Source organism: Centruroides sculpturatus, unplaced genomic scaffold (assembly GCF_000671375.1).
Source record: "Centruroides sculpturatus isolate CEXI.00-Female unplaced genomic scaffold, Cexi_2.0 scaffold821, whole genome shotgun sequence".
Lineage (NCBI taxonomy): Eukaryota > Metazoa > Arthropoda > Arachnida > Scorpiones > Buthidae > Centruroides > Centruroides sculpturatus.
Window position 1 is genome coordinate 271,097 of NW_019384950.1, and position 55,373 is coordinate 326,469.

Genomic DNA, 55,373 nt, shown 5'->3' on the forward strand with positions numbered 1-55,373 from the left:
TTCATTTAATACCTTACATCTGCTGCTATGGTACATTCTACTCGTTGGATTTGGAAACGTAAGGTTCAGGTAATAATTACAATCTTTTCTGTTATTAGATATTTAGAAATCTTTAAGATTAATTTATGACTTTAGTAAGTCTTTGATGGAAACTAATTATGCTTGTGGCATTCTTATGGGAGTGATTTGGGTGTTGATCCCTCGAGGTTTCTAGAATTTAAACTAAAAAAATTTGCTTTAAACAATATATAAAATTTTCCTTAAACAATATCTAAAATATGTCTCAAATAACATTTAAAATATGCGTCAAACAACATCTAAAACATGTCTCAAACGACATCTAAAGCATGCCTCAAACAACATTTAGAGTATATCTCAAACAACATCTGAAATATGCCTCAAATAACATCTAGATTATGCCTCAAATAACATCTAAAACATGTCTGAAACAACATCTGAAATACGCCTCAAACAACATCTAAAATATGTCTCAAACAATATCGAAAATTTGTCTTAAACATCTAAAATACGCCTGAAACAACATCTAAAATTACATTTTATTAGTGATTAATTGAATATTAATCCATTATTTCATTTTTATTATTCAGTTATGTGGATTAAGGGATGCTGTAATTCTTTCTTTGTTATGTAACCTTACAGGTTTAAGAATTTCAATACTCTGTACTTTTTAGATCATCTTTTGGGAACATCTCTCAAGAGTAAAATCTTAGTCAATGGCAGATTACCCAATAAGCGCGCGTGTAGTGCGAAGGGCCTCAAAAGTTACGTAGCAAAAGGTAATAAATAGACCACTGAAAGTTTAGTGAACGTTTATAAAGTATACATTATAAAGAAAAAAACTTATTATTTAAGGATTTTATTGTCTTTTTAATATAAAAAACACTTTTAAGTTAAGGGCCTTATAACGAAATTGCGCCAAGACCTCGAAGGAACATAATTCGCTATGGATCTTAGTTACACCACCGGTTTATACAGTAATGTAATCAAATTTTATCGCATTGCTAACAATACAGATTAATATAAAGAATTGTTATAAGTATGTTAAATATACTTAAATGATTGCGTAACTTAGCGGTGCGCAAACTAAGGCCCGCGAACATACAGTCGCCCCCTATAACACTGTTGATTATTCCGTTTTATATGAATTCCATGTTGTACGAGTCACTTAGATTTTACAAATAAGTGAGCCGGGCACAGAACGGCACACGTATTTGTAAAATCTAAGTGACTCGTACAACATGGAATTCATATAAAACGGAATAATCAACAGTGATATAGGGGAGTCGACTGTATTTGACACGCTATTTATAATCATAGAAAGAGGCCTACTTTTTATATATATGAAATATAGAAAATATTTGTGGACGCCTACTTATGACTTACGCACAGTTTGGTACTCCAAACTGTGCATAAGTTGGAGTTGACAGGTTAAAAATCATCAAGGAAATGTTAGCGATTACTTAAATATTAATACTGAGTAATTACTGTATTTGTAAATAAAACATGCCAATAATAATTAAATAAATATTTCTACAGACTATTTTAAGTACACTTTGTAAATTCCTCATACTAATCAGGTGTGTAATATTATTTGTAATAAGGTTTATTTAGATATAAATTTCGTATTAGAATTAGTACTTGGATGTTGAATTAGAGAATATCAACATTATACCAACGAGTCATTGCTGCATCAAAGATACTTTTATGTATAAAGAAAGTTATTTGCATTTTTTTTTAATATAAAAGAGAAATAAATAGCATCTTTGGCTCTTTCCTCTCTGTGAGCACTAAGAGGGCCTTTTTCCTACCCACAATGGGTATGGAAAAAGGCCCAACAACGGGAGATGGCAAGCTACTGGTTCGATATATCCACGATGAAATCTACAAAAAAAATCCTGGGGTTCGATCCTGGTGACCTGGTCTTACCAGATGGCAGGAAGACGCTTTATCCGCCCGGTCATCCGGCAAGTAAATAATTTTTTTTTTAAATACAGCTTATGGATCTTTTAAATTGAGTATATTTTCCCTGAAAATCAAATTGTCTTATTAAAACAATTCTTATTGACTTGCGTTAAGATCGAAATAATCATGACGTCAGATTCACAGGCCTATTCAGTGGCGAATGTATAAAACCAATTAATCCGTAAAAAGTGGTTATTTGCATGAATATTTTCCACATTTCTTCTTACGTTATCTAAAAAAATAAAATATAACTAGGAGTTGTTGATGACTCGTGCCTCACCAACGGGCTGGCACGTTTTTCCGGGGTTTCTTTACGTTTGTAACACCTAAATAGGGGCCAGTTTCCTATAGAAAGTTCTTCCGGGAGGCATCCCCCTTGGGCAGTCGCCTTGTTATGTACAAACAACAACAAAAAACTACTATTACAATGTTACTATTGAGAATTTTGAATATATAATTAATAATTTGATCATTTTTAGGAAAAGTCATAAATGTTTTGTTTTTTAATGATAGGTACAGTTGTTGTTCTCCTCTATGTATATTGAAAATATTTTTATTTCAGTTAATTATTTAATAACTTTACAATATATCTTTACAATTACGATTTAATAAGAGTAATATATTTTATTTTTTGCAATTATTTATTTCTCTTTTTATTTTACATGAGAATTTATGTAATATGTTTTTAGATATTGTTATGATATTTTAAATAAATACAGTAAAACCTATGTAAACATGAATAGCACGATACCGAGTTATTTTTTCCGTTTTTGAACACGTTTTAATATTTTTTTTTCTTCTTATTTTGAATCTTTACATTATACCAGATAAATGCCACACAGTTACGTTCATTTTATAGTAAAATTATTTTAACATGTATAAAAAATTTATTATCTGGTTAAAAATTTAAAGTAATTTCAATGAAAGATGGTAGTATTCGAATGAAAAAGTTCTCGTTGTTTCCAAGAATTTATGCTGGAGTACTACTTATGGATGAGATCCTTGTGGACCGATTACAAAAGCAAAGTCTAAACCTAACCTATAGTTTAGACCTGCCTCTATCCATATTTAAGCTATGGCTTTTGACGAGAACAATACTCGACAATGGATAATTAATTGCTAAAAGGCTAGGCTGTCTAAGCTTAATTTAAACTACACTTGGTTTCTGTAATCGGTCGTACGAGCTGACATGACACCGAGCAAGCCAATTCGAATACAAAGAATTAGTGTCTCGTTCAGCCGTCGAAAATTCAAATCACTCTTTTGTAATAGTAGTTCTGTAATCTGACTTATCAAGGAATTTTAATACTCTAACTAATCGTTAATTTCAATCTCCTTATTTACGAATTTGTTCTTGAATATTAGTTGTTAGTTACTAACTATCCGTACAAGACAAATTGACGGAAATACGTTACATTATTCTCACTGTTTTCAACGAATTACATTCGTTGCTTGTTCTCGAAACTTATTGAAATCTTGAAAGTTCTTTATTCTTTAAAACATTCGATTCTGCCCCTGGTTAATTCCAATATATTTTAATATTATATTAAACAAAGACCCTGTGTCTTTTGTCACGCGACTTACGTTTCTGTGAAGTTTCAGAATCGTTCTCGGAATAGTTTAGTCTACCAATGCTCTGCGATGGCCGTTATACCTAGAGGCGATTTTACTTAATTGCTACAAGTGGATCTTAATTTTTCGCTTTATTCCGGTTAAGTTACCTTTTTCGTACCCCCAAAATCTCTTCTTATACTAAAATTTAACACAGAAAATCGCTCCGTTCTGACGAATTTTTCTGTTTAGGCAGGTTTCCGTTATAGACAGGTTTTACTCCAGTTAAATCACACAGAATCGTCCTTCCCAAATCTGATGTTATTTTCATTTTTTTAAATTTCTCTTAATTATTTTCTCAATCCCATAACTTATTCATCTCATACTAATGATTAAATTAATAATAATAAATACGAACAAACAAGTTTTGAATTGTATTTATAATACAATTAAAATAAATTCTATTACAAATGTAATTAAATAACCGTAATTTATATTAAAATTAAATCGTAATCGATTATAAATAACGGTTATTATTTTATGGTATATTTTTAAATTCGAACATTTCACAATGTTGTTTGAATTAACAGTTAATTAGCATGAATAATTATACCCTAGACTCTTACTAAACCGGCCATGTCAGATTAGCGAGAGTGCCGGATTTGTAATAAGTGTATAGGCTTAAAGCCTGCCTAAAGGCAATGAATAAAGTGGCCTGTCGCCCTTCGATACTGATTTTTGGGGGGCAGGCAGACAGATAATAAGGCCCACTAGCATGAAATACTGTACACAGAAACGAAACTCGAGTAAACAGGAAAACAGGATGTGGCATGACTAACATTTTCATGGAAACAAAAACAGATGGACAATCATACCGGGAGGGGGTATGCCGGATAATTGACAGGCCAGATTAGCAAGAGTGAGCTTTTTTCATAAAAGTTTTTTGAAATATAACCTGATAAAAGCTATGGCTGACCAAAGACATTCTCAGATATTTTAAAATATCGTTTGACTTTATATTATAATAAATATTTTTACTCAAATTTATAACCTCAGCTATAATTATTAATTTACATTGTATAGACCTGTATCATATTTAAACACCTGAAGAAATTCTGGGTTTTTTTATTTGCGTGTTGCATTCTCCAATTACCATATCAATATAGGTTTATATTTTACAAGTTATCTCTAATTTAAAATTTAAATTTTATAAAAACTGAGATAGAATAAATTTATCTATTATAAAAATATAAATAGTCCCATTATTTTTGTGTTTATAATAATATTTCTCTTTAAAACAATTTATTGACGTAATGGAATTAGATATTATCATATAAGCTGCCTGTTTTTTTATAATGTTTATCATAAAGTATAGTACCATTAGGCAAAGTAAGCACATGCTTAGGGCATCAAGAAAGGGGGTACCACAGAAATTTTTCATTGTAATTTCATTAAATTTCATGGACATATGGTAAATGAAATTAAATTTAATTTACCATGGACATATGGTACAAAACTGCAAATGGTGGTGATGAATCAGAGTCCACAAAAGGAGGCCCCACAATAAATGAAAAAAATTAAAGTACAGTGGAATCCGGCTATTATAATCGTGGATAATGTTATCGATCGGCTATTGTTATAATAGTCAGTCGGTCCCAAAACAGTCTATATAAAATTAATCCATCTGTTATAATCAAACTTCGGCTATTATTATCAGTTGTGTTAATTACACATGGAGACAAAAGATAAGAATTCTTTAAAAAATCTCTACTAAATCGACCTTTCTTCGAAACTTACTGTTAAACAAAGCATGCCTTTTATCTTTTACATACTAATCTATAGACATGGCAAGAATTCTTAGAAAATACATCTTGAAGCGTACATTCCTGTTGCGATTTCTCTAGTTTAATTTTGTAATTTGTTGCGTTAACATTCCAATATATTTGCTTGTATCATTCATTTCGAAAAATCAAATTTTATTTCATGTTTTATTATTGTTTATATTTTGAATTACATATACAGTATACGGGACCACCAAAATCTTTTAAGCGCTTAGGACCTCTAAAAACTCAACCCAACCTTGCTTCAGAACGGTAGAGAGATTGTATGAGGTCTAAGGATAGAGCGAGCCTATTCTGCCATTTATTTTTGAACAAATTAAATAACTAGAATGTTTCTTTATTAATAACAAAGCTGTTTGAAAGATTTTATTTGTTGTTAGTAAAAATAACTTTAATTTATAGAAATAGGGATTACAAGGACCTCTAAGTTTTATCCGAATCCCCAGCTCCTCTTCCTCTGGATTGTCCTAAGTATCATACATGGTAATTCTGTATAATTTGTCATAAATTTTACTTTATTTTTAAAAAAATCTTACGCGTGTTTACCCTATTTATTTACTACAGACAGTTATTTTAAGGATTAATTGCAAAATTCTAAATATAAACTGAAATAATAATGCTAACCAACATAATATTTTTTCGAATAAACATGATATATCAATTTGAGCTAATATACTGTAATTTAGATTTCTTAATAATAAACATAAAAATAGAATTTGGGTAAACAATTTTATATGACTTTGAAATAATATAATTTATTCATTAATATTGTTTTCGTGTTAACCATAATTTAATCAAAATTTTAAAATAAATATATATATACAAGAATATTGTTTTAACGCGGAATACAAAATTAAACAGTTTAATTACATATTTAAAAAAAATATATATATATATATATATTTGAAATTTTACGTTAAAACATGTTATATGTTTACGGATTTTATCAATTTAATTGACATTAACACCGTCAGATGGAAGCACAGATACAAGGTTTATTCGATCGATAGACCCTCTTGAAATGATAGACTAAATTTTATTAAATTTTGAATACTGTTTCAAGTATAGAACATTTTAATGTGCATTGCTATAATCTTACAGTATAATATTATGTTATTTTTCTAACATATGATTAAGACGACGAAGAGAAAAATAAGATCTTGTTTACTTTCTAAAAATTCGATTTAGCAATTGAAAGAAAACAAAGTAAAGATGCAAATCATTTAGAAAGCCACAGTTTTATTTCAAAATAAAGTCTCTCTCTAAATCAGTAAACATCAATATTATTCAAAGTCAAAAGCCTGATCCAGTCAGTAAAGTATTACTGATAAATAGAATTTTAAACCGAGGAAATAAATTAATAAAATTTATGGAAATATAAAATTAATTATGAGATTTTGTAAAATTAATATTGTTTATTCATGAAATTTTTATTTTTAAGCCGAATTTGTTACTCATTTAGAACATTTTAATGCGATAAAATCCCAAAAGAATAGAAATGTACATTGGAAAGGTCACGAATTCCATCTGACCAGTGGTTATCTGATGATTCACTCGTGATTCATTGATCTGTTCTCCTATTTCGGATCTCCAATATTTAATCGTTAAGGATCATAAGCCCGGATATACAGTAAATAGTATATAATTAACAATCTGTTTATTACACGGAGCTTAGATTTTCAAGAATCAAAATTGTCCAATGATTAACAAACGTTGATTTTTTTTTTAAATATTCTAGATTAACTTCCATGTGGCATTTTAATTTTCTTCTATGAGTAGAATTGTGGGAACTCGCTTTTATGATTGATTGCGTTTTAAATCCACACGCTATATAGATCCGTAGATTATCGTGGTTGTAGTTATGCCTTGCTAGTTGCTTACCGAAATTATCGTGAAGTTTAAATACTGCTTTTCTAGATTTGTTGATAAAATATATCACTGGAAAATAGATAATTTTTGCTATAGTACAATGGGTCATCTTATCTATTATACTGCTATTCAAGAACCATTGAGTAAACCACGGGTGGCCAAATTATGGTTAATTGCTGAGTCACAGTTTCCTCAATGAAACAGAATTCCGATAAAAAGTGTGCTCGATCGATGCTTGCCCTATACTTATAAACCAGAATAAATGCTTTTCTCCGTGGCTAAACATCTTTAAATAATTAACAATATTTAATTAAAATTATGTGAAATATATTATCTTATTAACGGTTTGGTTTTTCTCTTATTCTCTGTTAAACTTAAAATATCACACTACATTAATGTCATTGTTTATCTTCAAAAACGATTTTTAGGTTTTTGTTTTATTATGCAAGCATTTTATTATATTTTAAATGTATTTACAAGCATTTGTACGAATTAAAGTATCAAATTTCTAATACTTTTAATGAACGTTGCCATATTTTAAGATATTTATATCATTTAATTTATACTTATACAAACGATTAAATGGACAAAGGTTTATCGTTAAGCATTGTAATATTTAGTGTAAGTTTATATTAAACATGATTATTATTATTTTGAATAAAAAATCTACATTTTTCTACTCAAAGAATTTGAAAAATAGTTTCTCTAGAGTATCTAGACAGACGCGAAGCATCTTTCATTCACCGAAAGGCCAAATTTTAGGAGAGAGGAACCTTATCTAGAAATCTTTTCTCGATGCTGCTTCCACTGAAAATAAATATAAACAGATCCTGTACAAATTTATGATTGAACTTCTATACATAATTATTTTCCTGCATCTTTATCTCGCGTATCTTTAAGTAATTTATATATATATATATTTTTATATTTTACTTAACCCAAATATTTATTAAACGCGGTCAAAGTATCTATTTTACGATTTAATCAATGATAAGAGTATATTTTGCCTTTATTTTAACCATTTTTAATTTTATACTTTGTTTGGTTTATTTAATTTATCAGAGGAGTTCAAAAGTAGGTATACAGTCGTGAATCTGAGATACAGATATTTGGTGCAGAGTTTATTATTATTTTGTATTCCTTATTTATAATTTACGCAAAGAATTAATGTTTTTTCTATATTAAAAACTGCACCTAAAGAACGAGACTGCTTTAATAATTAACGCATACATATTTAACTATAACAAGCTCTTATTATTTTATTATATTTAATATATGCTAATCAGTTAAAGCAGTTTTTGTGGAAATTTAAGTACGAGCTCTTTTGAAATATTTGTGTTTTCATTAAAAATATGTACCGCTTAATCATCACGTACAACATTCTATTCGCTGTTTCATCTTTTACATTGTTTACTACAAAAAATCATAAATATTAATGCTAATAAAAGTAGATTTTGAATATTTTCTCTGTTGTTTATGAAATTTATTTATATAAATAAAAAAATAAAATACCAGCGTGGAAAAGTGGATATTTTTTGTTTTTCACAGAAAAAGAAGAGAAAAACAGAATTAAATTTAAGAAAGGATAGTTTATTTTAAAAAATTATCCCTGTTTGAAAATGCAGTCATGCAGCAAATTCAAAACAACAGCAGAGTTTTCTTGTTTTGTTTTACGAAAATGAAAATATTAAAATCAGTTTTATTTATATATAAATCTCTAATCTACAAATGATCAGTTTATTTAAGTAGGAATTAAAATAATAGTTTTATAATATTAATTAACTAGCAAGTAATGCCTAACCTGTTTACCTTTCAATTAATATTTAACGTCTGGATATTGAAAATGTTAAAATGTTGATAGTTTATACAAGTATTAATTAAAATAGATTAAAAGAACATTAAAGTAAAAATCTATATTTAAAACAAATGAAAAATAATTTTTTTAATCAAATGGAGATTTATGGATATTCCAAGATGGTTATGTATCATATAATAATAAAAAATTGAATATGATGATTACGCTAATTTCAATTTTGTTATTGTAAAGAAAAATTATATTAATTTAGTAAACTTCCATAATATTTTCAATTAATAACAAAACCTGGAGTCCATTTCAAAAGTTTACTTCATCATAAAAAGTTGTGTGTATCTTCTTTCATCATCATCATTATTTTTTTAATTTGCTTCTTTAATAATATATTTCCTATCATATTTAGAGTTTTGAAAATATAAGCAACATGTAAAATATGAATTATATTTTAAAAGAAAATGTAAAAACTCTTGAAGAAAAAATAAAAATGAAAAAGTATTATTTAAATTTCCTCGTGTAAGCATTATTTTTATGTTTTGAGTTCTATTTTTTTAGACTTAATAAGCGTATAACGCGCTTAAAATAAGTATAAAAATATACGAGTTATAAAGTAGAATTGGCTTATAACTCTGATGCATATACAGTATATAATATATTAGGAATAAGTTCATGAACTCCTAGAGATAGGCCAAAAATTATTTATCTCAAACATATATAAAGATTATCACTATATAATAATTATTATTATTATAAAAATTAATCTTTAAAANAAAATATATATATTTGAAATTTTACGTTAAAACATGTTATATGTTTACGGATTTTATCAATTTAATTGACATTAACACCGTCAGATGGAAGCACAGATACAAGGTTTATTCGATCGATAGACCCTCTTGAAATGATAGACTAAATTTTATTAAATTTTGAATACTGTTTCAAGTATAGAACATTTTAATGTGCATTGCTATAATCTTACAGTATAATATTATGTTATTTTTCTAACATATGATTAAGACGACGAAGAGAAAAATAAGATCTTGTTTACTTTCTAAAAATTCGATTTAGCAATTGAAAGAAAACAAAGTAAAGATGCAAATCATTTAGAAAGCCACAGTTTTATTTCAAAATAAAGTCTCTCTCTAAATCAGTAAACATCAATATTATTCAAAGTCAAAAGCCTGATCCAGTCAGTAAAGTATTACTGATAAATAGAATTTTAAACCGAGGAAATAAATTAATAAAATTTATGGAAATATAAAATTAATTATGAGATTTTGTAAAATTAATATTGTTTATTCATGAAATTTTTATTTTTAAGCCGAATTTGTTACTCATTTAGAACATTTTAATGCGATAAAATCCCAAAAGAATAGAAATGTACATTGGAAAGGTCACGAATTCCATCTGACCAGTGGTTATCTGATGATTCACTCGTGATTCATTGATCTGTTCTCCTATTTCGGATCTCCAATATTTAATCGTTAAGGATCATAAGCCCGGATATACAGTAAATAGTATATAATTAACAATCTGTTTATTACACGGAGCTTAGATTTTCAAGAATCAAAATTGTCCAATGATTAACAAACGTTGATTTTTTTTTTAAATATTCTAGATTAACTTCCATGTGGCATTTTAATTTTCTTCTATGAGTAGAATTGTGGGAACTCGCTTTTATGATTGATTGCGTTTTAAATCCACACGCTATATAGATCCGTAGATTATCGTGGTTGTAGTTATGCCTTGCTAGTTGCTTACCGAAATTATCGTGAAGTTTAAATACTGCTTTTCTAGATTTGTTGATAAAATATATCACTGGAAAATAGCTAATTTTTGCTATAGTACAATGGGTCATCTTATCTATTATACTGCTATTCAAGAACCATTGAGTAAACCACGGGTGGCCAAATTATGGTTAATTGCTGAGTCACAGTTTCCTCAATGAAACAGAATTCCGATAAAAAGTGTGCTCGATCGATGCTTGCCCTATACTTATAAACCAGAATAAATGCTTTTCTCCGTGGCTAAACATCTTTAAATAATTAACAATATTTAATTAAAATTATGTGAAATATATTATCTTATTAACGGTTTGGTTTTTCTCTTATTCTCTGTTAAACTTAAAATATCACACTACATTAATGTCATTGTTTATCTTCAAAAACGATTTTTAGGTTTTTGTTTTATTATGCAAGCATTTTATTATATTTTAAATGTATTTACAAGCATTTGTACGAATTAAAGTATCAAATTTCTAATACTTTTAATGAACGTTGCCATATTTTAAGATATTTATATCATTTAATTTATACTTATACAAACGATTAAATGGACAAAGGTTTATCGTTAAGCATTGTAATATTTAGTGTAAGTTTATATTAAACATGATTATTATTATTTTGAATAAAAAATCTACATTTTTCTACTCAAAGAATTTGAAAAATAGTTTCTCTAGAGTATCTAGACAGACGCGAAGCATCTTTCATTCACCGAAAGGCCAAATTTTAGGAGAGAGGAACCTTATCTAGAAATCTTTTCTCGATGCTGCTTCCACTGAAAATAAATATAAACAGATCCTGTACAAATTTATGATTGAACTTCTATACATAATTATTTTCCTGCATCTTTATCTCGCGTATCTTTAAGTAATTTATATATATATATATTTTTATATTTTACTTAACCCAAATATTTATTAAACGCGGTCAAAGTATCTATTTTACGATTTAATCAATGATAAGAGTATATTTTGCCTTTATTTTAACCATTTTTAATTTTATACTTTGTTTGGTTTATTTAATTTATCAGAGGAGTTCAAAAGTAGGTATACAGTCGTGAATCTGAGATACAGATATTTGGTGCAGAGTTTATTATTATTTTGTATTCCTTATTTATAATTTACGCAAAGAATTAATGTTTTTTCTATATTAAAAACTGCACCTAAAGAACGAGACTGCTTTAATAATTAACGCATACATATTTAACTATAACAAGCTCTTATTATTTTATTATATTTAATATATGCTAATCAGTTAAAGCAGTTTTTGTGGAAATTTAAGTACGAGCTCTTTTGAAATATTTGTGTTTTCATTAAAAATATGTACCGCTTAATCATCACGTACAACATTCTATTCGCTGTTTCATCTTTTACATTGTTTACTACAAAAAATCATAAATATTAATGCTAATAAAAGTAGATTTTGAATATTTTCTCTGTTGTTTATGAAATTTATTTATATAAATAAAAAAATAAAATACCAGCGTGGAAAAGTGGATATTTTTTGTTTTTCACAGAAAAAGAAGAGAAAAACAGAATTAAATTTAAGAAAGGATAGTTTATTTTAAAAAATTATCCCTGTTTGAAAATGCAGTCATGCAGCAAATTCAAAACAACAGCAGAGTTTTCTTGTTTTGTTTTACGAAAATGAAAATATTAAAATCAGTTTTATTTATATATAAATCTCTAATCTACAAATGATCAGTTTATTTAAGTAGGAATTAAAATAATAGTTTTATAATATTAATTAACTAGCAAGTAATGCCTAACCTGTTTACCTTTCAATTAATATTTAACGTCTGGATATTGAAAATGTTAAAATGTTGATAGTTTATACAAGTATTAATTAAAATAGATTAAAAGAACATTAAAGTAAAAATCTATATTTAAAACAAATGAAAAATAATTTTTTTAATCAAATGGAGATTTATGGATATTCCAAGATGGTTATGTATCATATAATAATAAAAAATTGAATATGATGATTACGCTAATTTCAATTTTGTTATTGTAAAGAAAAATTATATTAATTTAGTAAACTTCCATAATATTTTCAATTAATAACAAAACCTGGAGTCCATTTCAAAAGTTTACTTCATCATAAAAAGTTGTGTGTATCTTCTTTCATCATCATCATTATTTTTTTAATTTGCTTCTTTAATAATATATTTCCTATCATATTTAGAGTTTTGAAAATATAAGCAACATGTAAAATATGAATTATATTTTAAAAGAAAATGTAAAAACTCTTGAAGAAAAAATAAAAATGAAAAAGTATTATTTAAATTTCCTCGTGTAAGCATTATTTTTATGTTTTGAGTTCTATTTTTTTAGACTTAATAAGCGTATAACGCGCTTAAAATAAGTATAAAAATATACGAGTTATAAAGTAGAATTGGCTTATAACTCTGATGCATATACAGTATATAATATATTAGGAATAAGTTCATGAACTCCTAGAGATAGGCCAAAAATTATTTATCTCAAACATATATAAAGATTATCACTATATAATAATTATTATTATTATAAAAATTAATCTTTAAAATCATTAAAATATATTTATACACTTTATATTTTATTTATAAACTTTTCTTCTTTATCCTAAGGAATATAGTTGATCTGTAATAATTAAATATAATATGACTTGAATTTAATAATTAAAACAATATTTATTCTTAACAAAACTAATTTTGTTAAGAAATAATGAATTTTATTTTTATAATAAACAACATAAAAAATGCCAATGTAAGCCAAAATTACTTTATTTTATTATAAAAAAGCCATATAAACATACAAGCAATTGTTTATAAAGATGATTGATTTATTATCACTTCTTTTAATCTATGTATATTATTACATAAAGTCCAGAATAATTACATAATTTTATATTAATTTTATTGTTATATTAAAGACAACTCATCTTTTACGATTTATTTTGTTACATAATAATTTTCGGTACGTCAATTTATATATATATTTTATTTCTATTTAGGAAATAGCTGCAAAATAAACAGCATGATCTTCAACTTGTATCACCGAAATATGCTGTACGTTTAATGTCTTATCGTAAGCTATTTAATCGCAAACTAGATAAATTTTATCTACGAAATCTTCAACAAAGTATCTGATAGATTTCGATACGTTGGTCTTAAATAATCCCACTCAAAGCACCCATCTACATACTTTCTGTATAACCAACTGTATTTTGCATATATTCATTACATATTTTGAATTTCCAGCTAACTCGATTAAAGTGTAAATTTCATTATTTGTACCAAATAATGGCAAATTTTTATTAAATGTATTGGCCTATTATTAAACGTTACACAATTAAAAAAATAATAAGAACGATAATAATTGGATGGGTTTGTATCCGAATTGGATTGAGAAATTGTTTACATTTTGAGGAATGTTTTGTGTAACCTCTTGTAACAACGTTGACTAAAAATATTTTCGAAATTCTTCTGGACGCGATGGAATGAGAGCCGAAGGTCAGCAACTGATAGGTGGTTCCCAAATACATCGACGATGACTCACTTTGAAGTAGGTTTATCTCGGTGAAGGATATATCTAGCAGCGTGTGCCAGGATGCCTTAAATAACTTTACGATCCTCTTTTAGTCGAATTATACGGCGTGGATTTTAAAGATTCTTTTCTGGTATCGAAGTTCCGGCTGGAGTTGGTAGATGGCGCTATGAACCAAATATCACCCCCCCATTTAAGCAACAGCTCTATTTTCGTCACAAGAAAGCCTTCTCTAATGATAATCCCCTACATTTTTTTTTCTTTTTTTTATTGCACTTTTCGCCAGAAATATAAGGTTCTATTTCTTTAAATCAGTTTTGTTTCCTCTTCGTTTTCTTTCTTGTTTTTCTTTTGGATTTCGTCCAAACGAATTCCAGCTGCATAGCGATAAAAGAATAGCACAGTGGCCAAGGTCAAGCCAAATTATAGTCTAGTTAGAGTATGGCGCCGACAGCCTGTTTTTGTGTGCAAAACATTAAGTTTTTATACGAAACAAAATGTCTATATATCCGGGACATTCGATACAACCTTTTAATTTATAACAACAACTAATAAAAACTTGTCGCATTTACTTGTAGACTATGTAACTCGTATGTTTATTATTGACATTTTTCGCCTATTCAAAACGTTACGGCGTCATTTAAAATGCATATTGATCGTTTTTGCAACTTTTTAAAATTAAAAAGTCAATAACATTTCTCTTCGGCGGTCAGGATCCAAGTTATACAGTACAATCCTCCCGAATAAGCCAAAGCTACGTTTATTTAATTAAGAACCCATGTCGGCCATGCTTCATTTGACTGCATTCTCCACTTTTGAAACTAAATCAACCAATCAGTCAGTATTTAAATATCGACGTCACAATTAAAACGAAACACTACTCATAAGGGGAGGGGCAAATGACAGTCCTTTTCAAATATTAAAGAAAAAAAGAAAATTCGGAGATGAAATTAAAATCTCTGCAATTTTTAATCATTTATAAACATTTTAAATTTATTTAAATCGTAGAACGGTATATATAAAATATTTTATTATTAAATATTGATGTTACAATAAAGCGATTTCCTCTTAATAGAGCAATTTGAACAGTTGTGTGTGGGTGTTATAAGCATATAAAATGTGTATTATAAACAAGAGAATTCTACCTACGCATAATTGAACACAAAACAAAAAATTTCCTGGTTTTCATTTAGATTAATGAAATTTCTATAATTTCAGTTAATGATTTTAAACAGAAGCTTTCGTGTTTTATATTTCTTAATTGAAATTTGTATAGATTAATATGGCGTAAGTTATGCAATACGAAGAAGTTTCGGGTTTTCTAAGCTTAAAAAGTATTCCGAATTTTCATGGCTGATCTGAAAATAAAATTGCAAATTGGTTTATTTTGAGCGTAGCCTATATATATTATAGTTAAAATTATTATGATTGTTAAGGAAAATAATAATAAATAATACTGTTATATAAGTTACTAAAAATGAAACTTTAATTTTATGGCGCCTGAAATGTCAAGGATAAAATTCTGAGAAATTTAAAATAATAAATAATTAATATATGTAAATTTTTTCCTATTCGGAATTAATTTATAGGCGATTTAATTTTAGTATTTTCTAAAATACTGTATACAATTTTTAAGGTGTTTATTACAGATAATTGGAATGTAATCTGATCACTCTGCAGAATATTCGCATCAAAATTTTCATTTGAAAGTAAATTGCAGAAATGTATTTAGTATATTATGCGAATGTTTAACTTAAAAAAAAATAATTGTAAAATAAGAATTTTAGCAATAAAAATCCGCACAGAAATCCTATTTAAAAAAGGGATGAGTAGATGGAGATAGTGCTGAAAAGTAAAAATTTTACACGAAATGGAACCAAAGTAGACAAACAGCGTTCGTATTCTATCAATTTGCCCTGCTTGGTTGCATTTAGCAGAGAAAATTCCATCTGTGGGCAAGTTTGGCTAGGTTATTGACCGTCCAGCATGTATCTATAAGTCTGTCTGCAGACAATTAACACGTAGGGAGTCGTAAACCAGTTTTTAGACATCCTTCACATACCATCCAAGGACGCTTTCTTTAAGAAATCCTATTTTGGATATTTAAAAATGAGACTATAATACCGGAAGAGGTTAAAAAAGAAATGCAACCGAATAATGCCTTCAGCGATTCTTTTTTTGAGGGGGGATCGAGTATTAGCTTGTCATATAAGGGTCTAGTGAGCTGTGATGGATGGGGTCACTCAGTGCTGATTGGTACAGGAATACACTTTCAGAAAGAAATTAATCCCATTGATGGCCACACGTCTTTAAGATCCATTCTAATTCTCTATTCTTTAAGATCCATTCTAATTCTCAAGGTCGAAAGTTGCTTCCATTTGCAGTGCTATTGTAGTTAATGACATAATTTTTGCGATGGGATGGAGTCAGGTGTGGTCTGGGCTAATTTACTGTAGAATGAGGAGAGAGGTTGCTCCAGTTACCCGCACAGGTACACGCCGTATTGCTTATGTATAACAAATACGATCTCCTGTATATAGTTCGTATTATCAATTTAGGCAGTTAAATGACATCAGCCCCGAAGGACTAGGCACGTGCTGTGACGTACCAGTAGTCACGTGGCTTGCAGAGTGAATCATCAAATGCTGGAGTCGTACTTCAACTCATCAATCGATTGGTTTTATACGACAATCCATACATCCAGACGTCATTAACTATTGCAGATTTTGATATTATTTACACGTGCCCTTCCTTTTTTTAGAGTTCATTACTCTTTACGTTAATTTCGTCTTTGTTCTCGACTTCTTTAGAATTTTATGCAATAGTTGCGTATTGAGATTCCCTGAATACATTAATCGCAGTTATAATCATTAACGTGTAGAATATATTGCACAATCGGTGGCCGGGTTCAAGGCAAATTGATTCGATTTGTTTTTACTTAAAGCAAAGATCACCAGGTGAACATCACGTGACAGAGGGGAGACTTCTATTCCAGCCAGTTGCCATGGCAACGTATAGGTCGGCTATCTAAGATTCTAGACGAGAAAAAGCAAAGTTACACAACTTACGCCAACATTTATAAGAAATATAAAGAAAAGAATAGGGGAAAAAATGTATAGGAAGGTGCAATTTTAAGACCCGATGTAAAATTATTTTAGCACGCGCGAAATGTAAGAGATACTTTTATCAAAATTACTGAATGCGAATTTTGGATTTTATCCAAATTGTAGTTTCCTTTATTCGTCTCCTACTAAATGGAGTGACGATGAGATTTCAAAAGAAAAAAAAAATTGCGTACAGTAAGTATAAACGCATTTTTCCTCCGTCCTGTTGGTTAATTGAAATGACCTTATTGGCCTAACTAGATTAACCATATGCCCAAAGTATTTTTCGGTCAAGAGAATAAAAGCATCGTTCCTTAAACTGACGATTACCAGATGGACCAGGAAGTATAAGACGAGAAACCAGGCAGAAAAATCTCATATTTTTCCCTATAGAAACGACATTGAATTATCGCATCAATATCATCAAAACGAAATTATTTCTGCGGTTAAAACTTATATCCTTCAATTAGATCCTACATTATTTGCTTAAGGGTAGATGTAAAGTAGGATATTAAGGTAAGAACAGCTGCCAGTATTACTGAACTGTATACCTGACTCCCACGCTAACATCTGTTAGCGTTTTATGAGTTTCCATTCATAGATATCACAGTTTTAATGTGCATCGAATTAAAACGTTGCTTTTTTGGCCTAGTTTCCTTCTTTTTTTTCACTCATTAGTGGAAACTCTGTTTTGATTCCGATTTAGAACAGGATAATAAAGAATATAAGCTTTACCTATATATATATATATATATATAACTTAAAGCAATGTAGGAACACGGCGTTTAAATATACCAAAATACAACCAATTTACATATCTGTATGCAAATGAGCATGGAGAAATATGGATCAATTAAAATAGCCGTTAAATAAGAAGAGCCACACACACACAATGTTATTAAGAGAAGGGAAAGAAATAACGAGCGGATCGAGTAAATTGCCTATTAAGCAGCTTTCGTATAAGAGAATTAAATTAAAAATTAAAAAAAAAAAATACACTGCGGATGACAAATTTAAAAGCGTTAAGGATTCGAACATGTCAATATATTATTGTGGCCGGTGTAAATAAGCTGTTGTTGTTTAAGAGCTGAAGATTATAGACAAAATAAATATGCTGATGCATATCAGCATTTATGGACAAACAATACGCTGTTAAGTGTCAGGAGCCGAGAACAAGCTAATTAAGTATATAACACATAAACAAAATATTCTGGCAGATATACAGATCTTGTAATCAATCCGGTAGGCTAAAAGGGGCCCCATTTACAGCTTTGTTCCTATTTTTCTTTGATAAGAAGAAATTCGTTTAACATTACCCCGTCGATAATTTACTTGGAAAAAAATATATGTAAACAATTGGAAAATGGATTATTTTATTTGGGAAATTCAATTTTAGTAAACGGGTATGAGACAAGATGTAATTATTTCGGATAAAGTGATCGAAGACTCAGACATTGCGTCAACATGTTTGTAGACAGAACTCATTAGTGATTAAGATGAAAGGCAATGAATATCGTGTAAACAAACGTGTTTATATAAACATGGATTTGATTTGGGTATAAATAAATATTATTTTAAAATATTACAAAATTTGTAAATTAAGTATTTATTACAAAAAAAATATAAAATTTAATGCGTAGTGTCTTATGAAAGAGACTACGTTTGATAAACTTTCGCCATTGTTGACGTCATTGCACTCCTCCCCTCTCCAAACACAACAGCCCGACGTCACAATTCATCCAAATATTCTTTACGGTTATTCGTCCTTTTCTATAAATACCGAAGAAAGACGTTTGCCGATTGGTCTATTTTGGCGGGTAGGAATTTACTTGTTACTCGCAACCTCGTGGTGACGATTCGCATCCATTTACGTCATATCGTCTCACTAAAAGAAAGTAATCCCCGAGGATATTAGAAATATTTATAAAGGAGGAAAATATAAGTAAGGTTAGACGATCGATAGGTGTTAATTAGGTTGTGACGTTACCTGTCGTGTCTGTTTTATGGAGACAGAGTCGGGATGTAGTCTAGCACGAAACTCCCGCCAGACAGCGCATTTATACCAGACGGGTGACGGTCAATGGTCATAGAAGGCGAGACAGAGTATTGTGATTTTGGCGTGCATGCCTCTTGGTAGGGTCATCACACTTCTGCTGAAAATTCCGAATTCTCCTGTTAACAATCTTCGACCATGCTTTCGCGAAAATTACCCACGTTATCGAACGTCTTTTCTACTAATGGAAACGACAAGGAGTCTGGAAGTAAGTGTCGCGACAAAGAGCAGTTCGAGAAGACATACTGAATCGGTTCCATACTGGGTAAAGGTGGCTTTGGTACCGTTTATAGCGGTGTGAGAATACGAGATAATCTCCAGGTAAGTGGTTTTATTTGTTTTTAAAAAAAATTTGCATATTAGACGTTCATCTAATACGGTATGAATGCAATTTAGGTGGCTATTAAACAAGTTATGAAGGAGAGAATTCCCGAGTGGGGACAGGTAAGTTTGTATCCGTCGTTTTAACGTTGTTTTGTATTTACACGGTAATGGGAGTAGTGTGCTGAGGCTAACATTGTTGACATTGTTGATGCGAGACGTCACTAGCTAGGAATGCTAGTCAGACAGGTTGAGATGACGCGGAAGTAGTTCCTCCCCCCGTTTCAGTTCCGAAGTTTTATTTGGTATTATTTTTCTTTTTTCTACAGATCGGTGGACATCGTGTACCGCTCGAGATCTGTTTACTTCGGAAGGTACGGCACATCAAAGGTGTGATCAATCTACTCGATTGGTACGAGAGACCGGACTCTTTTATAATAGTCATGGAAAGACCGGAGCCAGTTAAGGATATGTTCGACTTCATTACTGAGAAGGGTTATTTGGAAGAGAAGCTTTCGCGGATGTTCTTCAGACAGGTGGTGGAGGCAACGGTGGCATGTCACAAAGTGGGTGTCATCCATCGCGACATCAAAGACGAAAATATATTAGTGAATCTACGTTCCATGCAAGTCAAAATGATTGATTTCGGTTCGGGAGCATATCTGAAGGATACCATGTATACGGATTTTGACGGTGAGTCTCGTCTTTTTTTTTTTCTTTAATTATTTAAAATTGCTTTCGTAAGTGACGACGGACAATTGGACTAGACTGACGTCATTTTTGGCACAGTGCCAACCAATCAATAATTGTACCACCTGCTCGGCCATTCAACCCGGTTTGCTTTTCAGGTACTCGAGTGTATAGTCCACCGGAATGGATCCGCTTCAATCGCTACTACGGTCGCAGTGCCACCGTGTGGTCTCTAGGAATCCTTTTATACGACATGGTGTGTGGAGACATCCCCTTTGAACATGACGAACAAATACTCAGGGGTGACATCCGCTTTCGGAGGAATCTCAGTTCAGGTATGATCGTAACATCGGTAAAGAAGAGATTTCCCTGCCTGGAACCATGTACCATTTAGATAATTGTTAATCGTTTACAGAATGCGAGGATTTAATCAAGAAATGTCTGTCGCTCGTACCTAACGATCGTTTGACCCTGGAGGACATCATGGTGCACCCTTGGATGACGGCCAAACTAGAACCGACTCGAAGAAGCTCTTTGGATCAACAGACATACGATAAAGCGTCGACAACAAGCGAAGAAAGCATATGATCCTAATTGTGCTTCGTAGAACTCTTTTTTGTGATAAATGGTTAATTTATTCAGCCCCTTGTACATATTGTATATACGGTTTTGATTATTGTTAATTTGTATATTTCCTGATAATTTATAAGGCAGAAGTTCCAAAATACGACCAAAACTTTTATCGAAAATAGCAAAAGTCATGCCAGTATTTCTTGTATTTGGATGAGGAGACGATGAGGATGAAGAAGAAGAAAACTTTTGTAAAGTTCTATATATATTTTTTTTAACAAAGAGGAAAAAAGTTTCAGAAAATTTGAGGAAAAAATATATTTAAGAATTTTTGTACAAAAAGTGGCGTTTTTGGTGTTGAATTCCCTAACCTATTTAAGGGTTTACACATACACGTCGTTTTACGTTTCTCGTGTGTATCAGTCGATGGGAAGGCGTCAAAATATCGATTTTAATATTGCGCACGCGTCCGGCTAGTGTTTTATCACGTGATGCAGGATGAAGAGGGGGAAAATGTCAGAGGTGAAACGGAAGAGGAGAGATTTTTCTCGGAATAAGCTAAAAAAACCGCTCTATAAATTCTTATCCACGTGCTATCGATAAATCGGGAGTTAAGTCTGTAAAACGAAGTGTTAAAAGACGAGGCAAAGAATAAGCTCGATAATAAGTTTTCGTTATATAAGAAACAATGGTTTTGGGAACGTGACGAGAATATCGACGGGGATCAGTCACCAGAAAGCGACTTTCGACCTTTTACATTGACGTCACCTTGTCTTTTGCGTTTAATCAATATCATTCAGAAACGAGAATCAAGATCTGTGACCAAACATCCAAGGTCGAGACCGAGGTCTATGACCACGTGGCCTTGTTGGGTTCGTGATTAGGGCATGCGTAGTAGGTCTAACACTACTGGAATGCAGCTGTCTGTTAGGGTTTTTCCTTTCTTTTGTGTTTGGTGTTCCATGTTTTCGAAAAACCAAGATCGGACACCTGCCCCCCAGCTCCATAACAGACAGGTGTTCAGCGAGAAAGAGAGACAGAGTGCGTTTGGGTCCATTCAGCCGAGACGTCTCCCGTTTTTAGTGAGAACACCACATCTGTCGGTCTAACCAACACCTGGCCTTGTTTAATTGTCTGCGTAACACCTGACTATACTCTACTGTCGCCATCTTCTAAATTAAAGATTAATTAATAGGTGTATCGATCTGTTACGGACTAGACGTTTCTTAACGATTTTTGGAGGGAAATCCCTTTTTTTGTATTGTCGAGACACACACACATACATACACACAGCCACTGACCTGTCTGCCGCGCGCGTGCTTTACCTCAACACACCCGCCGAGTTCAATGGCGCTCGCCCATCACGTGGTACGGCTTGGCCTTCGGGTGCAGGAGCATTGGTCGAACGTAATTGGAGAAGCAGATGCACCGTGAACCCTTTCACACGTCTCGTCTACTATCACAATGGATAACGACTAGAATTGACCGAAATTTACTAATCTAATTAACTGTTTCTTTCGTGTTTCCTGTACTCCATTTAAACACGATACAGGACGGAATATTTTTCATACTACGGCCATTTACGTCCCTCAAAACATTTCTTTCCTCTTAAACGGCGTGTAATTAGCCGAGAAAAAATGCGCGCGAAAAAAACCGAAACGCGGTGCTTCCATCTAGCGTCATATTTTAATAACAAAGGCGGTCAATTAATTCATAAAAATGTCTTAACGCGAGTCTTATGTGGTGATGACGGAAATACGTAAATTTAAAAAGAAATGACAAAAGGAATGTTACAAAAAAAAACAAAAATCAGGGCCCGTCCGGGATTTGAACCCGGGACCTCTCGCACCCAAAGCGAGAATCATGCCCCTAGACCAACGGGCCACGTAACCGACACTTCACTAATAACCTTTATATTTCTAATCAGTTATTGATTCGTACTTGAGTGAAAACGTGATATTTCCTTCTGTTATCACGCTTACACTTAAATCTACGCACTTAACACGCGTTAACTCTCATCTCCATTCAATCGTAAGATAAAAATCATTACAGATATCTAAAGCATTTATATGTATATCATTCGCGCATTTGATATACTACACTTTAGGGGATATCTTCGATTCGATATTCGAAAACATTCCCTAATGAATTCGCAATCTCCTGGGTATTGGTTCCCTCGTTACGGTAACACATTGTAATTCTCATAATATTGTATTTAAATGTAAAGTGGGGTACACGAGTTAAACAACTTTGAAGAAAAAAAAAAAAGCTTAATCCCAATAGGGCATACACCGTGGGGAGTATAGCGTACGGCTTATTAATTCCCATAGTATTTAAATGCAAAAGAGTCTAAAGGCACGCTGATTAAAAGGTTATTTGCCATGCAAATTGCTAAGAATAATCCGTAGAAATACTTCGGAATTCGAAATTGTGTGTCTGAAAGTTTAAAAAAAAAAATAAAAAAATACTGTGTTTGTGCTTTCTACGTGACATTGAGACATGCAAACTGTACTTCGGATAACTACACAATGGAAAATTTTGTGATTTTTAGCGTGTTGAAGCAGACGTTTGCACGATTTATATTTATTTAACAATAAAAAACATTCATCCGAGCAATAACAACAACAAAGATTTCTATCTTGTATAATTTTATTATAGTAAAAAGAGAAGAATATGGAATTTAAAAGGAAGATTTTTCTACTGGGAAACAGGACACCGTAACCTTTGGAAAGAATTTTAAGGCATTGTTTGGCCCACGATAAGTCTCAGATCACTAAATTAGCCCACGCGTAATGTCTGGCAGACTTCCCAAGTGTTCTTTGATATTGATCGGTTATATTGCTCAATACGGTTGCATGATTTCCTTTAATGTTTTAAACATGCCGAAACAATAATATTTAATATTATGCAACGAGCTATCAGTAGAGAATTTTTTAGAAAAAGAAGCGCGTGATTTAACCCCTCTAAAAAAAACATCAAATAAAAGAAAAAAAAGGGGCCTCATTATTTTCTATTCATCGTTTTTCAAGAAAGTCTTTTATTTATATGTTGATCAATTGAAGTGCATTATCTTAGACCTCCTATGGGTGTTTAGGGTCGTTATCCTCGTATCCAAGTTCCAATTTCGCTCAACAGATGGCGAGACGTTGTAATCTTTTAAAATAAACTAAAAAAAAAAATATATATATATTTTTTTTCTACCGAGAAAAAAATAAATAATATCAAATTAAATAAAATTTTAATCAAAATTATATTTGGCATTAAATTAATAATTTTCTGAGCTTAAAAATATTTATTAAAAACGTCGATACGTGTTTAAAACGCTTCGGTGCTTCCATCTATCGCCGATAAGCGTTATTAATTCTCTAACGTTACTCTTTATACAGGTTACTAAAAAAAAAAGCAGGTTGATGTTACGTATCTGCGCCTGCGCTTTTGAACGAGGAAGTAACCTATCAACATGAACACCATTTTTCTCGTGTTTATGGGTTTTTAATAATGAACACGTGACTAAACATGGCATACATGGGAACATTGATTTTTCTATTGTGTTTCAGTAAGTATATTATGCCATTTAACAGCTTCTTCTATAGGATTATTAACTTGTTTAACGCCTTATACTTTTACCTGTCCTTGAATTTACCTGATGTTACTAGCAAACCAGGTTGTCACGTTATGTAGCCTAGCCATACCTGTGTTTATTATTATTTTATTTTTACTTCATACAGGCGTATCCTATGCAAAATTAGACACGTTGCAGTGTTCGAATGATCAGTTACAGCAGTGTTTAATATCTATAACACTAGAGAGAAGATCTATCGGTGCTCCCCTTTCTACAATCGAACTTATGAGTAATTGCAGGTAATTTATAATTTTCTTTCTTTCTTTTTTTTACTTATTTTATGACATAATTAACGTTTCCCTCCTTTACGCAGGAATTTTCGAGAGGGACTAAACTGCCTTATTTGGTATTCTGTTAACTGTATTAGCCAATCGCAACGCGGTGTTACCAAAGACGTCATCGAAAACGTCAGGCAGTATCTGAAGAACGTGTGCGAAGACTTCGAACAAGTCGATGGTTGGTTTTTAATTACGTTTTTTTTTTTTTTTTTTTTTAAATTACAATAGAAGTCTTTTCTCAGAAGTAATAATTAGTCAGATCTTATACATAAATTACGGTCTAACCTCCAACAAAGACCACCTCTAAACAGCGGACAATTATCAGGAACACATACAGAATAATTTCCAAACGGCGGCCATTTTTTATGTTAACGTCAGTGGCCGTTGTTCAGAGGTTTGACTGCACTGCTATTCACGAATACGTCTTAAACATGAGAAATTACAATAGAACTTCCAATGACGGCCACCTCTAAACAACGGACATTTTATACGGAATGCAAAAATGCATACTAAATAATTTCTATGCGGCGACCATTTCTTTTTTAATGTAATTGTCAGTGGCCGTTGTTCAGAGGTTTGACTGCACCGCTATTCACGAATATAAGGTTAATAATTTTTATTATTTAAATAATATTTTTTTAAATGTATACACTTAAAGAGAACTGGAGGGATCGAAAATGTTATATGAGTGATGAGATGGAAACTTGTAAGGAGGATTACTTCAAGCATAACGATTACAAGAAGATCGACGAGTACAGCTGCGGGTGAGGACTATAAAATATAACAGTTGAAAGATGTATATATCAGTGACATACCCTTTTTTTTGTAGGCATTATTTTCAGTTCAAAAGATGTGCCGAGAGGATACTAGATGAAAAATGTACAGAGAAATACAACATATACTTAAGCACTTATCTGTTAGATAAAGCGGATGAGTTCAGTTGGATGTGTTCTGAAGAGGATACGTATTTTAATAATAGAAACGATCAATTGATGATTCGTAAGTGTTTTAAGAGTTTTTTCTTTTAATTATAAATTAGTTTACTGATTTAAATATTTAGGGTCCATAAAGGGTGCGAGGTGCTTGATTAGGAATAGAGAAAAGCTTTCCGCGTGCAGAAGAAATTACGACGAGAATGAAAATGTGATTGAGAGTGAAGATATCTTTGCCACTGCTTGCTGGTAAGTAGGGACTAGATGTAAAATTCGGCAGGGGTTTTGGGTTGCTAGAAACGTGTGAGGCCTCTTTTACATGTAAAATTTCCTCTATGAGGTCTGTAAAAGTTCGAGATTTTAATCAAGCGTGGACTTGTAAAGCCTCATTTATATCACACGATATTGTACAACGTTGGATCCTAGCTACTACCGGGAGTTTTGTAAGACACGGTGGAGCGTTATAGCTTCATGGGACCCGGGAAAATTTGAATTAGGGTTCCCCGTGTACAGTATTCAAACATTTTTCTTCGGGAGAATTCTCGTTCGTTCTTTTTTACGCGACCTCTGCGCTGTGACAGTACACCTTGCTCCTGCGCCACACCGTCAATTTAGGGTCCCAAATTTTAATTTCGATGATCTTACTAAAATTTAAGTTTATAAAAGATCGGTTTCGGATTCCCTGATAGTAGGTGGCTCCAGAAAATTGCCCTCTTTGCCCACAGAAAAAGACGACTAGAACCAAAACAAGACATCTTTACACCCCTCTAAGAGAAGAGGAGCCCTGTGCCAACGCACAGGTGGCACACCTCCTGTGATAACTGGATCTCGAGTACTCGACGAAAACCTTGTCTAAAATCCTTAAAAACTCGGATCTTAGGTAGAAGTTTAGGTGTTCTATGTCTAAAAATATATTTAACAATATATTTTTCTGTACGTCGTACATCAATTATCATTTTGTTTACAGTGCCTTTAAGAAGTACGTCTTCTGTATCGACGACGTCGCAACTACAAACTGTAGATCCGAATCTCGAGAATTAATCGACAATGCTTTACAGCGCCTAAACAGGGATCTTAATTACAAATGTATTAATTATGAACTCGACATGTGTTCGTCTTGTTCTGCTCTAACGTCATTACTCAGTTTAATCGTTGGGATGATAACTGTGATGGAAGTGTGCGTGAGACACTGACTTGTGTGATATATTTTTTATGTAAAAAGTTAATAAAAACTATTTTAAACTAAACTATTTAAATTAATTTATATAATCGATATCTTTTCGTGATTTGAAACAGTTCAAGGGAACAGATACAGCGTGTTGCAGGATGTCGTGATCCAAACAATAACTAAAATGTGATCCAGTTCTGGCACTAAAGATGATAACCTCGTTTTTTTCTCTTTATATCGAGTGTTTCTCGTATGAAAAATAATTTTTTTAATATTTTTTTTTCTAAGTTATAAACGTACATATTAACACTTATAAAGTTAATTGGACGAGTGATCAATAGGATTTCTGGTTGAGCAATGGCGGTTACTTCCTATTATATTCTGTTTTGAAGCGTTCGAGTATGTCATTGACATTCTTCCTCGGGCAATAATCTGTTGTCCAGTGTTGCAAACTCATTAATTATCAGTAACACTTAAAACTAATTTTATGATGATGAAGTTTAGAACCTTCGTACTTCACAAAACTTCAGATTTGGGTACTCCGAAGAGTTGGAATCTATAATCTAAACGGTTTTAAACCAGTTTCTCTGAATAAAATGGATATTTTGAATCCACGAAAGGCTTTCTGTGAGTTAAACGGACATTTTGGATCCATATTTGTTAGTTCTCCTTCATACATTACGAGTGGCTCAACTGGCTCACTGTTCAAAGGATGTTGCAATGGCAAATATTTAAGTTTTCATAGTTTCTAAATAGCGAACGTAATTTCTCTTTCTCACGATTTTCCTGTTCATAGAAATATACCCTCCTCTTTTTTGTAAATTTAGTGGTGAAATTAAGCTTATTTTACATTGTGCCTTGCATCACTCTTGTTAACCATTGAAATGCACTAAGTCAGTGGGCTAGTACTTTAAACCTAGCGTCATATCCGCTTGTATGAACGGAAACAGAGGCTGGTGACCTAATGGCCAGTGCACGCACTAAAATTCGGATATCCTGATAGAAAGAGGCAGAAATGATATGCTATATCAAACATGAGTTTGGTTAGGATCGCCTGGCATTTAGTACAAGGTAAGAGACCATAATTAGAAATTTCCAAGTTTCAATAGGTGTAACATTATCTTAAATATGAAGTGTTTTTTTTTTTATAGTTATATTTATAATATCCTCGGCTAATGGAAGCTGTAAGGAAGCACTGTACAGCTGTAAGAGGATGGTTAAGCCATTCTTATACGACCTCAGATACATGTTCCCTACGGCCATCAGAGACGTGGAAGACATGTGCAAGTAAGGGTATCGAGTAAATATACGAAGGCTCATCGTGTAGGCTAAGTTAATTTGTGTAATTTTTATTTAGATTATGGAGCCGATTCATCGATTGTGTTAGAACTTATATGAGCGAGTGCACTAATCGATTAATTAAGTCGAAATTCAATGCTGCGGTCGGCGATACCGTTCGCACAGTTCACGCTATATGCAGTTCTAATAAGTATCAGAGAGGTAAATTGTAATTAGATACTAAACGTTAATTTTATGTAAAGTTAATTAAATGTGAAATGTAATTTATAGATTATCTAGATCACGCAGTTTGCTTCAAAAGGGTGGCAGCTGCTAATTGTGGATCTTACTATCGTCGAATGGTCGAACAGGTTACTAATTCAAGAGCCGAAAAAAATCACATTTGTTGGTAAATTACACGTTTTTTTTTTAAATACAGAAATACATCTGTGTTTATAGTTTTTATAGTAAAAAAATTAATTTTTTATAGCACATTTAGTCATTTTCAACAGTGCGTGAACGATCCTTTACTGCATCAGTGTGGTAAGCAAGCACACGAATTAATGGCCCATTCAATGACTTATCTAATATCTCACTGTGGGAATGCATTTTATCCGTGAGTATACTCTTTAAATTTTATAAAATAATATAAAAAAAACCTCCTTCGATTTAACTAGTGTAACGCCTTAATCATCAATTTAATAAGACACAATCTAAGAGTGAAGTGTTGTTTTCCTGTAGATTGCATTACAGATGCCCAAAAGCGGATCCGGAGAATTTATTATCTCAAACATCTACCAATAAAGTGACAGCCAGCAGGTATCACGCTACAACTACATCAAGTACTTGGATCCCTCGTACAGTCATATATAGTCTGTCTCCAACACAGAGCAGCAGGACATCTGTAGGTGATAGTGTCAAACCGGCTAGTGCTCTATTTATTTTGCTCGTTTCTTACGTATCATACATCTTTCGTGGGAGATAATAAACTTGCATTCTGTACTTAAGCATCGCTTCATTAAATCATCAAATACTTTATAAGAAATAAGGTCGTGCCTCTTTACATTATCTTCTTGTCATTTGCACATTATTTAAAATCGAATGTCAAATGAACATGTGTATTTTTATTTTTCGGGAATAAAATTTTGTAAATTTTATCTATTATTTTGTATTTTTTTTTTAAGTTTATAACTGAAATATATCGATGTAAACAAACAAAAAAAAAAAATATTATTTTATGTAAATACTAGTTGCGTGTGTTTGTTTTTGTTTGGACTTTTGGGGGGATTGGTGAGGTCGGGTTGGGAGGGAGAGGTAAAAAATAACGGTCTTTTTTAACTAAAATGTATGTTTATTTACAATAATAAAACTGCAAAACACAAAAAAAATTGCTTGGGCTTAAGCTAAGAGGGGTGCCAACCATTCCTAAAGCCTTTAAGCTAGGGACTTTAGAAGATGTTGGAGGGTCTTTAGGGGTGGTTGAAGATGGGACCATTATAGAATTTTTCTAGGATGTCAAAGAGTATTCGTGCCAAATTTGGTGCGGATATGTTGAACGGTATAGAACCCTTTATCTAACAAATATACATAAGTTAAGAGGGGGTGAACTTTAGGGTGTTTAGAAGTGGGACGTCCACAGTATTTTCTATTGTATCGAAGAATATTCATGCCAAATTTGGTGCGGACACGTTGAACTGTATAAACTTTTTATCTAACATACACGTTTTAATTTATATACAGTATATAGGCCTATATATTTTCAATTCAATTTTTCAGTTAATATTTTAATTATCAGATATGTACAGAGTAAAAATATATTTTTTAATTTATTAGGAATTTAACAATTTTAATTATTTGCTTTCATTTTATTCATTTAATTTTATTTCTAAATTTTTTAGCAATTAAATTAATTATAATTAATTTTAAAAGCGTGAATTAATAGCGGGAAAATAGTAATATTAGTTAATTAAAAATTAATTAATGAAATTAAAGAAAATTAATAGAATAAAAGAAAAGGAAAAAAAAGTAGTAAGGGTGGCCCAAAACTCAGTTAACCACGAACGTTTCTTGTGTTCTACGTACTGTACACTTTTGAATGTGAACCTGAAATTGAGCTTAAAACAATACATTTTCCAAATTTATTGACTTAAGGTAAACAATTGCCTTGCATCCAGGAAAGCATAAATAGCACGAACACGCAAATTTTTGTATGTTATTATAATACAAAGGCCAAATAAATTGTTATAACGTGTGTTTCTTTTACAAAACTAACGAAAAAAAGTATGATTTAGCATGCAAGTATGTGAGCAGAATAGCAATTTAATTGACTTTTGGACCTACTTATATATGAACTTAATGACTTACACTTACAAAGAATGAATCTGACGTGTTTTGAGATTTTAAGTGTCTTATAAAACAATACATTTAAAGGAATTTAAGCCCATTCATATATTTACTATTTATACTAATTATATAAAAATCTATATTACTAACGACTTTATTTATTATTAAAATTATTACATTAGTGTTTTACGAGAAATTCGTTATACTTTATCATCTCTATTTAGGAATTCACGTGGATATTGAGCCTACCCTTCATCATTCCAATCTAAAGTTACAGCTAAACGTCACCATAACTTTACTCACAATAGATAAAATAATAAATTTATTGAGATAGAATAGATAAAAAGACAAAAAATTTCTCTTTTACTTATGAATTATTCTGATATTGAAATTCAAAACCTATGCTTATCGATAACTCTAACACAATTAAATTTTCGAACTTTCTGTATCTTTAAAATTAATCAGGTAATATTTCTTTGAAAATTTATATTCTACGTCTCTGTACCTTATTAAATAAGGCAGACAATGAAACGAGATACGTACAGTTGGTATAATAAGTTAGTGTACAGTACGTATCAACACTACTCTTGTATCCACGACCTTGTTTTAAGAAAGTACATGCTTATTAATACGTGTAGAGAGGTAGAATATAAATAAAAATAGAAATAATTCAAAATATTTTGAATATTTCTGTACAATCTTCATTTTTATGCATTCATTCTTCTCTTGGAATAATTGAATAGGTAATGGGCGTACACAGGATGAAGTATCAGGGAGGAGTAAAATATTTTAATAGACCAAATAACTAACATAATATCGACAGTAATAAAAAAAAAATATGTCGAAAATTTTAGGTCACAAATACAAGGAATTATACAGTGAATTAATTTATTTATCTGTATGCAAAATCAGTTCTAGTTACAATTAATTTAAGACTATCCCGCTGTTATTGCGGGGTAGGTGTTTTAAAATGTAATAATAAATGTATAAATAATACTAGAATACTTGTGTGTTATATCAAGCACTGCTCTTTAACGATAAATCATGTATAAGAATATAGGCTATAAGCCTGTGTAACAACACAAAAGCCTTCTATAGTAAACAATACATTTAATTATACTACTTAGCGTTATACAGGGGTGTATGAGAAGTAAAATACGGATCGAAATAGTCACAAGTTTGTAACCTAATCCCGGTAGAAAGCCATAAAAATGTGTGAGTGTAATCGATGAATCAAAAAATTTAATTTATGTAGACTACTTTATCATGTTTTTATATAAAAATAGAAAATTTTGGCACTCTTCTACGACTCCATTATATAAATTTTATTTTACTTTCTCTCATAATAATAATAATAATAGTGACGTACCCTTCACCGAATCGTTCATCTATCTGCTAGAATTTTGTTCATTTTAACACAAGATAGCATTAAAAATCAAACATTTTATTCTCAATTTTTCAAAATATTTCTATTGGAAGTGTATACTGTGTATAAAGAAAGAAAATGTTATACTTGTATATCACAATAACCAGTAAACTAGTTTACTGTGAAAGTAGTTCATTATTTTCTATCAGGAATAGAATTAATGCATGTAGTTATATAATACACTCTTTATAATAGTTTTCTCTCTTTGGAAACAGTAATTTCACATACATTACAGTATCTATTCATTGTATAATAATATATATTTTACTGTATAATTAATAGATTTCTTTGGCCATTTATACATATCCAATCGCCTTGCATTCTTCATATGTCTGTGTGGGGTGCACGATTTTGTTTACCCTGTTTGAAGCTTAATAACTCTTGTGCTTTTTGTCGAAATTTTCTGGAATTTTGCAGGGATGTTTGTGTATTAGGACCATTAATGCTATTAAATTTTGGTGGTTAAAGGTCGAGGGGGTGGGGAGATAGAAGGGGTTAAAGTTTCTTATGAAACCCCATAATTCAAATTTGCCTGAACCCCGCGAAGTTCTGGGCTGGTAACGTGGAGTTTTCCTTGTTTCGTCACATGTCTAACAACTTAAATAGGGGCCAGTTTCCCATAGAGTCTTCTGGAGAAAGCTTTCCTTTGACAGATCGCCCATGTGTTACGTTGGTTACAGGTTGATTATATACGATAAAAAAAAAAAAAACAATTTAAATACACAATTCTATAGAGAATTGTGTTACAAAAATAATTTCGTTCAATCTAAAATTGATTGTTTACGGCAATTGTTGCTATAGGGAACAGAAAATACAAAACATAAGTCATCATTCGAAGCACGTTTTGTCCCACTTATAATGCTAATTTTCATCGATTCGTGCAGAATGTATTAATTAAAAAACTATATTTAAGACTTTAATCGATTTAAAATTAGCCTAAAAATTTAAATATTTATTTATAATTTACCTACTCCTTGATCTTGCTTATAACAGTTAATTTACTAAAAATATTTGTAGTAAGTGAGCTCTCAAGAGCAAAATTAAGCAATAGAAAGCATATAAGAAAGTTCAGAAATAGGATACTAGTTTGCCACTACAGTTAGAATTTTCTTTCTGTAAGAAGTCGAATATAAAAAAAAACAAAATAAAAAAAAATATATATGAATTTCATCACAATAAAAATATAATTACTCGCATGGATTGTATGCTTGACACAACACAGTTTAATTGATGCAGTGATGCGATACTTAGATTATAATGAAGATACAATGTATAGTATATAAATTAAGGAGTAAATACAGTATAACCTTTACAAACCTTCGTCTAATAAACCAATAAATCCTACTGAATTTTTGTTTATTTGTTTATAAATAAATTAGTTTAATTCTTCGAGTTTCTGTAGTAGGAACTGACAGAATCATTGAAAACGAGAGAACTTTATTCATTTTCGGTGTAAAAATCTTGTATTATTTAAATCATTTTTTGGGTGTGATTTAAATATTTTTAAACGTAAACAATCACAAATTTTTAGGGAATTTTTTCGCGAAAAGCTTTGTGTAATACGTGCAAAACGTCGAGTTCAACCCACTACGTGTTTTTGTAAACATGTTTAACTAGAAAAATGTTCGTCTCCGGGATAAGAAACTTGTAAACGTGTTCGACATGATAATTATGTAAGAGGAGATTGTTAAAAATTGATTAGAAAGCGGCCCATTTTGAAAATATAATCGTTGTTTTAAACTTAGCTTAATTTCCCATACTTTATAAAAACACATTCTAGATAAGTCGTATACAATAAACCTTTGGTATAAACATTATTTTAAGTATTTATTATGTATCCATGTGTTAATATTATCGAGGAAAATGTTGCGTACAGTACATATTGCCTTAACTCTAAATACAGTACTACAGCGTTCCTTCTATGTACGTACTGTACTTATGGTATAAAATTGCTCTGGGGAATCTATTGCATCCTGGAGATCCACTCGAAAATCCTGTATTAATGAGCGGAAGCAGTCAAAAAATGAAATAAACCAGCAACCCAGTTACTTAACTTTCCCGACATTTGAAATTTTGGTGGCGCCATCTGTTATCATATTTTGTTTAAAAAATATTTTATATTTTTAACTGTTATAAAATATCAAAAAGCTTAATTTTGAGGGTAGAAATGAGTTTTATAAAAAATTGTAGATGCTAATAATTAAAATGTTCATTAACTCCGTTCCCACTCGACATACGACAAATTTTATTTTTTATAAGAAAACATTTTCCCTAAAAAATTCCCCGAAAGAAAATTGTCTTACCTTAATTTCTTGAAAAAATATAAAATGCACGTTCATTATTAAACAATTCGTGTTTTTTTTTCAGCGTTATAAGTTTAAACTCTCTTCTTCTTAGTCGCCATATTTGATAAAATGACGTTAACGTTTCGTTACATCTTATTGGTTCCGTTATGGAAAACGATTATTCCTATTGGTTAACGTTACAACTTTATTTTATAACGTAAGTTTGTAATGGAAGACTTCACTTATGACGTTATGAGTGTTTGTAAGGAAATAACGATGCACTTTATGACGGAAAATAGTAATGCGGAAATTTACTTTTAACAATAATAAAAAATAATTTTTTTTTAATACAAAAGTTTGGTGTCCATCTCATTTGGCCATAAGCAGACGAACTCTTTTCTGTTTTCTTGAGAACGCCCTCTCGTGGATCGAGAAAAAATCGAGATGTCATAGACATCACATTGTTATTTATACAATTAGATCAAATCTTTCACAATTTTTATCCATTACCACATATCTACTATTTAGAAGTATCAATAAAAAAATTATAGTTTTAAAGTTTTACCGCGACAAATTATCGTTGTATTTGTTCCAATAAAATAATTTTTTTCTAATAAGAATTTATGCAAATACTAAATTGAATAAAATACAATATACAGGCCTATGTAAGATATGTATTATGAAGATTGTCAAAAAGCAATCTAAGCGCTTTAAAAAAATCGGATGTCCGTGGCACCCGATTTTTATTGGTTTCTAGAGGAAAAAAAAAGTTCTCCTGCTTGTAGCCGAATGAAATGGATGCCGAAATTTTATATCGACAGAATCCATAGATATACTGGTCCATAGATGTTCTAGAGTTAATGTATGAGGTAGTCGATAGCTGGCGCTCAACTCGCTTTGCGGCGGAAAGAAGTTTTTTTATCCATTTGGTTACTAGATAGTTTTGTAGTTTTCAAATTGTTTTGTATTTTTTTTCTACGGTCTGTCAAGAAAAATCCTATAAAATTAAAAAATCGTAATTACTAATGTCATGTGTAAAGTGTATACAGTATTTGATTTTTGGAAAAATGTAATAACATAATAGTTTGAAATTATAAGTGAAGCTATGAATTTGTAAACAATTAGAACAATAAATTTTAAATAATAACCTTGCCGCCATAAAGCTGTATTTAACTTAAGAAAAGAAAATTTGATTTTTCTATATGATATACCGGGGCTAATTTATTCAAGAGCCAATGCAATTAAGACAAATTGCATCCTTCATTAAATAATATAAAAATTCTTGGAACAATTTCGTAGCTTGTTGTCAAAGAATAGATCGTTCATATAAAGGTTTTAACATTCTCAACATTAATTATTTTTTTAAAGAATTTATTTGCTTATTTTTACTTTTCCGTCTGTACTACAATAGAGGGAAGGTATGGCGATCGATCAAAAAATAATCCCTTCAAAAATTTTTGCATTTTTGGACTCAGGGCACCTTGAAACGTTGAGAAATGCAAAAACGTTTGGAAGTTTTTTTCTGTATGTATGGATGTTAGTGTGTTGTGGAGTGCACGATTTTATTCACCCATTTGAAGCTTAATAACCCCTGTATCTTTTGTCGAAATTTTCTGAAATTTTGCAGTTAGATTTGTGTATTAGGTGAATTGATGCTACTAAATTTTGGTGGTTAAAGGTCGAGGAGTTGAGGAGATGCATAGCTGGGTCATGTATCATATCTCGAGTAGGATCGGACCTAATAAAGGTTTTACTCGTTATCAGCATTTACATTTATTTTTATTTTTTATTTTTATAAAACTCATCTCTACCCTCAAAATTAATCATTTTGCCATTTTATAATAATGAAAAATATAAAAAGCTTTAAAAAATAAAATATCGCAATAAGTGTCGCCAGTAGAATCGTGCCGGTCATTTATCCAACACCTTTCAGAGGAAAATTTTTGGATTGAGATAACATGATTTTCGGTTTGCATCGGAAGTTCTTATATAGTTAATCGGGGCTTCCCGCACCTAAGGTTTCCATAGCTGGTCTCGGATTTTATCTATCTAACTCCATTCTCGAGATTAAGGAATGGCGGATGGAGAGCCATAGTGGGAATTTATAGGTCTACAATATTTTCAAATTTCAGCTCATCAAAATGAGAAAACAAATAAGGTTTATTGACTCGTCAAAAACAAACAAATAATAGAAATTCGTAGAGTTAAACAATTTAAGAAAGTTTTGTAAGCGAATTCTTATAACCTTATCAAATATCCACAAAAATTTAATATTTGTTTATAGCGATATAAAAAACAGCTCCATTTCCATAAGATCATTTGATTACATCCCGTTTCTATACAGTTTTATAAACATAATACAACTTCTATGACACCGATGTACGACATCGTCATACTTTGCTCGGGTCTTGACACTGAGTATGCGTGTAATACTTATATTGGGTATATAAGTAGTATAAACTCCAATACCTAAAATTCAACTGTTTAGGTTCGAATGAAAAATTACTAAACGACGCCATGTCCGTTTCTCTTTTTGTCTTTCTGCTTGTAACAGGTAATTATTAGCCTATACTGGATATATATATAAAACTGAAATATCTTTGTTGTCAAGTACAGTATATATTTAAATTAAAGACTCATTGCAGTATAATGGTGTATTGGCAGTATTGTTAGACTGAGTTCCTCAATGCAACTCAATCTATATGTATGAATGCATAAGCAGATACCATAACAGATATTTGAAATCAATCTATATGACCGGTACAATACTTAAAGCGGGAATTCGTAGTTTTGTAGCCAAGACGAATACTGATTTACTTTTCTTTCCTTAATAGTAGAATTTAGTGAAGTATTTTTCTGTTTTGTATCTGAAGAAACATAACTAGCAACTGTTGTTAGATATCTTTCAAAAATCTTCTTAGAAAGGCATCTATTTTTATGATGCCATTCACAACTTACGGATCTCTTAGTCAATGGAATTCTGGTATAAATGGCAAATATGGCAATGTTGTTAGAAATGTACAGGGCTTCATCTATTACAGTCTCACAGCATAGCAACGAGAAGACAGGTCTTCACTTCCATGCATTACGATTCACGAAATTCTAAAGAAACGATTAAGAAGGAAATAATTTGAAAAGCTAAATTTCTACAAGATTAATCAAATGCCCATGGAGTACCTTTCCACTGAAATAATTACGAAAGGTAGTTGAATGTAGCTATTTGGATGCTGAATCAACTAGAATAACACAGGATCGATTATGGTGGACGTCTTTTGTGCAGCGAGTATCACACCCGTGTATAGTCCCATTCTTCTTTGTGTAGTCAAATATTACTTGAATTGTATTTTTAAATATGTTACGGTTATTTCTAATTTTACAGATGTAAGACAAAACTGACAAAAATTCATTTTTTCCATCAAGATGACATTCTTTGGTTTATCTTAAACTATTTATTTTTTATTATAAAATTTTTTTCTGTATTTTAAAATAATTTAATTATATTTTGTTTTGTGAATAATCGTTTACGGATCTTGAACGTAACCTAATAGCAAAAAAATTATATACATGTTATTTTAAATATTAAATTTATACTGCATTTTAAAAAATCATCAGAGATTTTATGGTTTCGAATTTATAGTATTAATTACAGTTCGAAAAACAAATACTGTATAAACTAATACCGTTAACCGATTATCGATTTATCATAGATTATTATGGGGATTTGATTAATCAGTTCTGGAGACCCCCAAAATAAAAAATTATATACTTTCTTACTACGTTTATTTATATGTAATAATAAAAATACATATATACACAGTCTTGCATTTTTATTAGTCGTGTTTTTTCCGTTTGTGGGGCGTTAAAGAATCTTTCAAATGTCGATTGCTTTATCGATTGCATCCTCCCACTTCTTCAAAAGATCTTTAATAGCAGATGTCGGCATTAATCCTCTTTTTCAGAAGAAAACATATCTCGCCGAGTTTCTTGGAGTTCTTCATTCAAGAGTTCTTGGCGTTCTTCTGTCGTCAGATCAGTTTCAGGTTTCATTATGAGCTCTTCAATGTTCTTTATTTCTGAGATGTGATTTTTGTTACTCCTTAAGCTGCTTGAGACTTCTTGATTATCCTGTATCTTTCTTAGATAAGATTGAACTGCGGCCTAGTGTAGACCTGTTCGAGCCAGACTATGCAACATCATGCCCAGCAACATCAGACATCTGCCCACTCTCTACCTTTGCTATTATACTCTCACCTTTCGAAAATAAAAACCGACTCAAAACTTAGCGAGTGCCTGCCCGACAGTCTCCCAAATACTATAAAACAACTGTTTCTGTCAGAAAAATAAAATGCTCGTTGTCTGAACATAAAAATCTTTCGCGAAAGTGTTCGTTATCCGATTTGTTCGTAGTCCGAACTGTTCGTTAACCGATCACCCAGTGTATAGTGAAAAAGTACGCGAGTTTGAAGTACGCGAAAATGTTCAATATCGAACAAAGAAAATGCATCAACTTTTGAACTCTTTTGAAGAGATCTGAACAAACTCTGAAAATGTTATCCTGCAGCTTACTGGGTCCACCTCTTTCTCCTCATGAAAACACACATGAAATGCCGAAAATTCGTCAATACAGATTGCTGCTGAAAAAAGTGCACTTCAGAGAATCACGAATGATGGGTTCCAGGACGTTTTCAAAAACTACGACTGCTGCATGAAGTGTTGTGTTGTTTGCTTCAGAAAATGAATATTTTGAGGATAATGTATAGTCAATAAAAAAGTCGATAAAAACTTTTCTGCGAACTTTTTTGAGCGTACTACATACAATCTATTTATATATGAAATATTCAGTAAATTACACTAATACTTAACTTATATTTATTTAGGTGTGTACTACGTAAACGGGATCTCATCAAACGAAACTCAGGGTATGTCGGTGAGTTTATGTACCGTTTAGACCTAGTAGTTTAAAAAGTAAATTTTAAATATTTTGCGATATTAAATGCCATTTACAGATACTTTTACTGAAGTTATTTGCTGCAGGAACAAAATTTGTGACACTAACAGACTTTTTCAATGTCGAGAAGATTTTCGCAATGTTATTGAATATTACGACAATGCCTTTCAAAATGTAGAAGCTTTCTGCAGGTTCGTAAAATCTTTGAAATGCTTAAAAATTAATTTTAATATGTAAATGCTCATAAATGATTTCAAACAGGAACTACTTGAATCAATTCAACTGCTATTTCTGGCATAACTATCACTGTATAACCGAAAATGTAAAAAATATCGATTTATTAACAAGAGCTAAAGGTTCTATTGAACCTAGATGTGACGTAGAAGGAGGTAATAGTTTAAATTTTATCGAGGTTGCGGCCGAAGTTTTCATCTCTAAAACGTGAACGTCGAACGTCGAGCGCTGCTTACAAGATAGCGGCGCTCGACGTTCGACGTTCAAGTTTTAGAGATGAAAACTTCGGCCGCAACCTCGCTTTTAATTATGAACTTAAAAATGCCATTTTATAATTCAAACATTTCTAGATATTCAAAGAGGGAAATGCTACACCAGTAATGAAATTAGAAATTGCGACAGACTCTTAGGTGATGAAGGATCTACTAGAGAACCAGAATGCCAGTACTTCATATAACTTATTACATAATAATTTTGTATAAATATATGTAATCTACTAAATGAATAATTGATATTTTTGATATCGTAGAAAATATAAACAATTTTACGAGTGTGTCGAACGATACGTGAAAAGCTCTTGTAGTAAGGATGAAGAGTTGTTCTTCGCATTCTATTTAATAAGCAAAGCTAATGGAAGAGCTTGGTCTTGCTCGTACTCTGTCAATTATCAAATTCTTGACGATACGACCCGATTTTATCCACATTATGGTATGCCATTGCACAGTTATTGTATTTATTTATTATTTTTTTTTAAATGACGAATATTTTATACATTTTCTGAATTTCTGTTTAGATTCTACTTGCGAAAACCTGGCTAGACAAAATTATGAACAATGTGAAAAGGCACAGAAGGAAGATGCAAAAGCAGCTGACCAGCTAACAAGGGCTCGAGACAGACATTCTATATCATGCTGGTAATTTGTAATATTAAAGTTTTTTAAAACTAGATTTTATAATTTATAATTGTTCAAAAATATATTTACAAGAGTAGAAGGTATGGAAAACTTGTATATAAACTATTAAAAAATCCTAATTTCATATACAGGAGGAGCCTTGTTTATATATACTATAGAAGTTCGTTAATCCGGAATTTACGAGATCAAAGTGGTAACAGAAGTTTTGGTAATTTCGCAAAATTCCATAAGTTATATGCAATCTAAATGTGCAAAGATTGCTGTATATTTTTTTTTATCAGCGCACACTCTGTTATGAATTTCCGATTTGTGTACGCAGGCTCTTTGGTCAATCTGATGATGTTATATTGCATGGATCTGTGTTAAGAAATAATTAAAATCTTGCAAAAATGGGTTATCAGCGCGTTATGGCAGAGATCTATCCTGGAAATGGTAGTGCTCATTCTTCACCACTCGGCTGTTTCTGTTACAGTAGAGTCTCGAAAACTCGGTCTAATGTGGACCGAAGGATGGCGGAGTTTGTGAAAATGCCGGGTCATCGGGAATGGGGTTAAAAAAAATAAGTATGAGTGTTTCCTCAGAAACTGCCCAAATACCCTTAAACAAAGGAAAAGTACGTCCTTTATGAAGGCATAGAGCCTTTACTACATGAAAATTAAAATTAATGAATACACTGTGTACAGGAATTTACCTGATAAGAGAGACCCCAGAAAAATACTTTATGAGACATAAAGCTGTCTATAATGAAAATTAATTAACTAAGGATTTTTTTGCCCTGCCAGGGTGTGGCCGAGTTATCCGGACTGCTGGGTTATCAAGTGCTGAGTTTTCGAGACTCTACTATATAGGCTTGGACGAATCTAAGCTGAATATAAAAAAAAGACCCTCTTAGTTCAATAAATCGGAAAGAGTCAAAATGAAAAACCATTCCGTCGTTTTTATTATGGATTTGATCAAACTCATATAGAAGATGATACGAGAGGATTGATAGACTAAGACAACAACGACATTTTGGGCATTTAGCCAAGACAGAGGTGTTCCCGGTAGGACTCCTTTGGACAATTGCCCCTATTTAGACGTCTAGACACGTGAAGAAAGCCTTGAAAACTCCATGTGCCATTCAAGAATTTTGAACTCATGATCAACTATAAGTGTTCAATGATTTTGTCTATTATTTGGCCATCACGTATCTTAGATACGATAGAACACCTTATTATTGTCCATAGGCCGAAAAGAGTTTAAAAAAACCACCGTACCAGAAGTTTTCATTTCACTAGACCATTTATTTTTCTATTAAAAAGTCTATTTCCATGCAAACATTTCCGAGAGAGAAGACAATATAGGTTTAACTTGGTTTTTACATTACTAAAAAATAACTCAGAGACAGAAACGTGATGTTACTTCCAGTCTAGAAATTTTAGAATATATTTATACTTTGTTTCATTATACTTGTACAGTACTGTACATTCCGTGTTTATACCACACCAATTGGAGAATGATATTTTAGTGAAGTAATTTTTTAACATTGCTGGCAACTTAATTCGACAGCTTAAAATTTTTAAATATAATTTGTTTAGTTGAAATATTTATTTAATACTTTTTCTATTTTTTATAGTGTAGCTCTGAAACACAGAGAATGCATTCGAGAAGTTGTGAGGAAACAATGTCACCGCACTGACTCTTTAATAGTCGATATATTACTGGGAGTTGTTGGTCGCAATAGAATAGATAGCTGCAATGATGTAGATTATCATAAGTGTTCGGGTGCTCGAACGTTCAGCGATGCCACATTTATGGTTATTACACTTTTCATACTTACATTATTATCTCTTACAAATCTTCTGGATGTTTCATTGTTTTAATATTAATATAGCCTATATTTTTGAAATTTTCTTAACAATAAAGATTTAAAGATTTAAGATGAGAAATTATTTTAATTTATTTATAATTTCAAAGAATATGACCACGCATCTTTCTTAAGGAAGATGGGCTTACTTGTTAGATGAGATTGACTGAAAATGAAATATGTTCTAGTGTATTGCAGGGGCGCTGGTACAGTACATTGGGGTACGGTACTACTCCTTTTTTTGTGTGTTGCACTTTTCCTAATTTCCAAGGGGGCTCCAAATTCCGTTATCAACAAACAACAGAGAATTAATAATTTATAGACTACTCTGAAAATATATAACAGAAACTAATATTTGCCCGTTGTCCTATGTTGATTAAGACTTGGCTTTGAAAACGAGGAGCATTCCTCGGTTTTGTTACAGGCTGTCAAAGTGTACGATTTACACTATTATTACCATGTAAACAGTAGATCAAAGTACTGTACTTTGACATTCGTCTGATTGATGCATAACTGCTTTATCATAAATGATCAGCACGTGTTACGAACTTGTAATCCCTTTAGCGCACTTGTTTAACACGAGTTCCTTGTCTCTCACTTTTATGGTACAGTCAAATCTCGGTTTTCGAACATAATTCGTTGCTAAAAGTCGTTTGAAAATCTATTTAATCTAAAACCAAAACAAATTTTTCCATAAGAAGCAATATAAGATGGATTAATCCGTTCCTTAAAACAAAGCCTTTTTTTTTACCTTTAGCTGTATTTCATGTATAAAATCCAGTAACGAGTTGCTTAAGTTTCCCGGCAACATTTTATGACGCCATCTGTTATGATATTTATTTAAAATTTTTAAAAAAATAATTTTAACTATTATATAATGGCAAAGGGCTCAATTTTGAGGTTAGGGATGGGTTCTATAAACAAATTGTAAATGCTAATAACCAGTAAAATCATCATTAAGCTGATCCTACTGAGATACACACGATCCTCTTTATCTCCACATTCCCTAGACCTTTAATCATCAAAATTTAATATTATCAATTTCCCTAATACGCAAACCTCACTGCAAAATTTCAGAAATTTTCGATGAAAAGCACAGGAGTTATTAAGCTTTAAACAGGGTTAACAAAACCATGCCCCCACACATACTAACATACATACATACAGAAATTACCCCCGAATATTTTTGCATTTCTCGACGTTTCAAGGTCTTCTGAGTCCAAAAACGTAAAAATCTTGGAGGGGGTTCATTTTTTGAACGATCGCCATACTTTCCCTTTGTTATATACAACAGCCGAGAAAGAAAAATGCCTACATATGCATCCCTCTTTTTGCCATTCGATAATAATTAAAAATATAAAAAGTTATAAGTAAAGGTTTCTTCTTACAATAGTGAGACTAGTGATATCGTGTCTTTCTTAATTATCCACAATTAATACAGACCAAGTAAAACGGTTCACTTTATTTCACCTATTTAACAATGGATTTCGGATTGGTAATTTTCCAATCTTCTTCAGTCTCACGGCTTCAGTGTTTAAGATTGTTGTCTACAACATAACGAACAAAAGGTTAGTTCATGTTAATATAGTTTTGTTATCCAGAAAGATGCAATTTGTACACATCCCAATGGTACAGCTTCAGTCTTTTTCATTTGTTTGTTTGTTTTCTCTGTCTATTTTTGATGGGGAAATGCAACGCTTCTATTTCCCACAATTATCAGCTCCTTATTACCTCTTAAAAGGATTTTAATTTCAACAATATGGTTCATAACATGACAAAGGTCAAAATGTAGTTTTCATTTTAAATATTTTTACAAATTGAAATAAAATTTTCACAAACAAACAAAAACACAAGAACACTACTTATATTCTGCAAAAGAAAAAAAAAACACTTTTCAAAAAGAATCAACAACATACTGAGTATAATACGAATCCGACTGACGTGAGTACACTATAAATAAAGCCCTTCAAGACCTGACTCATATTTTAAAAACATTGTTATATTGTGGATTAAGTACTACACTTACCACTTTAAACTCTGATCTTACCTTCTTTATAATAATCAAATAAAATTTATAAAATAGCTAAATTTAAGATGAAACAATCTAGATTTATATTAGTTATGTGAGTGCCTATGAAATGGTCCGGTTACATGCAAAGGATTCGGCGACAGACTGTCGCCTCTCTGTCGACATAGGCTTCTCGGATGTCGTTTCGACCTCCACCAAAGCTTATCTGTGCTTGTCGACATACACCGGTGATTGTTCGAATGTATAATAATATGACCAAATATTCGGTCTTTCACCGACGTATTTTGGTGTGTCGACATTCACCGGAGAATATCGGCATTCTCTAATTTCGGTCTTTCACAGTAACATCTACATATGAAATCTACGGCAAACAAAACAATCTAAAAAAATAAATTCTAAATTGACAATCCTGTCCAACACGTAGTATAGACTTCGATGTTTTGACTTAAAGTAAAATGGCGGTCGATAGTACCCGTCGTTGCCACCAAGAGCGCTGTATCTAAGGTCGCAGCCATATCTTACTGCAAAATGTTCAAAATTTTTTTTTTTAAATGTGAGAATTCCTATGATTTTTATCACTAGTTACATAACTAATAATTAAAATACAATAAAAGGATTGTTAATTACGTAATAAAATCCATTCTGAAAAATTACTTAAATATAATATGAATTTTAGCCATTAGAGGGCGCCATATTATATAAATATAGATATTGTATGTAAGCTTTTATGAATGGATTCGTACTTACGCTACTTAGAATTCCGATTAAATTATTTTAATATCTGATAAAGAATGCGACATTTATTTCTTCATTTAATTTCCGAGTTTTAGTTTTGCGGGTTCGATCCTCATTAAAGAACCGATCACGTGTAGTTTTTCGAGATTCCTTCACGTGTCTAACACCTAAATAAAGCCCACGGAGTACCTTCCGAGATGGCTTTCAATGGAAACTGGGCCGTATTTAGGTATTAGACACGTGAAGGCTTCCATTGAAAGCCTTCTCTGAAGGCACTCCGATCCGTTGAATGCTTTTGCAGTCGTTACAATGAAGTAGATTATTGATATATCCGATCACATGGGCGCTCTATTGCACTATTTGGAATACTTCACGATTTATTACGATATATGGAATTTTCGCATGTTTCTTTTATATACATTTATCAGAGAGGTTGCAGTCGAAGTTTTCATCTCTCAAACGTGAACGTCGAACGTCGAGCGCCGCTTACAAGATAGCGGTGTTTGACGTTCGGCTTTGACGTTTGAGAGATAAAAACTTCGGCCGCAACCACTGTATTATCTACACTCACGAAAACGTGTGAAAATAATATAAGTAGAAGCAAACCTATTTACAGAACACGATCTTAGTGAATTAGCTGGTGGTCAATTGATCTAAATTGTGCCCTCTGGAGACAAAATCCTTCTGGTGACCATTGAAAATAATTGAATGGATTCTTCATATTTTCAGGACAATAGATTACGTACAAAATTTTGAAGAAATCAAGAAATATTATTATTATTTAAAATAATTGTTTTATAACGCCTTTTCAACGATAATAATTTAATTCGTTTTAGGATTATTTTGCGGCTTTTTTTTTTTAAATTTAATCATCCGATGTTAAAATTACTTTCTAGCAATTAATTGCTTGAGTTGTTCTGACTTTGTTTTTTTAATGTGTTTTTATAATTTCAAATGCGATTTTTTTTATATCTTCAGATTCTTTTTTAATCACCTTGTTATTTTACTATCACATTTTGTATATTTTTTATCTGACCTTTTGATATTTTTTCTTCGACAATTGAACTTGCTTCTAGCTAGAACTTTAAAATATCGTTTTAACAGTAAAATATTCTAAATTTACCTCACTTCTTTCTTAATTTAACAATAAAAACTGCTACTTAGATAGGAGATTGATATAAAAAAGCTAAAGTTCTAATTTACTTTATCGGTAATGTGCAATGTAAATAAAACAAATACAAAATTAATTTTAAGCATTATTTATTCGATATTTTTCTAGTAAAAAAAAAAGCCGAAAACATTCTCATATTTTTTTCAAAATTCATTATTTATCTCCAATTCACTGCCCCGACTAATGACAGGAATTGTAGGAAACGATGCAAGAAAAAAAAAAGATTATTTATCTAAACAAAAGAATCCTAAAAAACGATATGACGGATATCTTAATATTAATGAAAATAATTGTGTAAATGCAATTATTCAATGTAATTTAATACGCCGTTCTTAATATAAGCCAATTTTTATATTATAAAAATGTAAAAATTAGTAACAAGTTTAAGTTAATAAATAAGTATTAAGTTAGTAATAAGGATAAAATATTTTTTCTCATTTAAAAACCTTTATGTGCTATATTATCGGATGGCCAGGCGGTTATGGTAGTAGCTTACCACTCTGAAAGACCCGGAATCGAATCCGAGCGGGTCAAAAACCTCATGAATATTTTTTGGTGATGGGAATGTATTGGCATATCTCCTCACNGTACCACTGTGGATGTACTGTGTTCTGTATGAAAAATAAACTCTTAGATATATTACGTACAAGTGCGTTTAACATTAAAATATTTTAAAAAAATCTATTTATTTACAAAGATAAGTGGGCCATCTCTCTGGTTAAGCTACTGAATTAAAGGTTTGATGGATTTTGGTATACAAATCCAATCGTCAACCTACTGCTGATATGAGTATACAGTGGAGGATTAATCAATAGGCTTACTATGTACGCTTAGGGCCTCATCGTCTCGAGGGGGCCTCAAAAATTACATAGTCTAAAATTCAGTTTAAAAAGCTTTAAAAAACTTATTATTGTTTAAGGATTTTATTGTATTTTTAATACAATAAAAGGCCTTATGAATAAATTGCGCCTAGGGCCTGAAAGGAACATAATCCGCTACTGCGAATCTATACTATAAATAGGATTATTCCGCTATAAACTGCTAAGTTTTTTTGCAAATTGTTATTTCTTTTGTTTCACTAATTGATTATTTTTGTATAATATTAATAATTTCTTTCATTAGCAAGCATTTAAGTCTGTTAACTCTGTAATGCCCTACAATTATCATCATTAAAATGAATTTACTTTTTGACATTCGACCTTCAAGCTTTATTTATTTATTTTTTTATTACTTTCTATTCATTTTTTCTCATTTAAAAACCTTTATGTGCTATATTATCGGATGGCCAGGCGGTTATGGTAGTAGCTTACCACTCTGAAAGACCCGGAATCGAATCCGAGCGGGTCAAAAACCTCATGAATATTTTTTGGTGATGGGAATGTATTGGCATATCTCCTCACCACTTGGTAAACTTGTAATGGACTTGCTAAAAATACCTTCTTAGTACTTGCAGAGTTTAATTTAAGAAAAATATGTGCAATAGTATGATCCAATGCTTGCTCTTTTGCTTGCATTGGATAAATATTTGGCTAATTTCTACAGTTTTGGCTTTCGCTTCATTGACTTACGTTGATACTTTTACAGTAAATTTATCAGCAATTCTGCAGTTGTAATCACTTTTATTGACTTTTTCTAGTTTAAGTAGAATGTTTTCTTGTGATGTTTATAGTTATTTCTTGTTTAATCGATTCTAATTTATCAAATAATATATTCCTAAAAAAATAAAAATACCTAGAAGCTTCTAAACAACCGGAAATAAGGAACCATGCTTATCTAAATCTATTATTTAAAGAACCTCAATGTAAAAAGTAGGACTCTTAATTGTAATTGTTATATTTACGCTGCTTGATATCACTTAATAAACATAACGTTTTAAATTTAGTTACAAAATTGAAAATAATGACTTATAAAATTAATAAATTCCATTTATAGTTCATTAAATATGGTAATTTTAACTGTAAATTACTTGTATATCGATTCAATTATAGATTTATCCTAATTAGTTTTTCAAACTGACATATAATGAAGAGTATAAACGAAGGAGCCTTTTTTTTTTACTCTTTCTACTCTGTGAGCACAAGAGGGCCTCATCGTGGGTTTGGGTAAGCCCGCAATATTCTGGACAGATCGCCCAAATCCGAAAATCCGAAAAACTCCACGTGGTCAGCCCATTGATGCAGGCTTATACCAGGCCCATTGTGAACCTGGCAGAAGTTAAAATGGACTTGCTAAAAAGGCCTCCCTAGTGCCTACAGAGCGGAAAGAGTAAAAAAAAAAGGTAACATTAATTGAATTTATTGGATCATTAATCACGAAGAATCAAAGAAGAAATGTGGTAGAATAATACAAGAATCATGTAATTTGATTGTAAGAAAGGGAAAAACTACAGGAAAAATATATTAAAAAAATTTACTCGTGTGATATTTGTCATTATAATTTTGTAGTATTATAGTTGAAAATTATAGGTTTGATTAAACGATTAAAAAATTATACTGATTAACATGCGTGTCATCGAAATTATCGGCCAAAGCAATGCTTGTAATTGTTATAGTCTAATAATTTTTTCTGTTTTTAGAATTTCTGAAATTTTAAATTCAATCAAATATGCGATTTTTTTTAAAAATCGGATTAAGAATTTTATTTATCCAGAGCCTGATAGAATTAAAATGAAGCATGACCTGTCACAACTGTAAAGCCTCACTCCTCTCTGAAAGCCATAAAAATACATAAATAATATCCATATAAACATTTACTTTTTGATGTTTATAACTTTTACGTAGTGTTTTTTCACATAGAAAACTAAATTACAGTGGTGCGTTATAGTTTTATGGTGGCTCAGACAAATTTGAATTAGAGGGCCCATGTACAGTGTTGACATCAGACATTTTTCTTTTTTTGGAAAAGAAGGGGAATTTTTTGGGGAAAATGTTTTCTTACAAATAATTGGCTTGGTGCCTCCTGTTTTTGCCCTTTTTGTATATAGGATAACGCGCCACTAATTTTGAGCTTATAAAATAGAGGGACCTGTGATAAATCCGTTGGCACACATCTTATTTCCGACTGACACACGAACCACTCTGTCTCCCCACCATGTTGTCCTTTAACCACCAAAATTTAATAGCATCAATGCCCCTAATACGCAAACATCCCTGCAAAATTTCAAAAATTTTCGACAAAAGACACAAGAGTTATTAAGCTTTAAAGTGGATGAAACAAAACACCTATTTTTCCTGTTCCTATGTTTATTATCTAAACAATTAGAATGATCTGTTNAAACGTGAATAAACGTGACAAAGTGTTGTTAAACGTAGGATTAAATATACAGTAATTCAAGTCAGTAAAATTGAAATCAATAGACTAAGATGAACCCCTGCAAAATTTCAAAAATTTTCGACAAAAGACACAAGAGTTATTAAGCTTTAAAGTGGATGAAACAAAACACCTATTTTTCCTGTTCCTATGTTTATTATCTAAACAATTAGAATGATCTGTTCTATTAAATTTAATCAGTAGCATAACTAAAACCGATACTGGGTGGGTCCAAATTTGAACGTGCAAACCTACATTTAGGCTACATCCACAGTTGTACCACTGTGGATGTACTGTGTTCTGTATGAAAAATAAACTCTTAGATATATTACGTACAAGTGCGTTTAACATTAAAATATTTTTAAAAAATCTATTTATTTACAAAGATAAGTGGGCCATCTCTCTGGTTAAGCTACTGAATTAAAGGTTTGATGGATTTTGGTATACAAATCCAATCGTCAACCTACTGCTGATATGAGTATACAGTGGAGGATTAATCAATAGGCTTACTATGTACGCTTAGGGCCTCATCGTCTCGAGGGGGCCTCAAAAATTACATAGTCTAAAATTCAGTTTAAAAAGCTTTAAAAAACTTATTATTGTTTAAGGATTTTATTGTATTTTTAATACAATAAAAGGCCTTATGAATAAATTGCGCCTAGGGCCTGAAAGGAACATAATCCGCTACTGCGAATCTATACTATAAATAGGATTATTCCGCTATAAACTGCTAAGTTTTTTTGCAAATTGTTATTTCTTTTGTTTCACTAATTGATTATTTTTGTATAATATTAATAATTTCTTTCATTAGCAAGCATTTAAGTCTGTTAACTCTGTAATGCCCTACAATTATCATCATTAAAATGAATTTACTTTTTGACATTCGACCTTCAAGCTTTATTTATTTATTTTTTTATTACTTTCTATTCATTGTTTGACTTTGGAAAAAAATAGCCCCGTTATTATAACACAAATAAACCCCTAATATAAATATAAATTTATAAAAATATAAACCAAAAATAAATGAAATTTAATGATAATAATGCATAATAAAATAAAAATTACTTCTTAAGCATTCATAAAGTGACATTAGCTTTTACAATAAATTTCTCATTAAATTTTTTTTTTATAAATTTCAAACTTTTATTTGTAATTATGAAGGTCTTTTGAGCAAAATTTACATGTCTAATTCATTTTTCAATACTTTTTTAATATTATATTTTAATTAATTAAAATTTCATATAGAATATTTCAGGTATTTTATGATAAATTTGATTTAGTGTTTATAATTATTTGATGTAATGCATGATTTATTTTTTTATTCTGGAAATTTCTAAAATATGAAATGTTATTGCCCAAATCTTGGATATTCTTTCTAAATGAGATGGGTCTTTCTATCTGGATTTTTCATTCTATCATAAGCCAAATGGGCTTGATGGCATCCTTTCTTTGTAGACTTTTTTATCAAAAGTTAAATGGTCCTCTGTCACTCCTTCTATCTGGATCCTTCTGTCATGAGTGAAATGATACTATTGGCTCTTGTTCAATATGGACTCTTCTGTCATAAGAGTCAAATGGTACTAGTGGCACTCCTATCTGGACAAGAGTCAAATTGGCACTCCTTCTATCTGGACCCTTCTGCCATAAGAGTCAAATTGTCATTCCTTCTATCTGGACCCTTCTGCCATAAGAGTCAAATTGTCATTCCTTCTATCTGGACCCTTCTGTCATAAGAGTCAAATGGTCCTATTGGCACTCGTTCTATCTGGATCCTTCTGTCATGAATCAAATGGTAGTACTGGCACTCCTATCTGGACAAGAGTCAAATTGTCATTCCTTCTATCTGGACCCTTCTGTCATGAAAGTTAAATGATCCTGCTGGCATCCCTTCTATCTAGACTCTTCTATCGTTAGCAAAATTGTTTTGCTGGCGGTCAAATCCAAATCCACCGAGGTCTAAGGATAGAAAAGAATATCCGAAACTAGTGTTTTATATAAAAATCATGATATAAAAGTGATATAAATCAAAGCTTTTCTTTATAAGCACAAAAAAATCTGTTTTACTTAATTTTATTAATATATTTTCATGGCTTCCTAGAGAGGTAAACCCTACATTTGTGACTGGCTGGACTTCATCTCGTCTTTTTTCAAGCCTTGCTCGTTTGAGTATTTCTTTCATGTTGACTAATTCATCAATCAAGACTGTAACAAACTGTAAATATAGAATCAGCATTAGTTTTTAAAGGAATTTTCGCTTGTTTTCCGCTCTTTGACTCGTCAACACTACATTAAAAAGTAAAATTTTAACGAGTCGTTTAAACTTCATAAAAAACCAATTAAAAGAGATTATTCTATAGTTTATTAACGCCTTTATTAAGAGGTTCCCAAGCACGGAAGATCGAGGACCCTTCTACAAAATTTTACGACATCATAAACTAATAACTGTAGAATTATTTATTATACATATATTTCAATTTTGGGGCCTTGAGAGGACCGAAACCCGTGACCCCTAGACATGTTCGTGTGCCTACTAAAGAGCGATAGAATCCAGTAAATCCGCTTGTAAATTCATCGGCGCGTATCCCATGGGCAAAAAGAGCAATTGCCTAGGGACCCCCACCAACAGGGGACCCAAAATCAGTCTTTTATAAGAAAATATTTCTCCTGAAAAATTCCCCCGAATAAAAATGTCCGAAGTTGTACTTGGGGCCCTCAATTCAATTCTCCTGCGTTTCTAACAAGCCACTGTGTAAATCAATACAATTTTATAAAATAAATTTGCATTTTAGACCATTTTATAGTTTGTTTTATTCTATTTTATTATAATATTTAAAGAATAAGAGCATTCATCCGTTCTCTTTTTTTACTACAAGAGAAGTAAACAGCGTGATAGTTCCCCTTCTATTATTAATATCTAGTTCATACAAAATTTATTCTAAATTATAAGCGATAAAATAGTGCTACAGAATTTATTTTTATCGCCTAAATTTATTAATAGTATAATTATAAATACTTTTTTAAATAATTAATTATATATTATAATGATTCAAGATCTAAAGAGGTGAGATAAAGACCTAACTAGTTATAAAAATGAGGCGCACCCCTCTTAAAAACCCATAAAAATATATATAAATAAAACTAAAAATAGATTTTTATCGTATATAAAAGTAATTTTTATATTATTTTTGGTGATTTATTGGGGTTTTTTCGTAAGTTATTCAGTGGAGCATCATGACTTCGTGGAACCTAAACGAATTTGAATTAGGGGGTCTCATGTACAGTACAGTGTTGACATTTTTCTTCGGAGGGGGGAAGTTTTTGGGGAAAATATTTTGTTATAAAACACTGGTTTGGGGTCTCCTGTTAATGGGGGATCCAGTAAATTGCCCTTTTTATTGCGGTTTATTGTGAGTTTCTTTATTCTTTAAAGCAGAGTCGAATAGACCTGTTGACCCTACTTTCTATGAGCTTATAATTATCTATAACTTAATATTTGCAATTTTAAATGCTCTTTGAATTGTTTTCATCGAATTTAATTACATAAATAACTTGTAAAGATTAATTTTAAACAATAAAAACTCTTTTACTTAACGATAATCAGTAATCATTCTTCTCGATAGAGTGTAGCTGTTTTTAGTTTATTATTTACCTTGTTGGACGACGTTTAAAGGAAATTAAGTAATGAAATTATTTTATGTCGCAAAAGAATTGTTTTATAACGGAAATGACTAACATTAAGTGAACAATTAATATAAAATTCTCTTGAAAAAAAAAATTCCTATCAGGAGGAAATGGAATGACCGAAAGTTGAAAGTTTTTATGCAACTTCTACTTATGTTATACGCTGTATATTTTGACAATAAACAATATATATTAACAATTATATAACTCTAATTTGATATTTAACATAGTATAAGAGTTCAACAAACGTCAAGAGCAATAGGATACACGCAGTTCATCTTCGAAATAGGTTATTGTAAGTGTTAATAAATTTCACTCATTAAAAACTACATGACAATGCTGTGACCGCAATTTCAATTCTCCAATTCATGTTCTTGTTTAAGATAACCGTAGACGAGAATCTATCCATCCATATCATTCGATATCTGTTAATGAAGATCATCTTGCAACACTCTTCAACATGAAATTGATAGCGGTGCAAGAGCCATCTTTCTTTTGTAGCGATTTTACACTTCAGAGTTCGATAGAAGCATTTCTGTGTTAATTTTTACGGTTGTTTTACTGTTTTCCTCTGTTGGATACTTGTCTGTGAATAACAATTGTTAGTTTACAGTATTATTACGTCAGGCAATAAGTTACGTAGTGTCCTTCGTGGGGTGACGAAACCCTTTCACCATCGGTAGCTACTTAAGGAGGACCAAGGGCAACACCCATATTTTCTCTTCCTTCAAGGTTTATATTATTATAAATACAATAATAATAAGAACAATACAACGCATGCGTGTTATTAGTGTCATATTACAAGATAATTTCCTGCCATTTTGTTTATTTAGTACATTCCAAGTGGTATATAGAAGGCTTACAATTGAGGTAGAATTATATTAAAATATGGATTTTGAAACTCTGATCATTTTTATATTCTTAATAGGTAAGTTTATATTGTATTAAGTTAAGGTAAGAGTGTATTTTTTTTTTTTTTACTATAATTTCCCTGTTTACTTCCTTCTTTTATGCGGTTAATATACAATTCTGATGGACCTTTCATAATATGAATTTTTATAATGTTTTTAAGATTAATTAGTGAACAAATTGAAAAATTATGGTAAATAATCGATTTTTCGAGAATAACGGGGAATAATATGAAGAAAAACACACGTATTTCCTATTTTCTAACTCGAAAAAACAAGAAGTTGCATCTAATGTCAGGCTAAATCAATAAATTCATTAATTAATTTATATTAATATCTGTAATGATGATAAAGTACTTTACTAATTAGCAAATTATTCCTTAAAATTTACGTATTATACAGCAGACAATCTATAAGTTAATTTCATTCAGATCTTAATAATCGATTATTATATGTGTAAGATATAATGGATGAATTTAAGACGTAACTCTCACTTTAAAAATGATATTTCGAGAGAAAAATCGATGATAATTTAGTTTAAATTGAATTCATTTAAGATTAAAAACGTTAATATTATATTTAAAATCAATTATAATTAAGTAAGTTTACGTAATTAAGTGATCTTTTGAATTTAAATTTAAAAAGTGATTCGAATTTATGCCTTAATCCAACTTTATTACCTGAAATATGCGAGAAAAATGTGTCTTAAATACGAGAAAATAAGGTCATCTTTAATTAAGGAAATTAAGGAAAGTAAGTAAAATAAATGCATGATAAAAGCTTACTTTACGAATGACTGATATCGCGTAGAAGCTTATATTTCATAAGATACAATACTTTTTAACACATCTTTTTATTTATTTATATTAGAAAATTTTTTAAATATTCCGTTTATATTAATATTTATGTCATAAATACCAATAAAATCATTATATCAATAATTAAAAATACTGTATAATAGAAGAAACACTTAAATAAATTAAAAGAGCTTTTTCATAATCTGTTCGTACTCTCAGGAACATGTTTGCATTCATACACCTAGTAAACACAACCCTCAGAAACATGTTTACGTTAGTAGAAACACAACCCTCAGAAACATGTTTACGTTAGTAGAAACACAACCCTCAGAAACATGTTTACGTTAGTAGAAACACAACCCTCAGAAA

At 31.1% G+C, this 55,373-nt stretch overlaps 5 protein-coding genes, 1 long non-coding RNA gene and 1 other non-coding gene across 9 annotated transcripts in view; 5 read left to right on the forward strand and 2 right to left on the reverse strand.

The window, feature by feature from the left end:
• The first annotated feature begins 18,233 nt into the window (after nucleotides 1–18,233).
• Nucleotides 18,234–21,274, forward strand: LOC111632260 (serine/threonine-protein kinase pim-3-like). Of its 2 annotated transcripts, XM_023376651.1 has the most exons (5): nucleotides 19,585–19,840; nucleotides 19,916–19,963; nucleotides 20,170–20,533; nucleotides 20,689–20,865; nucleotides 20,946–21,274. In XM_023376651.1, the coding sequence occupies exons 2-5, from the start codon at nucleotides 19,934–19,936 to the stop codon at nucleotides 21,116–21,118; spliced, it is 744 nt and encodes a 247-aa protein (XP_023232419.1). In that variant the 5' UTR covers nucleotides 19,585–19,840; nucleotides 19,916–19,933; the 3' UTR covers nucleotides 21,119–21,274. The 2 variants fall into 2 exon arrangements, with proteins under 2 accessions (XP_023232418.1, XP_023232419.1); XM_023376650.1 differs by lacking the exon at nucleotides 19,916–19,963 and having other exon boundaries at nucleotides 18,234–19,727.
• Nucleotides 21,275–22,912: 1,638 nt separating this feature from the next.
• Trnap-ugg lies at nucleotides 22,913–22,984 on the reverse strand. The gene has a single exon. It is a non-coding gene; the product is annotated as a tRNA-Pro (tRNA).
• A 1,526-nt stretch (nucleotides 22,985–24,510) lies between these two features.
• LOC111632269 lies at nucleotides 24,511–27,159 on the forward strand. Its single transcript, XM_023376664.1, has 7 exons — nucleotides 24,511–24,656; nucleotides 24,829–24,961; nucleotides 25,036–25,178; nucleotides 25,659–25,764; nucleotides 25,830–25,999; nucleotides 26,061–26,181; nucleotides 26,900–27,159. Exons 1-7 carry the CDS (start codon nucleotides 24,617–24,619, stop codon nucleotides 27,123–27,125), a joined length of 939 nt encoding a protein of 312 aa, XP_023232432.1. The 5' UTR covers nucleotides 24,511–24,616; the 3' UTR covers nucleotides 27,126–27,159.
• Nucleotides 27,160–28,251: 1,092 nt separating this feature from the next.
• Nucleotides 28,252–29,510, forward strand: LOC111632270. The gene is made up of 5 exons (XM_023376665.1): nucleotides 28,252–28,387; nucleotides 28,458–28,600; nucleotides 28,670–28,787; nucleotides 28,869–28,994; nucleotides 29,120–29,510. Exons 1-5 carry the CDS (start codon nucleotides 28,314–28,316, stop codon nucleotides 29,361–29,363), a joined length of 705 nt encoding a protein of 234 aa, XP_023232433.1. The 5' UTR covers nucleotides 28,252–28,313; the 3' UTR covers nucleotides 29,364–29,510.
• A 7,293-nt stretch (nucleotides 29,511–36,803) lies between these two features.
• Nucleotides 36,804–42,431, forward strand: LOC111632279. The gene is made up of 8 exons (XM_023376671.1): nucleotides 36,804–36,986; nucleotides 39,310–39,351; nucleotides 39,439–39,571; nucleotides 39,642–39,769; nucleotides 39,965–40,058; nucleotides 40,144–40,322; nucleotides 40,408–40,528; nucleotides 42,144–42,431. The coding sequence occupies exons 1-8, from the start codon at nucleotides 36,950–36,952 to the stop codon at nucleotides 42,388–42,390; spliced, it is 981 nt and encodes a 326-aa protein (XP_023232439.1). The 5' UTR covers nucleotides 36,804–36,949; the 3' UTR covers nucleotides 42,391–42,431.
• An 8,448-nt stretch (nucleotides 42,432–50,879) lies between these two features.
• LOC111632268 lies at nucleotides 50,880–54,151 on the reverse strand. 2 transcript variants are annotated; one of them, XR_002757832.1, is made up of 3 exons: nucleotides 53,548–54,151; nucleotides 51,683–51,830; nucleotides 50,880–51,574 (listed from the first exon to the last, which is right to left on the reverse strand). It is a non-coding gene; the product is annotated as an uncharacterized LOC111632268 (long non-coding RNA). The 2 variants fall into 2 exon arrangements; XR_002757833.1 differs by lacking the exon at nucleotides 53,548–54,151 and adding an exon at nucleotides 53,211–53,332.
• A 10-nt stretch (nucleotides 54,152–54,161) lies between these two features.
• Nucleotides 54,162–55,373, forward strand: part of LOC111632257 — an 18,408-nt gene continuing 17,196 nt past the window's right edge. The window contains exon 1 of the mRNA XM_023376647.1: nucleotides 54,162–54,227. Coding sequence (XP_023232415.1) covers nucleotides 54,188–54,227 — 40 coding nt within the window. The 5' untranslated portion in view covers nucleotides 54,162–54,187. The remainder of the gene's footprint in view (nucleotides 54,228–55,373) is intronic.

Excerpts from the sequence above, each read along its gene's own strand:
- LOC111632270 (XM_023376665.1), top strand. The coding sequence starts at position 28,314 with ATGGTTAAGCCATTCTTATACGACCTCAGATACATGTTCCCTACGGCC. Across the intron at positions 28,601-28,669 it reads TTCTAATAAGTATCAGAGAG|ATTATCTAGATCACGCAGTT; the intron begins GTAAATTGTAAT and ends TGTAATTTATAG. Across the intron at positions 28,995-29,119 it reads TGTGGGAATGCATTTTATCC|ATTGCATTACAGATGCCCAA; the intron begins GTGAGTATACTC and ends GTTTTCCTGTAG.
- LOC111632279 (XM_023376671.1), top strand. The coding sequence starts at position 36,950 with ATGTCCGTTTCTCTTTTTGTCTTTCTGCTTGTAACAG. Across the intron at positions 39,770-39,964 it reads TAGATGTGACGTAGAAGGAG|ATATTCAAAGAGGGAAATGC; the intron begins GTAATAGTTTAA and ends AAACATTTCTAG. Across the intron at positions 40,059-40,143 it reads ACTAGAGAACCAGAATGCCA|AAAATATAAACAATTTTACG; the intron begins GTACTTCATATA and ends TTGATATCGTAG.
- LOC111632269 (XM_023376664.1), top strand. The coding sequence starts at position 24,617 with ATGGCATACATGGGAACATTGATTTTTCTATTGTGTTTCA. Across the intron at positions 24,657-24,828 it reads GATTTTTCTATTGTGTTTCA|GCGTATCCTATGCAAAATTA; the intron begins GTAAGTATATTA and ends TACTTCATACAG. Across the intron at positions 25,765-25,829 it reads ATCGACGAGTACAGCTGCGG|GCATTATTTTCAGTTCAAAA; the intron begins GTGAGGACTATA and ends TTTTTTTTGTAG.
- LOC111632260 (XM_023376650.1), top strand. The coding sequence starts at position 19,590 with ATGCCTCTTGGTAGGGTCATCACACTTCTGCTGAAAATTCCGAATTCT. Across the intron at positions 19,728-20,169 it reads AAACGACAAGGAGTCTGGAA|ATCGGTGGACATCGTGTACC; the intron begins GTAAGTGTCGCG and ends TTTTTTCTACAG. Across the intron at positions 20,866-20,945 it reads TCGGAGGAATCTCAGTTCAG|AATGCGAGGATTTAATCAAG; the intron begins GTATGATCGTAA and ends AATCGTTTACAG.